Source organism: Diadema antillarum, unplaced genomic scaffold (genome assembly GCF_040938485.1).
Source record: "Diadema antillarum isolate AM-2024a unplaced genomic scaffold, OU_Dant_1.0 scf00000071, whole genome shotgun sequence".
Lineage (NCBI taxonomy): Eukaryota > Metazoa > Echinodermata > Echinoidea > Diadematoida > Diadematidae > Diadema > Diadema antillarum.
Genome location: NW_027270960.1, coordinates 6,125,782 through 6,197,870, shown reverse-complemented (window position 1 = coordinate 6,197,870; position 72,089 = coordinate 6,125,782). Strand labels below are relative to the sequence as shown.

General features: G+C 38.7%; 2 protein-coding genes across 2 annotated transcripts; one reads left to right on the top strand and one right to left on the bottom strand.

Annotated features, from left to right (window-relative positions):
• Positions 1-31,975: 31,975 nt before the first annotated feature.
• LOC139717006 (uncharacterized) lies at positions 31,976-46,896 on the bottom strand. Its single transcript, XM_071628522.1, has 5 exons — positions 45,684-46,896; positions 45,002-45,120; positions 43,768-43,934; positions 35,826-36,541; positions 31,976-33,071 (listed from the first exon to the last, which is right to left on the bottom strand). The coding sequence occupies exons 1-5, from the start codon at positions 46,894-46,896 to the stop codon at positions 32,776-32,778; spliced, it is 2,511 nt and encodes an 836-aa protein (XP_071484623.1). The 3' UTR covers positions 31,976-32,775.
• Positions 46,897-51,562: 4,666 nt separating this feature from the next.
• On the top strand, positions 51,563-71,013 carry LOC139716904 (lupus La protein homolog). Its single transcript, XM_071628428.1, has 13 exons — positions 51,563-51,662; positions 57,338-57,480; positions 58,410-58,479; positions 59,343-59,449; positions 60,439-60,540; positions 61,779-61,886; positions 63,580-63,680; positions 65,141-65,212; positions 66,435-66,477; positions 67,142-67,282; positions 68,492-68,681; positions 69,404-69,556; positions 70,191-71,013. The coding sequence occupies exons 2-13, from the start codon at positions 57,412-57,414 to the stop codon at positions 70,304-70,306; spliced, it is 1,272 nt and encodes a 423-aa protein (XP_071484529.1). The 5' UTR covers positions 51,563-51,662; positions 57,338-57,411; the 3' UTR covers positions 70,307-71,013.
• The last annotated feature ends 1,076 nt before the right edge of the window (positions 71,014-72,089 follow it).

Here is a 72,089-nt window from a genome sequence, read left to right as displayed (position 1 = left end):
AATCACACGCATTTATCCACAGCAGACCTTCAGTGAAAGAGGCTGGTTTTGCTTCTGACAAGTCAGTTTATATCAGCCAATCATTTACGTCGTAACATGCAAGGACCCAGAGAGATTAGCCTGCGTCCACTCAAGTCTGCGACGTAGCTCTTAAAGTTTAATTGAGCCGGACAACAGAAAATCCATCACATCATCCTATATAGGGTCTTATGATGAAGGAAAATTTGACTATCAATTCCGGAGTTTACTGCCATCTTTCAGCACTTTACTGTTCAACATCGTGTCTCACCAATTTGTTTTATGCCCTGTCCCTCACTGTTTATTCACTGAGGTGCCATTGGTTTGAGTGAAGATCGTCGCGATCTTATTGATGTAAGATGTAAAGCTTGTAATATACGTCCAACAAAGTATTGCGTGCGCGTACTGTCTTTTCAGAAGTCATTCGCGATTCGTTGCAAAACAGAAGTTCAGTACGTGTACGTTGCACTTGACTGATCATGTCGATCAAATGCAGATCGAGATCAGGGCCCTGTTTTATGAAGAGTTATAATTGATTATACAGTTGATTTCTGTCATAAGTCTATGTTAGCCTGTGTGTTAAGGAAATTTATTGTTGATTTCATCTTTTGATAAACGGGGCCCTAGTCTTGTACTTACGTGGCTGTGCGGGGCTACATACAAATCCGTCAATGACAAACTTTGCTCGTTATAGATATATCTATCAAGCAAACTTTGTCTTTGACGGATTTGTATGCAGTATAGAAGGACCCAACGGTGAACAACGGTCCAATGAAAAGACGAAATGACAATGACCAAGGAGCTTTACTTTATTTCCGTAATTTTCGACACTCGTACCGTACGAATTGGTTAATTTTGGACCTTCGAATAATTTTTCTTAAGAATGGATCCATGTAAAAGGGTCCGAGTATACCTTTAATGTCTGTCTTGGTAGTGACTTTGGGACATTTATTGCTTTACCCTTCGTAGATCACATAGCGTATTTCTACCACAATTGTACTTGTGCCATGATAACGTAATCACGTACGTGAGTATCACAAGCCAAGGTTAACGTCTTATGCAGCTTCTGTAGCATGACTGTACGTCTGTGAGTATCACTGAGTGATGCACACATTGACATATGCATCTATTCAACTGACAAATTTACAATAAGTTGAACTGTATTGGATTCAAGTGTAAAACTCATAGGATATTCGAAAGGTGATGTTCTTGCTTTACCGAATACATCGTGTCATTGACAAGAAATTATGTAAGCGTACGTATGAATGTGTTGTTGCAACAATAATAGATTTCGATAGAAATCTGTGATTAAGAAGATATTAATTTATTGAACAGAGAAGTTCCAAAGCTTGTTTTTCTGAAGGTAATCATTATGTAACCACTGTCCCTTCAACATGGAGACAGTAATTCAGAGAGTAAATGGGCTTTAAAATCATGTTGGAAAAGTGGATCATTTATGTTAAGCTGAACTTCTTTACAACTATATATGAGCCATATTGACCGATTCGGGTTCGTTGAGGGCAGCAGACAATTTGTGGCACTGGGCGCAGCCATGAGCTCATTTTGAGGTGTCTTAGCCGACCCCCTCCTCTCCCCCACCCCCGGGCAACATGTTTATCGCGCACTTGTAACAAAGGTTCGCGCACTAAGCAAGCATTCGCGCACTCAGTACGACACGCCCATTGGCTGAAACAACCATGCATCAGTTTTTCATTCCGTGCGCGGGAGGGGGTGGGGGAGAGGAGAGGGGGGGGGGGGGGGTCGGCTAAGACACCGCGTAATGGCGCTGCCCATGCCAAAAATACACATAGCGCGTCACAGAATCGGTCAATAGAGCAAACGGCAAGCCTAACAGAGTTCCGAGTTTGTTGGACTTACCCTAAGTCAGTAATCAATCATCACATTAACTACAATGTCGGTAGCGCCCCCCCCCCCCCCCAAAAAAAAAGAAGAAGAAGAAGAAGAAGAAGATATAACATATGCGTCCTACCACCGAATATTTACGAACATGTCTACGCATATGATTACTTAGTAACTAACATGACTAAGGAATATGAGAATACGTACGCCATTCAGAGAGTAATGAGCCTGGTCTGCAGATTCAAAGGAAAAGCGCTACTGCGCAAGCTCAGATCATGTTTTTTTTCCTTTGAACGTCCGCGCGTCTAAAATCTAAAGCTCCCTATTGTGAAACTGAGACTGTCATCTAAGACTCTCTCATCAGCGTACAAGAGAAAGGTTGCAAGATATGCAATTATGAAAACTGGAATGACCACCCTCTATTGTGTATGACAACACTGGACGTCCAAATGCTGTTTGCATAACACTCTTTTCTACTCAGTACGTGATTTTGCTTTCATTTTGCTCTGTTTATTTTTCAGTCTCAAGTTAGGAAAATTGATTAGTTGATGGTTCCTTATCAATAATGTGAAAGGTTAGGTAAATAGGAATCGAATAGTTGCGTATTCCGTGCATGGTCCGCACTGCATAATACTTCCGAATCGCGGACCGCTAACACCTCTGTCGAGATGTTCTTGTTTCTTCGGCCATAATCTTTATAGTGCCATAATTTTTTTCGACTGCAGTTGATACCGCGTTAATGTGAATCTTTCCCCACTTTCATAAGAATTTCCGATGGCGCCAGTATTACTGTCACTGGTTGTCATCGAAAATGGATTTTCACAAAAGGGTTAATAGCTCTGCAACAGGCAGTCGCTTGGACATGCTAAGCATTTTCAATTCGTTCGCGGTTTGCTTCATCATCAATCTAGTTTTGACTGTAATCTTCAGTACATTTGCCCTGGTGGTTATTCGCGCCCAACGCAGCTTGAATGACCCCACTCGACTACTTTATCAAATTCTCATGCGGCATACACTGTTTCTTGGTCTCATCTGGAATATCTGGTCACCGTTGTGGTTCACCCTGAAAGACACAAAGTTCTGCAAAATTCAAAGCTTCGTATTTCCATTCCCATACCGATCATCGATGGTGACAGTCACCATATATCACTGCCTAGTGTCTTACAACAAATTCTGTCTTATTTCCAAACCCCTGCGGTACCACTCCTTACCCCATGTCAGACATACCAAACGCACCCTTTTCATTCTCTACGCCTTTATCTATACCTACTCTGCCGCGTTTGTCCCCATCCCGGGGAATCCGTTCGTACAATATTTCGAAGAAAACTGCTATACTGGAGAACACCCCTTCGTGCAATCTTGGGTGGCCATAATACAGTCTCTATATATGGCTATTCCTGTGTCCCTGGTCCTCGTAATCACCACGGCCATCGACATCGCACTGGTCGTTACTGCCCGAAGGCAATCGCGGCGAATCGCCAACGAAAAGATGCTACTTTATTATAAACCTAGGAATAGACGGCTATTACAAGGTACTCTACAGGCAATCGCACCTTGTAGCATGATCTGTGTTCCTGGCCACACAAATATATCTCACTTCGAAGGACGGGTTGCTGTTAAGCAAGTGACACCTGCGTGTAATAAAGCCTTCTCTGCCACTAGAAATAGGGATCATGAGAGACTTGGGGCGATTTCTCTGTCTACAGAAGACGGGAAAGGGCCGGGCACATTGAATATCTGTGCAAAGATGTGCCCACGGGCTGCGTTGACCAGAAGCGAATCTCATAGTGTAGGTCAAGTCCCAAATGGTATAGACAAGAAACAGGTACATGCAAGAAGTCAGCCTTCGGTAGTCAAATGTATTGAGACGGCTCTAAAGCTTGGAAGAAAAGACATTGGCCTGTTTGGAAGTGGTCAATGGAAGAACAGGCGAGAACGTCCAAAACCACTGAAACGTATAAAAAACGACAACACAGCTGGTTCTAAGGGGGTTGCATCAGTTGTCATCCTGACGGGCTCCTTCTACATTTGCTGGATTCCTTTGCTTTTCTTCTATGTTATCGGAGACGTTGTTTCGGTTCCTTTCCTCGATGCCATCAGCTCGTCGTATTGCTGGCTACAACCTGTTCTTTACCTCGCCACTTTTAAAGAAGCAAGACAGATTAGTATTTCGATGTTGAAGCGGGGATTTAGGAACAAAGCTCAATCATCGCGTTTATAGACGGATGGAGTGTTATCCTCAAGTCCCCTTAATATGAAAAGGGGACAGGGATAACTAACTGGTTATAGATTGACTCAATTAAATAATCTATTGCCGTGTAAAGGGGTGACTCTGTTATATATATATAAGACGCAATAATAATGATTATTAGCACAAGCACTTCCCTGAAGGGATCTGCTAATCACTAGCCCTGCACCCAAGAATGCTGTATCTCAAATACAGAAATATGTTCGTCTGGCTCTAATTAAGAGAAATCCATTTCAAACAATTTAGGAAAGAGGTTTACGAAATCACATTTTTTTCGTATTCTGTTTGTGTTATTCATTTTGTGCTATTGGGTTTTTAAGGAACTGTATACCATCTGGAGCAGTGATTTAAATAGTGTTCGAGTAATCACATTTGATGCGTATGTGTAGGTCAGTTGTGTCACAAAACATCCTACCATATAAAATTTTGGAATAAAGCCTAAAATATATGGAGATATCACTTTGTTTCTCAATAAACCATAGACGGTTTATTCTAGAAATAATGTTATTATAACTATATAGTTTACATTTTGTATACGTAATGATTAAAACTGATTAAACTGTTTACATTGGTTGTTTCTATCCCTAACTTACATTTTAGAACTGTGTTGAAGCACTAAAGTTGGGTTTTTGTTTCATCTGCAATAATAGTAAATAATGCCTTTAATGGGAAGGGAGTCACAAGGTGAAGTAAAAATCACGGCGCCGGTCAACATATTTGTCAACCTGTGAGTTGACCATTCGCACTAGCCTTGTGTTAGGCTCAAAACTCTGTCATGATCTTATACCGACTTAAACATCCAGTCGTGCAACATTGAAACGAGTCACATCGTGCCGAGGAACACGATTAATGCAATATGTGAGTGTTTTCGCTCGGTGCTCACAGTTTATAATCAACATTACAAACTGAATGCATTTGTAAGTCCGTCTTGAAAGTGGATTACAAGTGACGTTACTTATCTCAATTCTGCAAGAAGAGATTGTTCCACTTGTCGAGAGAAACGCCATAAAATCACATATCACTAATTGTCGAGTTATGAATATGAGCTAGAAAAGATAAAACGACATATGTGTCCTGTGTGGGCATTTTCTACGGATGCCAATGTCAATACTGAAGGACCAACTAATTTGTAAATGTTACAAAACAAGCTTCACTAGTTTCATAAAACATGGCCTAGCCAGCAATCACATTATTTCATGCCACATCTATCGTCAATCAGAATAGACAGTTCGGGTCTGTCGTAGAGAAAGTAATGCAATTTTCGTGTACTTTAGTAGATTTGATCTCGTTTATTCACAAGTCAGTTCTTATCGAAGAAATTTTATCGCACGCTATCTAACGCGGCCACATCGTCATGATCGTATTCAGTATAGCGGCAAAGATTTATGTCATAATCTTAATCATTGCAACAACAACAAAAAAATTATCGGTAATGGTAATAATAATGGTGATAATGTAAAACCAACAAAAAGTCATGACTTTGTTCGTAATGAAATTAATCAGAAATATATATTAGTCTATTGCCAGTCTGATTGTCACTCACGCTCACATACATTTTAGATCGTCATTGATTCAAAATTCTGAGAACAAAAGTTTGTAATTCGATCGCAGTATCAACAGTCAGAAATGTATTACTCATGTTTTGATGTACTTCAACATTAATACTACTGTTGCGTAGGTATAGCCATTTTCGTTTTAAATGTTACTATGGACAACGTCATTAGACTATTACAATCATCTTAATTAGAAAAATAGGACTACATTCGTAGAAGACAAGATTCATCATCAGTGTACCTTGAAATACAATAAATTGATCTTCAGTGTCTGAATTAAACCCTGCGTTCAAAGCGAATAGACTTTATTCATGAATGTCACACGTGTATTCTGAAAAATTCTGTGATTCAAAATGTTGACGATTTTTGTTTCACTTCGAAAGTATTGCACATTATTTGGGAGATATTTTAATCCAAACTAAAGTCGGAGAACTGTTTCTCTGTTGTTAAAGAATAGGTTTTATTTACCTAAGAATTACCTTAGAATAAATGTGGATTGATAGAATGCATCAATATCAGTTGAACATATCAGTGAAAGTTTGAGGGATATCGGACAATCCGTTCAAAAGTTATGAATTTTAACAGTTTCTGTGCAGTCACTGTTTGATGAGAAGACTTCAGATTGTGATGCTTATGTGTAGAACGATATAAAGAAAATATAAAGAAAACTTACCATATTTTCCCTTTCTATAGTATAACGAAAGAGCATTTGGCTTGCCTCTCTCAGAAGTCATGGAGAGTAATATTACCCTTAACATACGTCAGTGAAAAGGTGTCATGATATGACATATTTTGTATTTGTCACGTAATAATTTGTCTCATTGTACTACTGTTTATTAGGTAGCTCATGTAAGAAATTGATGTTATCGCAATGGACAAAAGAAGCGCAGCTTTAAAGACAGGAGCTTGCATCAAAATAACCATATAAGGAGATGTTGCGATGCACAATCAAAGTAAAAGAGAGAGATTTGGAATTAAATGTTTTGGGGATAAGTAAACCCTACATGACGTCAAAATACGAGGAAAGGGTATCCCTGGTAGTATGCCTCATACTATCTGGTATGTGGACGTCATTCACGACGTCAGACACAAGTTTCTAGCTAGGTCAAAACAGGACCACTTCAAAGAATTTTGGTTTCCGTGGACAGGAAGTGATGACGTCAAGCAGGGGCTTGACCAATGCAAAATGAGATACTCAGGAAAGTTTTGACAGACAGAAAACGCCAACCAATAAGAAAACGGGGCAGGACTTCTATGAAAACTTTCTAGGAAGTCACTTGACTTCAGTTAATTAATTTTACATGGAGACCTATGGTCCAACAAATGTATAAATATGCAGTGTTTGGGCATAAAATTCAGATGCCACATTATTTGCGGAACACTCAGGACCAGGCTACGTTACTTCGAGATTGCGAAGTTAGAGAGTAGCAGAGTGTTATTTGGAATCAGTGTGATTCAGGGATTGTTGCATTTCGGCTTGGACAGCCTGACCGTCCAGCAGAGAATCTAGGAGGATTCGAGTGTAAACACCAACAACTGTTGTAAGTACACGATCATTTAATTGAAGTTGTTTATGCCATGTAAGTTCCTATGTAATTCCCGATATTGCATTGTATGTGTGATGTTTGTATGTCAAACCGAATTTTAATTGCATTGTTAAAGAAATAGAGAATTAGAACAACGCTTAGATTTTAATGGGCTGATCAATCACCCCTATTCAACAATGAAAGATAATGATCCATGGTGAAACATTATTATGGAAATTATGTGTGGCTAGTCAATGTTAATATGATGGAATATATAATTATATGTTTTGTTGAAGTTATATGAATAGAATCAGGAATAACTAAAGACCACAAATTATAAGGGAGGTATCATGTTATTAAATTAACAGGGTGTTTAGGGTTCCAGGGAGAGAGCCACCGTTTAGGGTTCCAGCGAGGACCAAGTTTAGGGCTGCAGAGAGAGCCACAGTTTGCGGTTCCAGAGAGGACCAGAAGTAAGGGGAGACGACCCGCTACTTCAGGCAGGGCATCGTCGACAACCTAGAGCAACCAAGCACGGGAGCTTCTAGAATAAACCACCGAGCAGAGCAACCAAGCTCAAGATCAAGTGGAATTGGATATCTGTATTCAAGTTTGTACTATGTTATTGTTGTAAACGACAATTGGAGTCCAGTATAATAAATCTTACTGATTGTTATATTGTAAGAACACTGTGTGATTGGCTACTTCTTTCGAGGCACTGTAGTTGCACAAGTCGGAAGAGTTGATTGAGTGAATGGTCTGCTAACAATCTGCTGCATTTACAGAAAGTCAACCTTTGACTATAGAAAAGATCCCAGTCGCAGGGAGGACTTTCGTTCCCCACATTCAGAGGAAAGTCCCCTGTGACAAAAGGGAATATCTACTCCCCCCCCCCCCCAAAAAAAAAAAAAGAGAGAGAGAGAGAGAAATTTTGTGGATTTCTCTATATGTTTCCTTTCTACGCAAGTGACATAAACTGTTCTAATCTTTTCATCCAGCAATGACTGCGCGGAACTTTTATAAATAAAATTATTACGAACTTTTAAATGGATTGTCTGATTTTCCTTAAACTTTCACTGATGTATTTTACTGATATTGCTGCATTTTCCCAATCCACATGTATCTTAAGGTAAACTTGTCCTTTGATTGGTTTGAAGATAAAGCTTGGTATGCAGATAAATGACATATGTTTGTTACTTCGATGTCATGTTGGTTTCTTTTGGTGTTTTTTAACGAAAACCACCCGTATGTAAAAGATGTGAGGATAATCTATTTCTCATGTATTTGCAATATCATGAATATCATACTGACTTCTCTCTCAGTCGTCTCTGAATCTAAAGCAGTCGACAAAACAATCCTTGTGAGAGATGAAGAGTAGAATGAAGTAGATAAATTTGTGCAACTGAAATGCAGCATGAATCAAGAGAAATATCCGCTGGTAGCCGAACATTCTTGAATTTTAATAAGTTGTAAGTTTGATGATATTTGCAAAATCAAAAAAAAAATATTTAAAAAAAGAAATATTGATGATTATAAATGGAAAAAAATTATATGATAGACTGTATGCGTATTGTGTGATCATGTTGTGATACTGAGTCTGTGCACGTGAAATGAAAGGAAAGTATATCCTGAAATATGTGGAGACAGTATGTTTATTGCTCAACGAGAAAATACAAAAGCGTCAAAATAAATTACCAAAAAAAAATATACGTTTGTGTCATACCGAAAGTTGCTGTAGCGTAAGCATAAATCAAATCATAACACAGAGCAGCTTTTTGCAATCACAAAATCTTGCAAATCTGTTTCTTATCGCCTGCCAAAGGAATGGCACAGTTTCGGTTGAGATGGGGCTTGAGATTTCCAACGTCTTTTGACGATCAGGATGATGATTTTTTATTTTTTTTTTTTTGAGATAACGAGAAACCTTGTGTGAAACATGAAAGAGCGTATAATTCTAAAAGGAAGTCAAAGTTTATTTGATGAAAATAGATTTTGAAAAGGCTGAGATAAACAAAAGAAAGTGGTTCTAATAAAACGTGGGACGCATACACCTTTTATTTGGATCGCTTTGATTTACTTTGTTTTGGACATATAAGGTATTTTAAAACCAATTTTCACATATAAACATCACATATAAATAAACGTTGAAATCCTCTTAAATGATATGGTTTTTAAATTTCATAAAGTTGCTTTTAAGTACATAAATCTCACAAGAAAAAAAATAAAAGCTGAATTCTAAGCTCAACCAGTACCATACTATCCCTTTAATTCGCATCACAAACCATCACCATTGCTCTCTTTTGTTCTTAATCAATCGATAAGTCGGTACCATTCTACTTTGTTGGTTTGCTGTTAACGTGACCAAAGAATTCCTTATGAGAATAGTGTTTGTTGTTAATTGGAGGGCTTCAGGTGAACACGTGTGTCAACGAAATGTGGAATTGGCTGGAATAATAGGGCTGTGCATGAGGTGGAAAACATGCTACAGATTTAACCCGTTAGGTACCAGATATAACACGTTTTCTGTAGTCTGGCCTCCAGACCACCATGCCTGTAGTATTTTTCTTTTTACAATATTAACGCCCTCTGACGACGAAGGAAATATTAGGGTTGCGCTTCCACTAAAACAACGTGCTACAGATTTGAAGAAAACACACACACACATACACACATAAACAAACATACAAAGGAGCAAAAGCCAAGTTTGTCAAAGTTGGCTCGGTAAGCCCCGAATGATGATACATGAGCAAGGCTGAAAAAAAGATCAGCCATTTGAGTCCGTTTTGTTCATATGAAATGACTTGTTTGTGTTGCAAAAATTTTCAAAAGTCTCTTAACTACCAAGTATTACACTTTGTAATCTCAGAAGATAAAAGTTCTTGTTTCACTCTTAAATTGGCTAATTTCTTACATTTCTTCTAATATTTCAGATGTAATGGATATTTGTAAGCACTGCATCAGTGTCATGATTGCTTTGCTGTTTAGCACGAATACATCTCTTTAGCAGAAAAATAGATTTTAATTCGATAGATAGTAACAATAAGCGCAAAATCTTTTCAATGGAGACAATAGAAGAAGATCATATAAAATCTGATTGTGATTTCAAAGCACAATCTCCGATTCGTTCTGCCATGCATAAGACACGACACGAATCGTACGCATATATGTTATTTCAAACTCATACCACTGAAACAGCTCTCATTGGGGTGACTTTGGGCAAAGTTTTATTTTCCACCGTGCATCAATGTTTCGTCCATGTTATCACTTCCCATCTGTCCCTGTCTTATATCATTCATAATGTAGATCGGTCTCTCCGGTGCTTTTTTTTTAACCCGTAAAGAACACGAGGCTGTCATTAATCATTCTCCACGCATCCTTCTACTCCTATCTTGCCGCCATTTTGATTTTCATGTAATTTCCAGGTAACCCATGCATAGAGTACTTCAGGCATTGTCAGGAGGAACTGCTCAAGAGGCGCCATATCCTTCATACAATATTTGGTTTCGATCATCAAAGGTGATGTTTACCATTGGGAGAGGGGATTTTAAAATGTTCGAGTTATTATACTTTATGCAGAATCCAATGATGTATAGGTCAGCTGTGTCACAAAACATCCTACAAAGTTTCGCAATTGCTATTTAGAATAAAATGTAAGGAGATATAACTATTTTTGTCACTAAACAATAACTGTAGACGGTTTAGTCTAGAAATAATTTTTAAACTAATTGTTTACATTTGTATGTTAAACGATACTTAAAGGGACTGTGAAATACTGGTTGAGGTGAGGATTCAGATTTATAACATTTTTTTTGGGGGGGGGGTGAAATAATGTGAAACATCTTATGAAATATTAAAGAGCATGTGATTTCATGTAATTTGATGAAATTTGATGAAAATTGGCGTTGAAATGGCTGAGATAGCAAAAAAAGCGATCCTAATAGAATTGACAGGCCACGACTTTATTAGGATCTCTTTGTTTTTCCTTGTTTTTAGATATCTCAGTCATTTCAAAACCGATTTTCATCAGACAAACTTTTGATTCCCCTTAGAATGGTATGATCTTTAACATTTCATGGAGTGGTTTCTAAATATCTCCCCGAACGTTACAAGCTGAATCCTCCCCACAACCAGTACTGTACAGTCCCTTTAACATTGATTATAATGATTAAAATTTTTACATTGGTTATTGCTATCCCTAAATCATATTTTAGAACTATTTTGAAGCACTGAAGCAGGATATTTGTTTCATCAGCAAGTAATTAATAATGCCTTTATGTCACTCTTCCTGGTTATTCAAATACCTCTCATAGTTGCTGTTGTCACAACACTCGCAAACACAATAACTACTCTTATAGGTAGAAACCAGTTAACAAAAAGTAACTTGTGTCAATAGCTCGCTTTCATAGGGTACTTTTGGTTGCTGTACAGTTGTTGTCCACGGGAAGTATACAAACCGAAGATTAATCATCCTTCACGCATCCTTCTATACTCTTTTCCCGACATTTCCGTGAAATTTCCAGATAACCCATGCGTAGAGTACTACAAGAGGAGCTGCTCAAGGGGCACAATATCCTTCATACAATATTTGGTTTCGATCATTAAGGCACTCTACTTGGTTATACTAGTATCTCTCTTAGCTGCTATTAACACAACACTGACAAATTATATTGCTTATTCTAATAGGCAGAAACCAGTAAGGACGCATAAAATGCCAAGTTTAAGACGTGGTGTTTCCAAGACAAACCTCAACACCTGAATCTCCTATACAGTATCGAAGATTTCTGAAAATGTCTACGAATATGATTAATTGGAAAACAAGAGAATATTGTATACTTCAGGAAATAATAGAGCCTACCATGGTTTGAACATTCAAAGCGAAATAAAAAAAGTGACACTGTTATACAAGACTCTATTCTGGGTACACTGTTTTCGGGCTATGGAAGAGAAAGACTCCTAGGAATTAAAAAAGAAAAGAAAATCCTGTAATGACAGCGGTCTACGGTATGACCACGCCAGACGTCCAAATGTTGTTTACATAACACTAATTTCTACTCAGTACGTGATCGTGCTTTCATTGCCACGTTTGTTTTTCGGTAGCACGTTTGGTGAATTGATTACAGTCGATGGTTTCTTATCAATAATGTGAAAGGTTCACTGCATACCGGTAATCGCATACGTGGGTATTCAATACTTGCATGGTCGTCACTATATACACATCCACTGAGAAACGTTTCCAACTCGTTCTTGTTTCTTCAGCCATAGTGCCACAATTTTTCATTGACTGTAGTTGGTAGCAGGCTAAAGTGGTTCTTTCAACTATCATTATCATATGAATTTCAGACGGCACGAAAAATATGTTACTGGTTGATAGCGAAGATGGTTAACCGCTCTGAAACAAGCAGTCGCTGGGATGTGCTAAGCATTTTCAATTCGTTCGCGGTTTACTTTATCGTAAATCTAGTTTTGACTGTAATTTTCAGTACATTTGCTCTGGTGGTTATTCGAGCCCAACGCAGCTTGAATGACCCCACTCGACTACTCTATCAAATTCTCATGCGGCATACACTGTTTCTTGGTCTCATCTGGAATATCTGGTCACCGTTGTGGTTCACCCTGCAAGACACAAAGTTTTGCAAAATCCAAAGCTTTATATTCCCATTCCCTTACCGATCATCGATTGTTTCAGTCACAATATATCATTGCTTAGTGTCCTACAACAAATACTGCCTTATTTCCAAACCTCTACGGTACCACTCCTTACCCTACGTCAGACATACCAAACGCACCCTTTGCATTCTCCACGCCTTTATCTATACCTACTCTGCCGCGTTTGTCCCCATCCCGGGGAATCCGTTCGTGCAAGTTTTCGAAGAAAACTGCTTCACTGGGAATCAGCCCTTCTTGCAGTCTTGGATCACGATCATACAGTCGTTATACATTGCTATCCCAGTGTCCCTCGTCCTCGTAGTCACCACGGTCATCGACATCGCGCTGGTCGTTACTGCCCGAAGGCAATCGAGGCGAATCGCCAACGAAAAGATGCTACTCTGTTATAGATCATCGAATAAACTGCTAGTGCAAGGCACTCTGAAGACTATTGCCCCTTGTAGCATGATCAGTGTTCTCGGCCATACAAATATATCTCACTTTGCTGTTAAACAAGTGACACCTAAGTGTAATAAAACCTCGTCTGCGACAAGCAATAGAACATACGAGAAAACTGGTGTGTTTTCTCTGTCTACCGAAGACGAGAAAGGGCCGGGTAAAGTAACTGTCTGTACAAAGCTGCACCCACAGGTTGCATTGACCAAAAGTGCAAGTCAAGTTTCGAGTGATATATACAAGAAGGAGGCTCGTGGAAGAAGTCAGTCTTTGGCGGTCGGATGTACTGAGACGGATCTAAACCTGGAAAGAAAAGACATCAGTCTATTTGGACATGATCAAAGAAAAAACACGAAAAAACGCCAAAAACCACTGAAACGTACTGGAAACGACACCACGTCTGGATCTAAGGGGGTTGCATCCGTTATCATCCTGACGGGTTCCTTCTACATTTGCTGGATTCCTTTGCTTTTCTTCTACGTTATCGGAGACGTTGCTTCGGTTCCTTTCTTAGATGCCATCAGCTCTTCGTATTGCTGGCTACAGCCTCTGCTCTATCTCGTCACTTTTAGAGAAGCAAGACAGATTAGCATTTCCATGTTGAAGCGGGGATTTAGAAACAGGGTTGTGTCATCGCGTTTGGATGGCTGAAGTCACCTAAGAGAAGGGATCGTGATAACTATGGAGACCTACTTTAGTTATTTATCTAGTTTATTGTCGTGTGTATAAAGGCAAAATCTGTAATATTAATGTACCCCCCCCCCCCAAAAAAAAAAGAATTACTGTTAGCAAATTTCCATGAACATGATTAATATCTGAAGGTAGCAGAGACCTACAAAGTGAAGAAAAATACTATAACAAGAATCACAATGCTGATACACTGTCACTAAGTTGTTAATGACCGCACTCAAATAGGCTCATTTTATTTCCGGACATGCGCCTGGTAAATGCAGGATAGGAATGGTATACCGTGTTTATAGAACTAATCTCGTCATAGATCATGTTAACAAAAAAGCAATTTCAAACTATCTGCTAAAAAAAAAGTTTTGCCAAAGTATATATTTTTTGGCCTTTTGTTGTGGATTGTCTTGTTGTTTATTATTTGGCGCAAACGTTCTCGAAACTAATTTTACTTCACTCATTTTTCATCCCGTGAGCTGAACACAATGTCAATTGATTTATGAACGTCACAAAACTTGCACACGGCAGTGTCGCGAAACATGGCCTGGCCCGCAATCATATTTATTGGTTTGTGGTACATACATCGCTTGAAGGCGGTTGAAGCCAGTATAGAAAAAAACACAAAATTGTCTTGTATTGATAATACATTGCACGATTATGTGTGCTTATGAAGGTTTGATCACGTGTCTTCGCGGGTCGAGTTGTAGCAGAAATCGTTTGACAGGCTCTCGATCTATATCGAGACGACACCGTATTCAGTGATAATTGCAAAGATTCTCTTCATGTCTCTCTCGACCCACAGATGAGTAAATGGGTACCTAGCAACGATAGGATGCTAGTAATAATGGCAGGGCCCTCTGGTAGAGCAGTGTCAACATTCAAGAGGCTACCCTGGATAAAGAAGACCTTATCATTGTTACATGTATGATTACTCTGTCGGCAATATATCTTACCATTATTTACCGCTGTTGTCTTGGGCATTATAGTCATTCATTTTCAAAACATGAAAGCAGTAGTTAAGTCAATCGTAGTGTCATAAGTAAAAAATTTATCATTCATATCTAAAATGTGTGTTGACATTCTAAATACTGTTGCATGGTAAACCTAAACAACTTTTGGGGGTTTTTTAAGTTGTTGTCTATACATTGACATTGTAGACCATTACATTCGGAGACACTAACGTTGGAGAAATGAGCTATAAAAGGCAGAAGACAATATTTCACCTGAGCCAGCGCACTTAATACAATAAATATTGAATATATAAATTTAACTCATGCGCTCAAAGCGGATAGTCATTATGTTAAATGTTACAAGTGTATTGTGGGAAAATCTGCAATTGAAAATACAGCATGGATGCAAAAAGTTCACTTCGAAAGCATTACATATAGCATGGAATACTAAATTCAAATCCAAGATTCTCTGCTGTTAAGCGTCTTAAAGAGGCTGCATGGTAAGAATATTGTATCATTTTCCCCGATTAGATTATCATCGATAAAATATGTAACTTTGATGTCTTGTTGGACAGGGGGTCAATGTGTGCTAATGTAGAGAACAAAAAAGAATAGAATTTAAAAATGTGAAGATATTCCCGTTCTCATTTATTTCCCATATCATATTGACTTCTCTCTTAGTCCGTTGTAAAGCTATGCAGTTGACAGAGCACGCTTGAGAGGTAGAACAAATTTTAATGAAGCATTTCATTTTTTTATTTATCCAATTAAGATTAAGTGAAAAGATGGTCGCGGTCATCAAATGAATTTTACCGAGTTGTGTGAAGTAGGTGTGATAAAATTTGCTTGAAAAAAAAAATATATATATACAATATAAGCGCATTGTGTGATCTTATAGTGATACTGAGTTTGTACAAATCGATGTGAAATCAGAAAATAGTATGATCATTACAATCTTATGTACAGACAGCAAGAAAATACATAGGCATTACCATAAAGAACCAATGTACCATACATTTTGTCATAGATAGATAAAGATGAAATAGAAATATGAATATCATGATGAAAAGAAGGATTTATAATTAAATCGACATTAAGTGTGGAGCAATAGAATTATGTTCAGATCGAAAAAAAAAATGATGATCTCGTTTATTGAAATAAAGAGAAAGTGTGAAAGTCTCATTCAATGATTTAACGCACAAAATGCCTCTTCCTTACATATTATGTATGCATAGAAATATGAACATGAATGGTCAGTAATGAAATAGATCTCTCAAAAACGAAATTGAAATGGCTTTGAAATGCTTTCCAAACTCATCGCACTAGTTTGAATGCACATGTTTGAATATTCATTCACAAACACAAAGCACATCGAATAACTTCTTTTTGTTCAACCCCATTCGATTTCGACCAGTTATCATTTCAATAATATTGACGTGATATTACCACAAGGAAGGATATTTGGCAAATTTTCAGTCGAAAGTAAAGTCAATAAATATTCAAGACAATCAAAAAGGGTTACGTGATATCTGTCACATATTGTGTGTTTGTGTGTGTGTGTGTGTGTGTGTGTGTGTGCGTGCGTGTGTGTGTGTGTGTGTGTGTGTGTGTGTGTGTGTGTGTGTGCTTCTTCAGTGTGATAATACTAAGTCTATAGAGATGGTCAGATTAAGAGGGAGGGTGTGGGAGTTGGGTATCTCCCTCCCAAGCGATGAAGCTTGTGCAGTTTTAGAAGTGAAATATGATTATTTGGTGCTCAATTTTATGTTACTATCAACATTAGATATCTCCGCAAAAATTAGACCATATTGTAAGTTAACAGCCAGTCCTCTTGGACATAGATATGTGCACCTCAGTTCATCGGGAAGGCATGGTAACACAAAAATGATAGATTCGGTAATCTCATTCATTGGTAACTAGTTCCCAGACGCATGGCTCTAATGAATGAAGAGAGCACAGTAAGGGTTGAAGTAAGCTTGGACGAGGAGTGCATTTTTCATTTTAAACCCTTTTCTGTGCCAAAGACCTATAAAAGGGATTGTATATACTTTTGGTCGAGGTGAGGATTCAGGTTTTTACTTTCTGCGAGGTGATTAGAAACCAGTTATATTATATGAAATACTATAAAGAGCATATACCCACCTCTCATTACATAGGACCACTTTGCTTTACATTGTTTTTGACAACTCAGTTATTTCCAAACAGATCTCTTCAAACAAACTTTTTACTCCTTTGTGAATTTTATGCTCTTTATTATTTGTGGTTTCTTATTCCGAGTTTCTGGGTTCTTCAAGAAGAAAAAATGGATTTTGTCGTTGTTACTGTATCTTCTTTTTTTGACAAAAATTGTTCCTTAGTTGGTCGCACACACAGTATACTGTAGTTAAAGCAGGGGCAGAATTTTGAGTTGAGTAAATAGAAAGTAATTGAATTGATTTTCAAATCATCACTTGTATGCAATATAAATGTAGAAGCATTTGCTTTGTAAGGAAAAGTGAAAGTTGTAGTCATAGAATATTGAATGCTATTCGTACTGATAAAAATGATATACAGAATGTGGCCAATAATCTTGGCAATAGTATGCAGAACTTCTCAAACTCTGGACACTCTGGAAGAAGATCAAATACTTTTCCCGAATGGATGTTTCATCATGCTTTTCTCACTTAAGTGCAAGGTCGCTAAACAAAAACTAAACAAAATAAATTGGGGTGAAATGCTATGCGTGTCAACGTAATGTGCATGACATTGTACTGGCATATTACGTTCTGCAATACAAGGACATTCTGCAGGGACATTCTTTAACAATGTATTGCAAAGATGACCTCGTAACTGTTGCATCAGTAAAGAAATTCAGACTGAGGATGAAAGTGAAAGTCTTTTGATACCGTGGGATCTCCTGCTCGAGAACAGACAACTTATAATCTCGAATGATTAAGTACTTCAGGCCACCTCATAAAAGATTTATGCCAGGCACGTCGCTGACATCACTTTCGTTCAGCCGAGACATATCCCCAAACGTATATCATACAATCACATAACAGGGTGGACTGTACAGAACATTTGGCCGCCATCCTCCAAGACGAGTACACGTAATGAAGACCAACAATTTAGTTGTTATATTATGGAAATCTATTCTCTAGTACCATTCTTCTGTGCAGGAATTTTGAATAGTCTTGTAAATAATTAGTTAACGCTATTTTCATTGAGGATGAAATAGCTGGCTTTTTTCGGCCATGAGCAGGAGATCATTTTGACCGCGTTAATGATTTAAAAACGGAAACGGAGATATATTTTTCGTCGCACTCAAACAGAGCATTTATTCACTTCTCCACAGTAGAAAAAAAGAATTCAGTTGTGCCGGTTGTCTGTTTTGTGCTCTTCAGCACAGAAAAGGAAATAAGTGAGTATAATTTCCACTGCCTTTATTTCTATGTGCGATATAAATATTCAGTATATGTAATAATTGCATTCATGACATGATGTGAGCTTGTTTATTAGATGTATGTCATGGTCTTATGTGTACTTAGACAATTAATTTTCATATCATTCCTCCCTCTCCCCAATAGTTTCACTATACAGTAAACATATATTTTGAATCATCCATGCTTTCACTCAACAGTTTGGATGCTGCACACACAAATGCAAGGTTTGATTATGCAGGACCCTGCTGATTCTATTTCTATTTTATGCGGAAAATTGTTCAGTAAACCTCGGGAGCAAACCTACACCAAACTGTATACGACGGTTGTCGGTATGTTTAAGAGACTAGAGGGTTATAGTAATGTAACCTGGAGCTGTAACTCACAGAGCTTTGTTCAAAAAAAAAATCACACGTGAGAATGTTCTCCTCAGTGTGTTTGAAAATGTACCTTTTTTATATTCAGAGATCAAAATAATCGTATTGCTCCTCACTGGGCAATAGATATAGGATAACAAAATGTTGATAATCATTCTCATATACGGCATAATTCTTTTGAGTTATTTTTAAACAAACCCTATAATTATCTGTCTGATATCATGATTAAATACTCCCGGAATAAATAACGCAGGCATGAAACTTATAGTTCCTCAATTACGTTGAAAGGAATTTTTAAAAAATATGGAAAAGGAGTATGTGTCAAAGAAATGCGGAGTCTGTTGACTTTAATTTCTGCGAGCAATAGAAGTATAGGTGGATTGGGGTAACAAAGGGACTCAGGAATGTTAAAAGAGAAATACGTTTTTGCATTTCCGTCGTAGAAAAAATAAAATGAATCCTTCTTTTGACTTTAGCTGTTACTTTGTGAATGGTTGATTTTTTTTTTACCTTTCACAATTATCGATTCGGTGGTGATGGTGAGGATCATTTTTTAGCGGGTTTTTTTTTTTCTTTAAAGCCATCGGTGCCAGCTTTATGTGCTGGTTTGTTTGGTTTTTTCGTCTTACCCTCGAGCATATTTTTTTCAATTTCAATAGAAAATATATATTTTGCTTTTCTTGAGTCCCGATACAGTTTGACAACATGACACGATCTAGGAGTACGCCCGGTTGAAATGATGACACTTTGAATGTGACGTCAGTGTTTAGACATTCATACCCATTCGCTATCCGTCAAATCATAAAAGTATGGAATGACCTTTTTTTGCCATCAATTTGTACATGTTTTGATGAAACGATTAGTAAAACGACAGAAATTCTAATTTTGAGAATGTACTGTTACACTCAAAATATACAGTAAAGAAAACAAGAAAAATTATAAAGCCCTTGAAATTATAGGAAATGATAAGGCATAAATTCTCAGAATGACTTAAGGACGCAGTAACCCCCCCCCCCCTCCCCCTTCAAAAAAAAGTGGATATTTCGTCATATATGGCTGAAGAAAACTTTTAGAGAGTCATAAAAGTCACCGGCTGCTTGGCTGATTACGGATCCAATCCAGAGCATGTACTAGATTTAAAGCTTCGCAAGAATTGATAGGTCATATCAAAATACGAAGCTCATTTTAAATTCATGATGCAAAATTCTCTGGTCCGGATAACAAAAATAATGTTTCGAAATATTGTTCGAATTTTCCCAAATGCTGTACAGTACCACAATAAAAATAAAATGGGATACTGATGCCAGAAGAGTACAGATGCCAGTCTTCAACAATTGGATTTTTTAATTCTTCATCATATTCTGTTTGACGTACATAAGTATAGAGAAGATTCAGAGAATTTAGGTTCAGAGAATGTGGATGTTTCATGAATAACATAATCAGATTTGAATGTTCCGGAATTTTTTAATCACATGTTTTCACAGAATGGTGACATTAAAGGTGTGCCTGGCCAATTTCCTCAAGTTGTTGCTCACTTTCATCTTTCGTGTATTTAAATTCGTACGTTTGAAGCGGTGCAGTGAGTTCGGTCAAACGATTTCACGTTGAATGGTTAAAAATTCGTTTTCAGACACCACACTCAGTGATCACAACTACACATTCGGATGTAATATTCGACTTCATGTTTTTAGCATGAATTTCCAAGTTAGTGCATGCAAATTAGTGTGATGGGCTCAATAAGCACGTAAAAGCACTTTGATTTCGTTGTTTGAGCAAGCAATTTTCGCAATGATCATTCAATTTCGAAATGCACGTCTACTTATGTTAATATACTAAGCAAGGGAGATTGTGGCAATTTATCATCACGTTTTATCTTAGATTTCATTATCATAATCAGCATTTGTTTATTTGAAAATCCATTTGTTTTCTCTTTTGCTAAACATGCTATGTGAACTTCAATATAGAATCCTCATTTTGTTATGTCATCACATGGTCTTTTTTATCTCTATTACATCTTTCTTTCATCAAGGTCATAATTGTGTTTATAATCTTCATTTGACATCTTTGATCTGATCTAGACAATCATACTGCTTTTTGATCTTCATTTTGCATACTTATTTGCCTCATCATGATTCCTGGTCTACATGTAGACGTTATTAACATTCAATTTCAAACAGAGTGCAAGTAATATACTTTCAAGTGAGCATCGTACAGGTTTAATTTGAATGCTTTTTTCATGAAATTGTTTGCCCATATGCGAATTTGATATTAGGAATGAGTTAGCATCAGCTTGAGACGAAGTTGAGTAACTATTGTCGAAAATGTATGCACATTCAATTGATTAGAATGCGCAAATGCGAAATCGGTTGACAAATTAGTCAATTTGAAAGACGAAAACGATTTTGAATGACGGCATTTCGATGTCTAAGCAAATTCGACGAAAATGAATGCTTCTTATAGTTTCTGTGCAGTCACTGCTGGATGAGAAGTCTCCTACTGTTTGTGACCTCACATGCGTAGAACGATACATTATAACAAAAATATAAAGAGAATTCCACTTTTTTTTTAAGTAAACATTCCCGCGATATTTTACTGATGTATGTTAAGGGCAATCCCCCCCCCCTTCTGAAAGAGGCAAGTCACGTGCTCTTTCCTTATGCGAGAAAAAGTGAAATTATTATGTTGAATTGTCATTTATTTATTTTCTCTATATCGTTCTACGCATGTGATATCACAAGCTGTTGTAATCTTCACATCCAGCTATGGCGACACTAAAATCTTTAAGAAAAAAATCTTAATTTTTGAATGGATTGTCCTCAAACTTTCACTGATGTGTTCTATTAATATTGCTGCATTTACTCAATCCACATGTATATTAATAGTTTATCCTGAAATGTGCCCCGCGTCAGTCACTTTAAAAATACAAGTTAATAGTTCTTCCTGAACCAGAATCCTGAAAGGATGTTCGGTTTCATTTTGCAGCTTCAAGCGAGATGAATACGACAACATCGCCTGTTACTACCACTGTTACAGTACCCACTGTACGCCCTTCAAGCCATGTGATGGACAGACCTCTGATCAGGGTGGAGGAGTTGTCGATGATCGTTTCGTTAGTGACCATTGTCATCATGATTACGATATGCTGTTGGATCTACAAGTACGTCAGGAAAAGGTACCAAAATAACCGTCCATAACTTTCTGACTTCCGGATTTAACTGGGTTTTTTTATTTCAGTCAAATTGAAGCTGATAAATTCATCAATATGATGCATATACGCGCCACTTGCGTTAGATTTCAGATTTAGGTTTCAGATGCTGCAGTGTAGTGAGAGGTTTGCGTGTTTGAGCATAGAATCCTTGCACTCGTCAGTAAAGTTAACAGGCGACCGTCTATGTAGATGGACATTAGCTTTAGATTTAGCTTTTCACCTGTTTTCATGAATAGTTCCACACAATGGATATGAGAATCACTCAAGACTCTTAGGGAAAAGAAAAGAAAAGAAAAACTTAATGCGCACACAATCTAAAAAACGGATCCGACGTTCGATCCCTCGACAGGGCATTCCTTCGGCGAAACGGGGGGGGGGGGGGGTCGCTCCCACCACTTTTTTTGCAACATACAAAGGAATACATAAGGTGTCACCACTTCGACCCCCCCCCCCTCCCCACTTTTCTACCCCAGAAGTGCGTAGGCCTAAGTGGCACTAGAAAGAAATAGATAGAAACCTAGAAGTGTGGGCGCGGTAAGGTCTTTGTTTTTGCGCTGGAGACCTTTTTTGTCTTGTTTTGTTTTGTTTTGCTTGTGAGCTGAAGAAACTCGGAAGTGGCACTCTACGGAACTACAGAAGTTGCGATTTTTTGCTTGTTAACTGATGAAACGCGGAAGTGGCAACAGAAGTCTGAAGTGCCCCCCCCCCCCCCCACGCTTGAGAACGTGGCGCCGGCCATAGTGTGTGTGTGTGTGTGTGTGTGTGTGTGTGTGTGTGTGTGTGTGCGTGTGTGTGTATGTGTATGGGTATATATATATGCATATATATATTGCATACCTGTATGTATAGTATGGGTAATATAGGCCTATTGTTTGTTAGTTTATTGTCTTATTATTTTCTGTGATACTGTTGTAACGTGACACAGTACTCTGTTCTATAGCGCCTTGAGTATCTTTTTTTTTAGGTAGGAATGTGCGCTTTATAAGAGTCTCACTATTATTATATACACATATAAGATTATATCGATTTATTTGTTGGTATCATAGTTTCCTTCCTTTATTTCACTGTCCGTCATTTTCGTTGGGCCCGTCCTTTCGCACAGGAATAAATCTAAACCATTGTTTTTCAGGAGCAGAGAAGGTCTGTGGACACCACCTCCTATTACACTTCACCTGCATAAACCACGCTCTGACAGTCAAACAGGGTCTCTTGCTAGTCCTCACACCAGTTCTAGGTCCAGGATGCACTCGGCAGGCAGCGGATGCAGGGATCGCTCGCTCCATCACTCTCGCCATGACGATTCCTACTTGGACACCCTCACACCCAGCGAAGTACACACCTACACGACGGTCGGTGACAACTTGACGGATTCCTTCGACAATCTAAGGGTCTCAGCTGTTCTTGATAGTGAACAGCAATTCGACATGGTTCATAATCCGCTGTACCGCACCCGCTCTTGCCACATTCCCAGACAGCGAGAATACTTCCCGCGTCCAGGTGGTACTCCGCACACGGGGCTGCGGCAAATATCCTTTCACGAACCGACTTCGAGACATGGGTACGGACTCAGATCAGTCGATAATCTCGATTCAGTCTTCAGAGAAGAGCGCGGGGGACATCCCAGTGACCGATTCGAAATGTTTCCTAACCTTTTGCGCCACCAGAAGTACTTGAAGCAGGGACGCTATGAAGAAAGTTTCTCCGGCCAAACGCCAAAAGGAAACCGCGACTTACGACTTACAACTTCCGACAGGAGCGAGTCATTCGACGTGGCACAAAACGGACCTCCATCGGCTACAAACTCATCGACACGCGTGGGAAACTCACACCAACCACCCATCGATGGTAAACCCCTCTGCAGCTCACGCTCCCTGAGTGCTTTGCAGAGACCGGGCCATGCAACTGGTGTCGCTGTCCAAAGACCTTCGCAGTCGCCTTATCCAAGAGACGACAAGGACTCTCGTTGGCCCGTGTGTGATTATGTCCCTGGCAGGTCTCCCGGAGACGCGACGGACCTGTCCACTGACGTCCAGCACGCCACGGTCGTCGAGCAAAGACGTCGCGCGCATACCTACCACGTTTCGGCTTACACGCAACACTTGTATCATACTCTCGAAAACACAGAACGCCCTGAGTCTTCATAGGACAAATTGATATGCACCACATAAAGATGTTGAAAATGAGGGCAGGTACCGCCATATAAACAGTATTTTGGTACTACAATGTACTGTGAATTACCAATGCATCATTTTAAGCGGTTAACGATGAACATATTTATACAGGAGAAAATCGGTGTGTCGGACATTCAGAATGATGAGTCTGGCATCAAGTTAGTTTTATTGCAACTCCAAATGCCCTTCCCACGCACCGACGTGAATTTACATCGATTAGCCTATTTAGTGTTTTGATTAACAGCCTTGATAAAAATCATGATGGGCGTAAATTATACTCAGATGGGATTCGAACCAACAACATTATCCTGGTTGCTACACGTACGACGATCCACCATACTACAGAGTTTCCACCTGATAACCATAACAGTGATGATTCTGATCCATGATTGTTATTGCTGTTGGCGTGTACAAAGCAATGCTCTAAAAAAAACTCTATGACCAGCTATATATGGCGACTGATGATGTGCATCCGCTATATCGAGTTATTCCCCAATAGGTCTACAGTACATCTTGTCAACAAGTGTGAGACGACAGTTCTACATCATTGGCTAATCAATAATACTTTTAACCATTTTTAAACATCGAAAAAGATAGATGATTTAGCATATTTGACTTATGACGCCTTGGGCATCATGGTGCGGTACCAATAAATGCATGAAACAAGTTTACACTGTAAGTATGAATTATATGCTATCTTGTATTGTTTATTCTTGGCATAGTTGTGGAAATAAAATGAAATTAACTGAAATGAAGTGCATTTATTCAGTAATTCCGAAGGTATGGTGAGAGTAGTGTAATAACTTATTTCAGCATTGAAGACCTCTAACCCCACGGCCGAAAACATTCCCTATCTACAGAATCATATCTGGGAACGCATGATAAACCCAAGTTTGAAGAAATTCCTTCATACATTTCTGGGATATGGGGAAATAGTCAAATATTAGAATTTCACTTAGATATAATGACATTTGACCTTTAATTGAGCATGTCGGTCCACTCATACAAACATATGCAAAGTTTTGTTTGGACACTTCAAACGGCATCCCCGCAAAATCGACTACGGACGGACGGACAGACAGACGAACCGAAAACATGCCTCCGGCATCACTCTAAAAAAGCTTTCAGGCCTTAAGGAAATAACAACATGGACTTAGGAACTACGCTTCATCGGTGCAAACATTTTTCCCCCTTGACATTGAAGAGGTTATACTTGGCTGTTTCAGTGCTTATATCATTGATGTACAAAGTAACACACAAACATTTTAGATTAGATCTATTTTTAGTAAAGCGATTTGAATGCTTTCTGGTATTATCAGTTGCCGGCTACAACACGGAAAATGACTTGGTCCACAACTTCTTTTGAATCGGATTTCCACTGTATTCGAATTACCAGTCGTATACAGTGGACTCAAGTTCGAACGGAGTCCTGCGGTTTTCTTTCGTTATATCGAAATTTCGAACAAATAAACAATACAAATACATAGACTGGATAAAGCTGCGGCCTGAATTTTTACTTCTTTGCAACCGGAATTTCGTTATTCCCGTGATTATTGTTATAACGGCAGTGCACTGTAATGATTCAAAGAACGGTCAGAACATCTGTCGAGTCCAGTTGTAAAGAAAATCATAACACGTATAGACGTATCATAGGCCGACTCAGTTAGCACAATGACACTTTGCGTTATGGATCTCACTTGTATGAAATTTATGAAGATAACAAAAGTTCGTAAAAACGGGTCAGACACACAAAGCACAAATAAAGTAATATCACACAAATTGAAATCTGTCGAGAGTTGAGCTATATATAAAAGCATTTATTTGTCCATTGTCCATTGTCACTTTGTCACTGTATAAAGTCGGACGGAGAAATATCACACAATCTTTGAATACACTTTGTTCAACGGAATGATTGATATGAATATGAAACGTACGAATATACTGTGATGAAAATATCCAATAAGTGCAAGAACATCGGAAGATTCTTGAATGGTCCAATCAGTGAATTAATAATCTCCTGGTGGTCTACATAGGCCTAATTATAAGCTCCATACGCTTTGCAGCTATACTAGACGACCCATTCGTCTTCTCCATAAAAAGAAACATGTGAATAAACGCGTACACCATTGTATCCGAAACAATATCTGGAAATAGACATAGGACGGTTTTCAATGATTACGTGAAAGTGCATATCAGTCATGCGAGTAACTCATTTAAGGGCGTCCCCTGATAATTAATACTTGGTACGTACAGCCTCTGGAATTGAATTCATTCTCACGAAACATTTTGATCGAAAGCTTCCAAGCACTTCACATTGGCATAACGAGCCACTAAATATCACACGTCATACTTTTGATTCATGGAAGTGCATGAGAAACCGCGAACCCGTCTTCCCTGTCACGAAACTCTCTGATCAGTTTTTGGTTGGCAGTGTAGTTTCCTCTTAGGGTAATAATAGTTCCGACTTGTATTGTTCAAATAGAATCATTGTCGCCACGAGTTCAACATGCATGCTAATCTCTTTAGCAGGGAGCCGGTTATAAAAACATTGCTGATACATGTACTAGCTGTATATAGTGTGCAGTTGACATACTTCCTATGCAATAACTATAGTATAATAATTTGTTCGTCTGTCATTACTACTCTACTAATAGCATGGAATAAAAGTACAGTATCATATCATTTTTATTCAAATTGATAAACATAGTGTTCAGTATTGCGTGTCCTTGTTCAACTGATTTTGTGGAAATGTGTGTAAAAAAGGAGGGATAGAATACAATTTTGAGATACTGTCCAACATGTACCTCGATGACAGCGAAACTGAAAACGCTTTGGTCTGCGCACCGGTATGAGATCTGTAACTGGACGGAATCTTCGAGTCACGGAAACACATTTTTATATATCATTCATATAATGACATCATTCAAAGTATTTTGTACAGTTTAGAATTGATATTTAGAAATCACACAAATAAGCGTTTTTCCTACATTTTCTATGTAATCTCAGAGAACTAATTTGTTTTCCCCTGTTCAGCAACTGAACTCCATTAAGCACACCATAAACTTTTACATACGCCGTTAACGTAATTAGTCTGCAAAATACCATGCATTTTGTGCTCAGGTGCAAACGTCACAAAACATTGTTATATACAGTCATCATTCGATCGAATGCGTGATCAAGTACAGTTATCTAAGATCTATAGACGATATTCTCACTGATTTTCACTATACAATTTGTACAAATCTTTCTGAAAGCTTTACACACTTATCTGAATTCTATACATATTTCTGTTCTTCCATAGTGATGAAGTGTTTGATCGCTCAACGGGTTAAGTACCATCTTTAAACATTTTAAAGTAAGTCCACAATAGCAGATAAGACAGAATAAAAACTTTGATATCTCACCTGTTGCATAACATGAAATGTTCCTGAAGTATTGACTATAAATAACATATTTTTTATTACTATCTTTGCTTTTTAGCTTAATCGCAAACACCTCGAATTGACAAGAATGGATTTGAATCGCTTTGCGATTTAACTCTTCAAATAAACATGCACATTGATGTAAATGAAGATGGAAGAGAGGCGTACAGGAATCATGAAAAAACACTTGCACTAAATATGACAGCATACATCTTTTTCTTGACCAGCAATACCATGAACGTCTTAAAAACAATATCATGCACATGTCCGTGTACCTTGCTTTCCTTTGGATTTCTACAATCTTTACTCATCTCTTATTTATGGTTCCCTGTGGTATTGAGCATAATTTTTCTGAGGTAAGTTCACCTTTAACAAAGCTTCAAGAAATCTCATCATCACTGTGAAATTAATAAAAATAAACAAAATTTAAAAAAAAATAAACCCGAAAACATAATGCCTCCGGCACCACTTCGTGGCGGAGACATAGAAATAAATAACATGGTACAGTGAACAAGAAGGTTCTATGCCATTTTGTTTGCTTGTTTTTTGTTTTAACGATACTGTTCCAATAGGTAAAAATAAGAAGAAAATGTTCTAGCATCTTCTTTTCCAGTTTAGTAATGACCATCAGACAAGATTTTATTTTTCAAGGAGGTTCCAGCTTATACGAATATTATTTTCATATTAAACTGTTATTCAGTGGAATAAATTATGGAAAAAAAGCAAACACCACCCTGCTGGAGTTTCATTTCAATCTATGACCTACAGTATGACATTGTTTAAATCAGAAAATACCACACACTTTCAGACATTTTGAAAGTAGTATCCTTAATAAACACAGGAAAACCACTCTATATAACAACTTATTCTATTGATATGACCTTTGGGACTAAACATATGCAATTTATTTTCTGCATATTTTTCGTATCCGGGTTTCGAGGCTTAGATTTTCAGTGACAGAATCAAAAACAGCACTCGAGTTGCGGTATCCACTTGATTTCTATTCAAGCATAATTGTCCGCAGAAGTAGTGCATTCTGGTCTAGATCTTTCTGTCGCATACAGATCACTCTTATGAAATTCACACCGCATGTGCATCTCAGATAAAGTTTATCAGGACATACTGTACACTTGTATGTCTTAACTCTGTTCCTGCGTCACTTCTATTTTATCATAGTGGTGAACACTTCTCCAATTCTAGCAAAACACAACTTCCTACACAATAACATAACGCACATGATCTCTTTGTTAATGATACAAATAAGATATAGGATACAAATGTTTTAACATAATGGGAGCACATGTATTGATGGGACGACATGATAGAGATATCAGATCCGATAAACACTGGCAAGTTAACTTTTTGGTCATTTGGATTAATGGTCAAATAATGGGTTAAGTGATGTCCTGTCCAAATCCCAACTGTCTTACTCCAAAAATGAAGCCACCACGGCATGTCAAAGGAAAGGCTATCCCATTCGCCACAGTGCTTTGGCCGCCATGTTTTTTGGCTCTCCTGAACATTTGACATTTTGTAGATACGAGGTCTTATCGCCCCAGCGACGATATATTACTGTACATATAATCATATATATATATATGACTATGGGTTAAAGTTAATACTGTAAGCATAACTGCCTTCCAGGAAGATGCGCTGTCACCTTGTATTGTCCACAGTACATTATATTCGCTCCACTGTAAGTGAGCTTTTTAGAAAATTAAGCTTTTAACTTTCTTCTGGATATACAACATTAATTGTATGACATGTATAACATATTCAGATAAAGGGCATGTATAAGTAAATAGCCCATTAGGAATGACAAACAACAAAATAAATAAATAAACAAAAGCCAGCATGCACAGCAATGCACTACTGATAGACCCCATGGCCTAATCAGTGGTTCAGAGCAAACAAGAAGAGTGCAGGGACACAGCCTCAGACATATATGACAATAGGTGCCTCTGCACTCTGTACTGTACCTGAAAAATAATATGTACATGCTTTGTGAGTGCATGGAGAGAAAGATCCTGCATGGATGTTAGTTCCAAAACATGGAACACAATAAGGCAATAAAATTACATGAGAACATAATACAATAGTATGAAATGTGGCTCAGAATTCATTCAAGTTCCTGCTTTTGATTTTAAATCTCTTCTCCAAGACTTAGGTATGTTTTTTTTAAACACTTCTCAGCCAAAGATATGCAAACATGCATAAATGTGCACTTTAGATGTCCACAAATATATCACAGTGCAATATGTTACTGCTGTATTGTATATCACATAATCTTCACTGTGCGAACACACAACATAGCCAGCTGTTGTTCCTTTAATCTGGAAAACATACCCAGGAGCATTCTTCATGATTAAGAATGTGAAGGTATTGAAACCACTTTCAAAACATTTTGCCCTACTGACAGTTCTCACTCTCATGAACACAAAACAACCCACGCAGAGCAAAAAGAAAAGGTATGAAAGATAAATTAGGTCCATGATTAAAACCTTATCACTTTCTATGTCCAAGAATGTTGTTGCCTGCAACAGCATGTCAGCTTGAATATAACATTTAGTTTTGTCTTGATTCCCACGATGACAAGAAGTTCATTTTATCTAGATGAGGTTACTCCACTGCCTGTCTGAGTAATTTGGGTGCAAATCCCCACTGCTAGGGCAATTGACAATGTAACTATATGATCATATGTTCTTAATGAAAGGTACACCATGTAAGATTATCAAAGCTGATTATACATGACATGTAAAATATGTTCTTCAATATGTTGTGCGACTCATGTCGAGACGTTCAGTGAGACTATTATTGCGGACACTTGGGGCAACATACATAATATGTAGGGGATTTGAGAGTGTAATTCAATATTATGTTGTATGTTCAAAATGGCCTTGATAGATAAAGCATGAACCAAAATACAGACTGAGACAGGCTTGATCAAAATTGGACACAAAATCAGAAAATTGCAGGATTTCCACTTCCAAATATCTTCACAAAACAGTTAAGACTAATTGCAATCCATTGTAAAAGAGAATAGATGTTGATGATATCAGCACGTAATCACTATTTTGATATTTTGAATCCATTTTTTGCTATCATTAGTACCAAAATCATCATTCCTTTATTAAACTCCTCAGTCACTATAATTACCATTATGACCATTATTCTGAATGAAAACATCACCTTTCTTGTCAATAACACAAGATGCTTCATTAATATTACTACAAAGGGATAGAATACAATTGTTGTCTTAGTTTTGGCTTTGCCTTGTTTTTGTTTTTTATACATCTGATTGTCTCTGCATACAATTACAACTTGTTATTTATCTTTTTAGTATTGAATTGATTTACAAAGTACACACCAGCTGCAATTGGAAAAGCTTACACTTTTTGTTTCTTTTCACTCTCATGCTATAAAATGTATCACGGATTTGTGCTGTGCTTTGCTTTGATTTATTTAATTTGATTGTCATTGCAACTGTTTCCTTGTTTGTTTGTTTTTACAATCGTGAATTAGGGGTTTGTGCTGTGCTTTGTTCTGATTTATTCAATTTGATTGTCACTGCAAATATTTCCTTGTTTGTTTGTTTGTTTTTTACATGCCATTCACCAGGTGAATTCTGATTCATTTTGATCTCACACAAGTCATTTACCACTGGTAAAGGCGTAATTTTTTTTTTTTTTTTGGAAAAGAGTTTGTCTACTCTCTCTGTTAAAAATCACTCCAAGATGCTACTTTACTCAAGACAAAGCAGCGCAATGAATACTTAACAACCGTTACAAGTAAGAACGCATCATCACAAAAGTCTGTACTACAGTCACAAACAGTTTATATCCTTGTTTTGGTTTCTAAAACTTGTCAGATTCTAAGCTTTTAAGATATAAATACATCACCCAAACCTATTTTCTTATAAGGAAATGAAAGGCGGAGAAATGATAGGTGAGCAAGTCACCATAAAAAGAAGAAAAACAGCGTTTAAAGAATCTATTTTGCACTTTAAAAATGCAGCTAACATGCAGGAAACTAAGAAGTTTAAAAATGATTAAGTTCATCCTTAGCACTCAAGGACACAAGATGCAAAAAAAAGAGCTAAAAAAGTTTTCAACCTCAAAACATTTCAAAAGACCTTGAAGGTCAAGTAGGAGGTAGTTAAAAAGTCCAACTTCTGATTCAATAAATGTAAAATGTTGCTTTAAAAAAACAATACCAAATCTTGCTATTTCTCAGCTTTATTTATTCATATACGCTCCTACATATATTTTTGGTGACTTTAGCAGGATATCATTGTGACAAGTCCAATATAAGAACTTATCTCAGTATGGAAGGAATCTACATGTATGAGTATGAGGGGACTGCATTCTACAAGCTCTGCTTTTTAGCAGTCCCCTCCATTTCCAGCAATATTGTGTATGCATTCACCACAGTGACGTAACAGTTATTTGTATCTCTGTTGATAATTTACCTATATTTTTCTTACAATGTTATTCTGTTCATCGCATTGTGGTACTGATTTCATGACGTCTGTGTATATGAGCGTTTCTTTGTATTTCTTATTTGTTTGTTGGAAGTGAAATAAATCAACTTGAACTTGAACTTGAATGAGTTTGAGGTATGGAATTTCAACTTGGTGAATCAGAGCATGGTGTGTTACAAGCAACAGATTGGGAAGAGTCTGCTTTCTCTGCAACCCCAGAATTGACAGCCTGATGCACGCAATACTCTGTGTGTTGAGGGCACCCCTGTAGTGCACAGCCCACTCCCTGAAGCATGCATGCATGACAGTTGCTTCTAAGAATATGATGTAAAGCTCTTTCTATCAGGTCCAAGCTGTGTGGAGAAATATTGTAACAGTGTTTATTTTCATTCAGCACAGTTCATTGAATTTGCACACAAACTCTACTCATCAGTCAGAGCTACGTGTAAATGAGTGTGCTCAGGGGAAATTTCACAAGGATGTACATGATAGCATACACTGATGGAGTGAAATTAGAGATGAATATTTTCTCATCTTCCATTTCAGCTGTATGTCATGAAAGACTGTTGTTCATCAGCTAAACAGAAACACACAGTATGAGTGAGGAAGCGATTCTTTGGCTACAGACCCATGTTTGTGCCATCCTTTTCTCCGCTGATGCAAAATGTCAGCAGACGATTCACAGCTCCCCGCTCAGCGGGACGTCAAGTCGAAAAATTCTTGAGATCGCTACGAGATTGGCTTCGACGCTCCTCGTACCTCAGAGCCGGTGAATTTGAGAGTCCACGCGCATGCCCTTCAGTCTGCTGGCTACCACCGGCATGTCGATCAACCGCACGTAGCGAATCAGCTCGTCTGGTGACGCCTTCCTGCCTCTCTCCTCTCGCCAGCGCTTCAGCACAGACATCGTCAGGGCATCCGGAGGGCTCCCTCTGTGTTGTCTCTCCATCTTGGTCATGTCGTCGCGCGGAAAGCGAAAGACCCGCATCAGGTCATGTGCCTCCCTCTCACGGATATTGGCAGCGACGCAGTCAAACATCTTTCCAAGCAGTGCCTCTGTTGGAACAAACAGTAAAATGATACATATTGTATCATCAAGGTTTTAACTTCATTGTTGTCAACAGGTCCATCTTCGCAATTCACATTTATCCCTTAAACTTGATTGGATTATGATTATAGATACATCTACATGCCGACTACACTATATTTCTCTCCTTATCAACATAATTATTCTGTTTGGTGTCACACAAGACATAAAAATTGCAAAATGAAAGAAGTAGCACCATCAAAAGTTATACTTTTATAAATTTATTGGACTGTTTAACACCAAGGCTGTACGTAATGATAACCTAGTATGCTTCTACAATGCACTTCATACTTTAAGAAAAAAATAAATGTGCCTGTCAATAATAAAGCACTGAAGTTATACCGTAAAATATTGATTTATATGAACCAAACAAATGTCATGATACAAGAACATGATTAACCATAGCACAAATCAGCATCCATCACTTATAGAGAAATGAAAGTAAGTTTTGATTAAGTACAGATAATAATGTGGCTTTAATCATGATGAAGAACCATTTAATGGAGTTTCAATGACATCAGAGAGCACTTCTGAACATGCAAGAGCTCAATTATGATTTAAAGGTACAATTGTACGTAGTTAGGCTTGCAATAGTCTAATAGTTCTGATAGTATTGGGAGGAAATTCCAAAGTTGCACAGTTGTATTATTATATAACAATCCTTCAGATCCAGGCTTACTTATCATGTACAATGTAATTTGTGATTTGAATGAGGTGTTAAAGGTGAATGGACAACACATGGTTTGAGTGACTGCAGAAGTACTAGTGGAACACATCCGCGAAAATTCGAGGAAAATTGGTCAATCACTTGAAAAGTTTTAATTTTGAACATTTTGATGCTGCCATTGCTGGATGAGAATACTATACATTTTGTGACATACTGTTTATTGTGAAATTATAGAGAGAATTCCACAAAATTTCAATCTTATGAAAAGTACACATTCCCTTGACTTGTTACTGACATACATGCATGTTAAGGGTAACATCATTGCCCATGTTTTCTGAAATACAAATAGGTATTATAGTCAAGTGCTCTTTTACTATGCTAGAAAAGTGAAAATATGTTGGCTTTTCTTTATATTTTCTTCATATTGTTTTTCATAGCAGATGTGATGTCACAATGTTATAGTCTTCTCATCCAGTGATTACAGCATCAAACTGTGAAAATTCATAGCTTTTCAACAGATTGTCAGATTTTCCAAAACTTTCACTGATGTATTCCACTTCATTGCTACATTCACTCAATCCACACATACACTGTACATTGGGTTTCATTGCCCTAAAGTTTTATAGCAATGCAAGGCATTAAAAAGGCTATTACCCCACACTGCAACCTACATTGTAACTCTTTGCTTAGAACAAGAAGGGAGTTTAAATTGGCAAAGGTCATGGAGTGACTCCCTTTTCAGTTTGCCATTTACTATACCCTGTCTGCCCAGGAAAAACACAAGGTGTGGCACCATATTTCACGCCATACATGAAAACCCATGCACAAATATATCCAGACAGAAACTTTGCTCATAAAGTATGTGCACGGACCACTCCCTGGCTGTGATGGTGTATTCAAATAGCACTTGTGTGCTATATTCAACAATGATGCATCTCTGCAGTACGTATACATGTTGTACTTTCGCTTTTAATTGCATTCTTCATCACTCTTGCCAAAAGCATTGAAACACAGGGTAAATTACAACACTGCATGCAGTCATTAGTCACTATTATCATCACAGAAGAAGCTCACAAGCATGAACCATTCCATTAAGAAATTGACAAACAATACAAAAGTTAGCATTACTTTGAAGTTTCTTATAACTTCTGAGAAATGTGAAACCAACCAAAGTCACATGTAGGAAAATTAGAAGGATTTTATAGCCTCACAAGCCTCCCACTTTTTGCCATAAAAACTTTTCGAATTGATGCAGACATAAACTCAAGAAGATGTATCCTGCACAACAAATTGCCTCAAGTGGTTTCAATTGAACAATTAGCGGAGATAATATTTGTTACTGAATCAAACAGCAAGCACTAATCCTGCAACATCTTTACTTCCTAACAATTCAACTTCTGTATCATTGTCCTGTCTTATTGCATCATAGTGTGATTATGACAGATATGTAAGATATTTCTAAAAACATGACCAAATCATTCTTTATGAAGGATAAAATCATTTGTCTCCCTCTGTACAAATGTAAATTGTAAGATTGCAACTGCTGATCTACAATTTAACAAACATGTCAGAAAAATATTGGAACCAGCGGAATTCGACCATGTCATGTACTGTTTTCTAGGCAGCAACACTACGTGTACCACCAGGCCATCCCTGGTTGCCAGCAGTGACACGATGAACTTTATATCTAGAACAAATACCCAAGCTCTGAAATTTCGATATTGTACATTTGTACAGAGAAAAACAAGGATAAAGTCTCCACCCCCCCCCCCCCCGATTTGATAATCTTTGCTTTCATTGACTGTATCATTCATTCTACTGTAGCTTTTATTGTTGTTGACTCTTTTTTTTTGACAGTAAACTCATAAATGAATACAGTGCGTGGATTTTATCTTCATGGGTAAAATGAGCCGGTACCAAATCTGCTGTTTAACCCTTTCTGTAGCAAGGACTTTGGACAATGTGTACAATGCTATAGGGTTTTCTGTGCCAATCAATACTAAAAGCACAGACAGGGTTAAGAAAGAAATGGGCAATCCCCTCATAGTCAACTTACCCTCACGTTCTGCAGCCTTCTGCAAGAAGCTAGTGATGGGGTCCATGGCACCACCCTCACAGACTTCACAGGGTGGGTAAGCCAGGGGGTTCTCATCCAGGCATAGTTCCTTCAAGCTCTGCAGCTGCTCAAAGTGCAGCGGGAGGGACTTGAGGTGGTTCCCGTCCAACTTCAGCACCTCCAGCCGCCGCAGCTCACAGAAGACCTCCGGAAGGCTCTCGAGGCGGTTGTCGGAGGCAGAGAACACCCGGAGGTTGCTGAGGGCCTGGATGGTGACCGGCAGCTCGGACAGGAGGTTGTGCTGGATGTAGAGCTCCTCCAGATCTGAGCAATAGTGGAGGGCCGGTTGCAGGAAAGTGGCCTTGATGCCTTTCTCCTGGATGTAGTGCAGCACTTTCAAGCGGGGAATCGTCCAGACCTCCGGAGGAAAGACTTGGAATTGGTTGTTGGAGAGGTCCAGCGCCACCAGCCGCTTCAGTTTGCAGACTTCCTCGCAGATCTCGGTCAGCTGGTTGTCAGACATGCTCAGTGAGCACAAATTCATGAGAGAGCAGAGCTCAGGGGTAATAGAGGGAAAAGCATTGTCATTCAGAATCAACTTCTGAAGGTTGTTAAGCCTTCGTATGGCTGTGGGGACGGATGTGATCTTGTTTTGGCTGAGATCCAGGAACTGAAGTGTGCGGAGATCGCAAATTTCTTTCGGGAAATGATCCAGCCTGTATTGAAAAGATGCATTGATAGAGAAAATAACCTCACAGAGAAAGTGGTCTTAAATCAAACAGAGATACCACCGCAGTACACAAGTCATCTTAGCCAAAGTGGAGACATTGTATGCAGAGAAAGTCAAGAGCAAGTACAGTGTTAGTGTCTCATCAAAGAAGCGTTTCGGACAGGAGTAATTACAATTAGTTCAATAACATGCATTTTTTTTTTTTTTTGCGTAATACATAGGTCCACCTTTTGTTTTCTTTGAATCGGTATCAATAACAAACATGTGTTAATAGAAATAAGATTTCATTTGAATTGAACTGAAGTGAATAGACAGTCACCACAATCATCACATGGCTTTTACACACCAGGGTACGTTACAATGTGGTACTTAAAGAACTTTACACATCATAATCACTGAGGATCATGGTAAACCAGTGCTTTATATAGTGTTTGCATTCCACTCTATGCAGCCCATTTCTTGCCCTGGTATGCTTGTTTGCCAAAACAGCCTCATAGATTCCTAATCAACAGTTACCATCCTACCACACACTCATTTGCATATTCCTGAAGTGGGAAGCTGCCATATTGAGTTTTATGTCTTGCTGAGTGGCAGATGGAAAGTAAATGATCTTAAATGAGCATTTGATGATGCGCCATCTTTTTGTGAACGGGTGTAGTCATGCACGCAAGCCCATACCACTGAACCCTTGCTGTACTTTGTTCAGCCATTGGCACTCAAGAGGAGTGCTTTCTCAACTGACTCTGGCTCAGATGTCTGACAAGTAACTGTCAAGGAGTAGAGATTATCTTTATCCCTCTGATCCCTATTGTGTAATCATGGTCTTCACTCCTTTTGGACATAGCTCTACCCTGGTGGGCTTCATTATAGTATGGCCGGTACTTGATAATCCACAACTAGGTTAAGTTTGCATGACTTAAAGAATCCTAATGAGAAGGCTTGGCAAGCTACATGTAGCAGGGCAATTCCGCGGTAACGGAATTACAAATCAGAGAATTTTGGCTCATATTCTTTCACCCTGTATACAGGATTGATTACTTTGCCTTCTCTTGATACATTTAAAAGATGCAGAGGTACTCACACTGTCACCCCAAATACAAATTTGTTAGATGTTCTCACTTGGTTGGTTACAAAGGAGGTCTATGTGCGATGGTAACGGAATTACCAGAGAATTTAGTCACAACTTCAACTCTGACTTTGGGAGTTGTTTCTCTGAAATCTATAACACATAGACTGTAGGTTGTTGTCTGATTTCATCTTTGATTGTGTCGACTTCAATTCAGTTGTATTGTTTTTCAAATATTTCATCACATTTTCCAAGCAGCACGCTTTTTCCCTGTAAAGTCAGTGGTAACGGAATTACACAAATGGTAACGGAATTACGCCTTCTGAAATACACTGGAAAAATTACACATTCTTGGTACTCATGTATTCTGAAATGTCTTGATAGAGATTGTTTATGCCTTTAGCTATAATATAACCACTAAATAAGTACTCTCTTGCCTTTGACCTTGAACTGCTACAAGTGTATAGGTGCCAAATGAGTTTTTATTGTCAAAAAACATAAAATGTTCATGCTAACGACTGTGATTTGAAGTCGTAACTATGTCAATCAAGATCTTGTAACTTCTAAGTACCACATCCATCAAAATTTGTCTACTTTCAAGTTAAGAATTTCACACTCTGCAGGTAAATGACATCTAAGACACATGGTAACGGAATTACGCTAGAATAGCCCTACACAAGTACAATTCTATAAATCCAGTCAACAATACTCAAATTTTCTTGTATTTCTTTTGTTGATATCATGCAAGACAGATTTCTCTGTTTTCTTCTTCCTAAATATGCCAATAATTGACAATATGTGTGAATTACTTACAAGTATTGTACATAAATATTATGTGCACATGCATAAGAAAATAATAAAAAACTGTCCGGAATGACATTGAATTTAAATCTAAATCATAAAGTGCCAATTTACAGTGCAAGAGCACAGTGTGCAGCCCCATCATTGAACACAATTAAGGATGAACACTAGAGATGCTTGAAACTTTTAATTTGTTAAGTGAAAAGATGCAGTTGTGGTTCAGTGATGACAAATATAACAAATTACAATTCAATCATAAATAGAAAAGAAAATGTTCTTATATGATTATGGTACTGCACCAGTGCTTAATCATTATTATCTATAAGTTGTGGCATATATTAATCACTAAAAACTTGTGACATTTTACTAATTAGCTGAAGTTGCCCCCTGGTATATAATGTAGTGTATACTTTGATATTTCCCTTACAGTGTAAGTCCTACTTAAGCCCATCAAAATAAAATGAACTAAACTAAAAGGAAATAGAAAACAGCAAAATAACTTTAACAAACTACAACTTTTTGAACCATTAGAGTGAGTCCACCAAATTCGGTTAATTCATAGAAAGGTAACAGGGTCTCTTTTATCCATCTGCAGCTCACTGTGTTAGAGTTAGATTAATCAACCTGTGAATAATGTTAGTATTTACTTCTGACCACACAAAATTTCCAAATGACGTCTTCAGAAACACAATCATGACTTGGCCTATAATTTTCCTACAAGTTTCCTGTCTCTGTCTTTCTTCTTTGACTTTGTCTATTTTCTCATCCTGAGTGTTGCCATATATTTACTCACAAGAAGTGTGCATCTTCTCTTTTGCAGTAAGTTGTATTTTGACTGCCTGAAAGCAAATTGTAAAATACACTGTACAGAGCTACCAAGTCTCACGCATTCTGCGTGAGACTCAAGCATTTAGGGGCCGTCTCACGATCTCACGTATGGCACCCATTTTTCTCACGCATCGGGCGAAGTCTGCAACTTTGGCCTATAATAATGAGCATAGCTCAAAAGATTAAAGTGATAGTTGCAATTGAAGGTACATTTCCCTTTTGTCTTTCAAAATAAATAAAAAATGGTCACTTAAGTATGCACCTGATCGCACCTTTAAGAGCTAAAAATCGAAAAAGCTCCCTACCGTGGGAGGCCACAGGGGGGAAAAACCCCTCCCACACCCTCGCTCGCTGGCACATTCGCGCGCCGAGATGCCGAGCGATGCCGAGTCATGAAAATCTCACTCATAAAAATATTTTGAACTTGACATCCCTGACTGTAATGGCACTTGTATGAAAGGAAACTGGATTGTACAGCAAATGGTAACATGAAGAGTAAAGGTAGAAGCAGAAGCCCATTGACTTTGATATTTAAAATCTTCTTATGATGGGAAAGTATAGGCCTAAATGTTACATTTTAGAGCTGTATCACAATTACTGACTGGGTGAATGTTCATCACAAATGGTGTTTTTGTCTTTATTCCTTTTAAAAAGAAAGGATTAAAGAACAAATTTCAAAGGGTAGCAGATGCTCTGTATCAAATGGGCATGAAAATCAAAATACGTGTCTCTGTGGAGGAAAGATCTAAGAAACAAATGAAAGAAGGTCATAGTCATACACTTACCATTAAAGATAAAGGACTTGAGGATGAAAACAGGACATGTTCAATAAAAGGTCAGACTATCGACTTGGTGATAATAAAGCCTTTAGCATACAGAAAGATCAAAGGTGTCACATTCAGTGGGCATCCTGTGTCAAGTAATGACTTCTATCACATTGTGTATGATCCTTCTCTTAAATTCTTGATCTTTGCTCACAAAAATTAACCTGTTCATTTCTCTCTGTCAGTAGCAGTGCTCTCTTTTCCTTTTAAAGAAATGTTATGTCCTTCCTCTTCTTTGTAACCTTTGTTCAATTTATGCTGCATCACACCCATTCAATAGTCCCTCATCACTATACTTAGATTTTGTATGAAACCATGAGACTTTTTAGCAAGAAAATATACAAATTGATATCTCAGAATTCAGTATGAATTTTAACATTTGAAAATGAGTATCTGTAGCAAACCTTATAAAGGTACAGTTAGCACAGTCTCCATGTACACATGTAGTTCTTGTACATGAGAGAAGGTGAAGGAAGGGAGGAGACTTTCAGCACAAGAAGTCTTGTCAAGCATGTACCCTGATGTCAGGACTCACTGTCAGAGGCATCCAGCTACACTATATGCCGAGTCCTGTCAGTATATCATACCATACATATTATATTTCAACTTTCACTCCTTTACTGCCAATCACTAACACTGTTAAGCTCAATAATTATGCCCTGAAGCTATTTCATGAACAGTTCACATACATATTGGCACGAAAGTAGGATATATCATTCTCTTCCATATTAGATGTGCGTGTAATTCCGTTACCATGTAATTCCGTTACCACAATTACAGAAGAACTGAAGGAGATATTTCACAAAATGTTTTGTGACTTTTCAGGGAGTCACATGTAGAGAAAAAATTTACAAGGGGAGAAAAAATCAGTGATTAGTTTGTTCAGGAGAAAACTTTTTTCAATTTTATGGTAACGGAATTACGTCAATTTGTCAGTAGATTTTGAAAATTTCTCCAAAAAATATCATAATGAGAGTGACTGAATGCTTCATCAAATGTGATTGTTGAAGCATAGGAAGAAAGATGTGGAAGTATGGATAAAGCAGAGAGATATTTAAGTTGTTTCATTGTAAATTTTCATTTAATATTGTAAGACTTTAGATAAATACAATAAATAGTCTTCCAACTTTAAAAGTGTGTACAACAAAAACGAGGAAAGTTATTGGTAAAGGGTTTTTTGTTTCCGTAAATACAACAATCCGTCTGTACGGGAAACTGAAATTACTGAGCATTTACTTAACTTTGAATTTTGCTGTTTTTGCCCTTCCCATACGGAATTGCCCAGCAATTAAAGCTACACTGTCAGTGCCTGGGCTCTTTATATACATCCAGTTGCCATTACACTTCTGTGTGTTTTAGGTTACAACACAAACGGCTCTTTAATTGCAGATCTTTGCAATTCATATCGTACTTTCATTTCACTTTACTGAACTTGCTAATCCACAACGTTGCATGGCTTAAATATTACAAATGAACATTGTGGTACTTAAAGAACTGTGCACATCATGATCACTGAGGATCCTGGTAATAAGCCAGTGCTTAATGAGTTTGCATTCCATTCTGTTGCAGCCCATTTCTAGCCCTAATGCTTGCTTGCCAAGACGGGCTCACAAAGTTTATACATTCGTAATCAACAGTTACCATCCTAGTACCACACACTAATTTGCATATAATTCCTAAGTGGGAAGCTGCCATATTAGTTTTACCATCATGCTGACAGGCGGATGAAAAGTACCAAATTGCCTTTCATGAGCATTTAATGAGGCGCCATCTTTTCATACACGCAAGTAGTTATGCATGGAAGTCCATACCATTGAAACCTTGCTGTACTTTGTTCAGCCATTGGCACTCAAGACAGAGTGCTTTCTCCACCAACTGGCTCAGATGTCTGGAAAGTAACTGTGACTGAGTAGAGATTATCTTTATCCCTTTAATCCCTATTGTGTGGTATGGTCATGGCCTTCATTCCTTTTGGACACAGCTCTACCCTGGTGGGCTTTATGATAGTACTTGCTAATACACAAGTAGGTCAAGTTTGCATGGCTTAAAGAATGCTAATAAAAAGGCTTGGCAAGCTAGCAAAGCCACACTGTCAGTGCCTGGGCACTTTTAAGGGTCTTAACAATATTCATCCAGTTGCCATTTACACTTCTGTGTGTTTTAGGTTACAACACAAGCGGCTCTTCAATTGCACATCTTTGCAATTCATACCCGTACTTTCATTTTACTTTACTTTACTTGCTAATTCCACAACTAGGTCAAATTTGCATGGCTTAAAGGTGCATAGTCCCGGTAGTATAGAGGGCTCTGTTGATGATACTGCTGATCACCGTTAGCATTGATACTAAGATTACCGAAGTTGAGCTGTCATCAAGAGTAAAGTACGTAGGTGTTGCTAAGTAACATTGCCTTCATTGTCTTCTCTGCGCATCGCGCCGTCTGTAGTAATGCCAGGGTGCGTGCGGGATGCGCTTGTTATTATGACATCACAAAAGAAGTTTGCTAAAGCTGTCATATCCCTCAGCCGAATCATGAGCCGAACTGTGATCCGACCACTGACTACAGTGAATCAGACTTCTTCAAACTCGGGGAAGTGGGCCACAGCGTAAACGCTAAAGAGGAGTCGATAGCGTAGGTCTCTACAGGAAACTTGCGCCATGCGCCCGCGTACGCATTTGACTATTACACCGGGACCATGCACCATTAAAAATTACTAATGAACATTGTATACTTTACAGAACTTGGCACATCATGATCACTGAGGATCATACGGTGATAAGCCAAGAATGCTTAATGTGTTTGCATTCCACTCCATGCAGCCCATTTCTTGCCCTAATGCTCGCTTGCCAAGACAGCCTCACAAAGTTTATACATTAGCAATCAATAGTTACCATCCTACCACACACTGCATATTCCTGAGTGGGAAGCTGCCATATGGGTTTAACCATTGTGCTGAGAAGCAGATGAAAAGGAAATTGCCTTTAATGAGCATTTAATGAAGCACCATCTATTCATAAAGGCATGTAGTCATGCATGCAAGCTCATACCACTGAACCCTTGCTGTGCTTTGTTCAAAGACAGAGTGCTTTCTCCACAGACTGGCTCAGATGTCTGGAAAGTAACTGTGACTAAGTAGAGATTATCTTTATCCCTCTAATCCTTATTGTGTGATCATGGTCATCACTCCTTTTGGACACCACTATACCCTGGTGGGCTTAGTACATTTGCTAATCCACAACTAGGTCAAGTTTGCATGGCTTTCAGAATGCTACTGAAAGGGCTTGGCAAGCTAGCTATAAGCTACATTGTCAGTGCCTGGTTTTAACAATATCAATCCAGTTACCATTTACACCTCTGAGTGTGTTTTACGTTAACACACAAATGGCTCTCGCAGATCTCCAGAATTAATGCTTTCACTTTACTTTACTGTACTTGCTAATCCACAACTAGGTCAAGTTTGCATGGCTTAAAAATACATCTGTAACTAATGAACAGGCTTGGCAAGCTAGCTAAGCTACATTGTCCGTGCCTTGCACTTAAAGGGTTTTAACAATATTCATCCAGTTCCCATTTACACTTCTTTGGCTTTTAGATTAAAACACATACAGTTCTTGCAGATCTTTATGATTCATACTTTCACTTTATGAGTTTGACACACAATACATCACAGAGTATAGAGAGAAGCAATGTTACCTGTTGTTGGTGAGTGTCAAGCTCTGGAGATTTACAAGATGCTTGATCTCCGTCGGCAGTCGGCTCAAGAGGTTGTCGTCGCAGGACAGCTCCTGGCAGTTGCTAAGGAGGCAGGCTCCGGGTGGGAACTTGGCAATCTGGTTGCCATGGAGAGACAGCGATGCGACCTGGAGGAGAATGTCAATTGTTGGAGATATCAGGCTAGACATCTGATGAGCTTTAATATGTTACAAATTACCAAGCATGACAATGATAAGAGATTCTGATACATTTTCATGAATGCACATAATACCTAGATATTATATACTATATGACATATTATATACTATATATTATATATCATATATCATATATTATATATCATATATTATACAGTGTATATTATATATCACATATTATATATGTGTATCATATATCAAATATTATACATTATATTATATACCATATATGAATGCATATATAATACTCAAGAAAATCATGAAAATATGAGAATTCAACTGTCTGTGAGGTATACACTAAAGTACACATGAAAATCTAGAATCTATAGGTTCATTTGAATAACTGCAAAAGAACCAGCTTAGTCATTGGAGTGTGATACATATATCATTAGACTCCTTTTATCTTTTCCATGCTAGAATATCAGTGACTGAACACTAATTCAAAAGGAATGGTATCTCCACGATGAGCATCACAACATTATCTACCATATATATACAAATGATTTAGCACAATATTCAGAACAGACCAAATCAAATCTCTTTTTATAGATAATACAAGAAAGATAAAACATACAACTTGTATATCTTATTCCTCTTCTTTCCATGGACATAGCAGATAAGAAGTGTATAAATCAAAGAGATGGCTGTAGTTGTTACATGCCTATGGGACATCATTCTGGATTTATTTCTGACATTCACTCTCACATTATCTCTTATTACAGGTCTTATTCCCTATCTTTTTGTCCCCCACTTAATCTCAAGTGCCGTTCTACGTGTCACTGCCTTTAGTCAAGACAACTTCTGTAGAATTGGTGCTGTCAGAAGTCCACATTAGCCACAAATTTGATTTCTGGGAAAAGGCTGTGTTGCTGAAGAAATTAAAGATAGTCTTCACATGAATCCTGGAGGAAATTACTCTACATGCACATGTAGGATAGTCAACTTCATGGAAAGTTTTGGTGTATAAAGGTGGGAGTACTCGTAAACAAGGAGAACTTTCACCATCTGGATCTCACCTGTTTAAGGCTGGCAATTTCGACGGGAAGCTCAGAGATATGGTTGCAGGAGAGGTCGCACACCTGGAGCTCCGGTAGCAGCGACATATCATCTGGCACCGTCATAAGCTGATTATTGGCTGAAATTATTCACAAACAAAAGAAGTCACCCAATATGGACTTGGCACTGATAACAGAAGCTATCACATACATTTTGCTACCTCCATGTCAAGCAAATTCAGACAGCACGAAGCAACTGGTACAGTATATGCAGCCTAATAAAGTGGAAGGTGGCATGGTTTTAGACTCCAGGAAAAAAAAGCAGGAAAAAAAGGAGTTTGTGGGTTTTAACTCGCACAGAGCATACATATATGTACAATCATACACTCAAGCATAGGCAAGTTTGACTACGAATATATGCGACTTGAATATGAGGAAAACATGATTTCCAGTTCCATCTTAAAGCAAGCAGAAAAAGCTTGCTAGTTCTAAAAATGTAAGGGTAAAATGTGATTATGCGATTCCTCAATGACTGAACAGGTACATACATAATGGTCTACTAATATTTTCCTTCTACTCTGCTCTCTGCAGCGTCCATTTTATTTCTTGGCCTGTTGGTATAGTTTGTTTGTTTTTGTGACAGAATGAGACATGTACAATTGCACACGTAGAAATCACACACAATTTCTGTGTTGATTCATACCTGCATAAAACTCCACCAGCTGGAAAAGTCTGTTCATGTTTTCCGGCAGGTAGCTCAGATTATTGGAGCTGACGCTGAGGAACACCAAGTTGGAGAGTGAGGAGACCTCTTGCGGCAAAGAGTCCAGCTGGTTGTGGTTCAGATCAAGCACGCGCAGCTTTTCCAGCTTCTGAATCTCCGGGGAAATCTCCTGGATGGGATTCTGGCCCAGGTACAGCTCTTCTAGCTCTGGCAGCCAGTAGACCTGGATGGGGAGGAAGTGGAAGCTGTTGCGTTCCAAGTGCAGCTCTCTGAGATTGAACAGGTATTCAATGTCTGGAGGCAACGTCTGCAGGTAGTTCCCAGAGAGGCTCAGTTTCACTAGCTGGTCTAGGAGGCAGACCTGCTTGGGCAGCCACTTCATCAGATTGTTCTCCATCTCCAGCACCTGAATGTTGCGCAGCTGGGACACGTTGGTGGGCAGCGTGGCAAGTTTGTTCTGCGACAAGAAGACACACACAAGTTCACGCAGGTAGCAGAATTCGCTCGGTATCACCATCAACTGATTGTCGGAGAGATCGATCTGTTGGAGAGAGGAGAGTGTTCTTATTTCCGTGGGGATTTCTTGGATGTCATTACCACTTAGGTCCAGGATCTCCAGCAAAGGAAGTGAACAGATGCTCCTGGGGAATTCCTCGAGGGCACATTCTCTCAGAATGAGGGTATCCAGCTGCTGCAGATAGCTGAGTTCTGCTGGAATGCTATACAATGGGATGCTGCTCACAGCAAAGTGGTTCAAGAAGTCTAAATCAAATGTGTCCGGTGGCACCTCCACAATGCGTTCTTCTGACAAATCGAGGCAGAATTTACCTCTGGTGTCGCGATACACAAGAGTACTGACATCGAGAACCACTGTTTCCTCCGCTTGACACTGGCCCGCATCGCCTGCCTCCTCTGGTGCCGTGTCATTGTCAAATGAGACTGTCTGCATCTCCGTAGTACTGGTGCCATTGTTAACGGGAGGCTCTTCCGCACCACTGACATGATGATCTTCTTTGCCATCTTCATCTTCGTCTCTGATGGTAGAATCTTCATTCTCTCTCGTCCCATCTTCAACAATATGTTGTTTTTTCCCATGACATTCTTCTCCCTTCAGCTCTTCTTCATTGTTGTTGTCATGGCTGAACTCCCCCAGTCCTGTATCATCTATCTCCTCTATGGTTTCCAAATCCATTCCTAACTGTTGGGTTTACTCCTTGTTTCCTATTTTGTAGAATTAAGACAGATAGAGATTTAAAAGAAAAAAAATGTTGCAGTTTAGTTTCTGTTTTTTTTTTTAATTGTCAGCTGATTCTCATTCCCATGAAAACCATTATTTCCATTAAGGCCTAACATTACTATATTTATAGCTCAATGAGTAACGTACAGATTTAGTGTGCACATCACTATTTTTATTGCAGGCCCTAAATATTCAATGTTTAATACAACTGCACCATCATACTACTGACACGTACTGTCACTCACACTCAGCACAGTCTGTTTAGTTCGGAAAGAGCTGCTAAGTGCTAGACTAGTAAAATTTCAGGAGAAAGACTCAAAGCTGCTTCAGGGTCAGGCCCTAGGGATTATCTCACTTCTCAGCTCACCAACAAGGTTCAAGATCTATTCTAACGTTAGTGTTTCACAAAGGAACCAGGTAATCCTCTTAAGTCTTATTCTTGTGTCCGGGCAAACACATTTGCAGCAAACGTATCGTTCAAGGTTCACAGGTCACGGTACATTACGTCAGTAGACCTTATCCGGGAAGTCCGGACTTACACGAAAAGTAAGATGCGGGACTATTATTTGCCCAACCCAAAATTGCCATCGCGATGCAGCCAGTTGTCGCACCACACACTACTCGTAGAAAACCGAGGACCAAAAACGCTTACATCAATATATTTCATGAATGTGGTGGTTCATTGGGGTAATTAAGATCGACTCGACGGATGGCTAGAGTTTCTCATGGCATCCACGAGATAAAATAAGTAATTTTGACATACCATATTTGCAGTAAAACAGCGACAGCTCGACAAGCGGCGTCGTCGTAACTGGGCAACTGTGAAGAAAATAGGTCGAAGGTCAAACCTGAATGGGTTAGTCTGTCCTCCAGACGCTTTATTACTCTAAACTTCTCAACCTCGTTTTGTTTCGTTGCACGTGCATGGAAGACGACTCGAAAGGGGGTGGGGTAAGGGTTGGTGATGTATCCCCACTCCAGAGACTCCAACTCTCACGTTTTCGACGGGAGATCTCCCGCCAAAAGCCCATTTTTGCACAATCTCTCGTTCTCCCGTTTGAGATTTGATTTCTCCCGCCCTGGCTCTGTGTCTCCCGGTGGAAAAGATTTCTTACTTATTTCTATCGTATGTTGAAAAAATAAACCTTAGATAGCACCAGAGAACATCTAGAATCCTAGGAACTTCGCACACATCAACTTGGAATCTCCCGTTTGCTAGGGGTTTCGGGCGGGAGAATCTCCAGATCAGAAGGTGCTTGGGGTTGGAGTCTCTGCCACTCCTCCTTACCCAGCCCATCCCTCCTACACAGTCATACTAACATCTCTGTGTTGTTGTTGTTGTGGGGTTTTTTTCAGTATAATTACAGTAATAGGTGGTACGCTATGAAATATTTTTCTCTTTTTTTTGGGGGGGGGGGGAGGGGGGTGTTGGTTTGGTTGGGTTTGTTGCTTTTTTTTCTACTAGGAGAGGGGGTTCATCTATTTGAATAATGGGTTACAACCACAGAAGAGTAAGTGAAAAAAATTTTTATCATTATTATGAGAGTGTTCACAACTCTTTAGTTGTATGTGAACACTCTAATTATTAAAAAAAAAAAATCTGATAAATCTATGTCCAACTACTCAGTATACTGGTTAGAATAAATGAATATGCAATACATCAAAGCGATATATCAAATGAAAAAAAAAATAGAACCACCACTAACATTTCCCTCTGTACGTTCCCTCATCCGCCCCGATCTTCATAGGAGCATATCTCCATGCATGCAGAAAATATTAAATGATGAAGTATATTGAAAGTTTTTATGTACATTATTTTGTTGCGGACAAGTAATATAGATTTGGCGTGTAGTGATAAGAATGTTATAGGACCTATAACAAACAGAGAGTGCTCGATTCACTCCACGTGATCGAGTGTTTGACTTATATAGCCTACACATGAAATGTAAGTGAATCTAGTGAAGATCATGGGTTTAACGTTTGCTTAGACAATGCGATTAGCCAGTTCACAGTTACAATCTTAGCATGTGCAGATAAAGGTCATTGCAGACCTTCTCTTGAAGTGGATTTGCAACTGAGGTATTCAAAACCTAGATAGGGCTTCTTGACAACTGTGTTGTTAATAAACCAGGTGCAGATTGGTATTTACAGGTGAATGTGCATTTCATGCAGCACTGACATGTAAATTAACACTTCCTGCATTGCTGTTTTCAACTGCTCTTCTTGAGGACTATTCCATGTTTTGCAAAGTCTGTGGTTGGAGAGGTCATTGCAGACTAGTGCTAACCGTGAACTGGCTTATTGGAGAATGATAAATAGGCAGTAATCAGGGGATCACAACTATAGGAAAAAATGGTGCATCATGCAGCATGGGGTCTGTCGGACGGGAAACAAGCAGTGAAGAGCCCTCCATAGGCAAACTGGCGAAATGTGTTTGTTTGTTTGTTTGTTTGTTTGTTTTTGAGGGAGTGTTAAAAGGAGAGGCAGAAACTGAAGCCGCTGGACTTTTTATATGTCTTTGTATAATAAATTGCAGAACAGAGAAGAAAAGGAATAAAAGCACATTGTGAATTTGGGTTGTTGTAAATATAGGAAGTAGGCCTATCAGATCAGATGAATCGAATAAGGTTGCACAATTTATGTATCATGTTTTACGTTCGCGGGATGTATAAAGGGCCTATAAACATGTCAAGGAATCTTAGAATAAAACTGAAGAACAATCTGAATTTTAAAAAAAGAATATAGATTATATCAATTTGAGTGTCCTAAATGTAACTCGATTAATCATCGCAAAGAAATATTATTATTGTATAATTAAGGATCTGTCAAAAATTTTTGGTATGCCATAATAATGGGTCTATTACATAAAACATCAAAATATCGTACAATCCATCCTCTGAGTCATCATTATTCCTTTTGGAGGGGTTGGTTGAACTTTTTTATTGTTGCGACCAGTCGTGGTGCAGTCATTCAAAGTTTATTAGATGAAAATCGGGTTTTGAATCGCTGAGACATCCAAAAACAAAGTAAAACAAAGCGATCCTAATCAAAGGTGGGTCCCACCTTTTACTAAGAATGCTCCGTTTTGGATATTTCATCAAATTTTAAAAAGATTTTCATCAAAAAATGTTGAATCCCTCTTTGAATACATGTTCCTTCATATTTCACGAGAGGTTATTCATTATCTCACACAAAAAAAAAAAATAGAAACGTGAAGTGAGGTCTCAACCACAAGGGCGGTGAGTTGGCTCAGTCGGTAGCGCGTCTGCCTCACGACCACGCGGCCCGGGTTCGAACCCGAGTCTGGACTGAGCAATGTTGTGTGTAAACATACCGTCCCCTCTAGCAAGAGGCAAAACACTAGTCCCTCGGATAGGACATAAAATGGAGGTCCCGTGTATGAGAGAGTCACAGCTCATGCACGTAAAAGATCCCGCTTCATTCATTCATCGAAAAGAGCAGGGTGTCTAACCCGGTGAAGTGGTCCCACCCCACATCCAACTGGACCCCATGGAAGACCAGCTTATTGTAGCTGAATATGGGCTATCCAGCCATCTTCACAGATGGAAAATGAACAACAACAACAACAACAACAACTATACATTCCGTTGTGAAAGTTGCTGAAAGAAAATTTGTCACGTAGCCTACGTTGCATCATTAAAATAATAGTTATTCATCTTTGGACCTCGTGGGTTTGAATGGAGGAAAAGTGAAAAAAGAAAAGTGAATTCAAAACGTTTTGCTCGCCCAATGAATTTAGGAAAGCATAATTTCTCATTATTCCAGAACACTTGCCGGACTTCAATTTCACTTGTCCAGTGCAATCTGGCTAGCGCCTTTAGCACCTTGGTATATAGAATTCATTTGTAAATATTTTGCAAGATCTTATGTGAAATGGTTATTAGCTGTTTTCTGTTGGTCTATATCTTGGCATTGATTAACTTTGAAAATCCATCAACATCATCAATTTGAACAACAAAACAACTATGACCAAGCAACAATATTCCACCCGCTAGGCTCTGGCAATGTTCTCGCACGGTTTATAAATCTTCATATTGCATATGGTTACCCCCCCCCCCCCTCCCCCACGGTACTGCAGAATACGGCCCTAAAATACTGAGTACGATATGTGATGCAAGTAGTGTAAACTAGTATCGGATTCTCATTGGTCTGAAGTGGAATGAACACACTCACTCGTAGACGTAGCGGGCAAAATGTTGTTGTTGTTGTTGTTTTGTGTTTAGTGGCGTTTTCCGTTCTCTTTGGAAAATTTACACCAAACGCCGCTCTATAAATTTCCTTTCCTTTCCCTTTTTTTCTCTTTTTTATTTCACACACACACACCAAAAAGGTAAATATAATAGGAGTCCTTGTTCAGCTGTCAGTCCCATATTATCAGCACACGCACACACAGCGCGCGACGACCGGCGAGCTGCGAGAGTTAGCGAGCTCGCTCCGATCCGATCGCTGTGGACGTGTGCGTGCGAGTCCTACTGCCTTTGCAAAAGGATACGATCCATCCCGATTCATATGCAACGCATCATCGCACGGTAAGCGGTCGGGTACAGTATCGATCCCACGCACGCGTACCATGTGTGATATGATGAAAGTGCATTGTAACAACGTGGTTAGTGTTGCAATCAGATAGACCTCTTCAGCTCTCTTCGCTTCGCCGAGGTGATCCATTTCACGTGTTTGCATAAAGGTTGTGACAACTTGTGGTGAGTGCACTATTTTTAGCATTCTTCTTCATCTTAAATAGAGTAATTAACAAAGTTAATTCAAAGAATTTAATAGATATTTACCGATATATCGTTCCTCGTTGTTTAGGTGAGGTCCCACATATAGAGATCCACGTTAGTTGTCCTGTAGCCATGTAATTAAACGGTGTGCGTCTGCTGTAGCATGATGGTGTTCTCACTATACCAACTTAAAGCCTTACAATCGTGGCCAGTGGTTTGTGCGGCACGGAGATGAACGCAACACCCTGCCTCCCCCATTCGTATTCTGTATCAAATGTAGCCTGACCAGACCGCTGTGCAAAGCACAGGCCACAACAGTCGACATCTAACCGGGGGGTAAGTTATAGAGTAACTGCGTCAGTAAGCGGCCGTGCAGCCGTTCGCGGCAGGTACAACATACACGGTAATATACAGCTAAACACAGCATTGCACTGTTACATGCACACTACACATATACTAACACACTAGCAATCAACAAAAACCAACCGATAAAATGGGCACGATCTCTGACGAAAGTGAAATTTTCTCACCTAAATGACAATATATCGCATCCAAAATGAAATTTTCGGTACTTCTTAACATAACAGTTAAGAAACAATGGTCCAAGAAACTGGATTTTTTGTCGTTTTCTCGATGTTCCTGGATTTTGAAAACATATCCTCACGTAAAATAGAATTTTCGCGAGCCGATGTGGGCCGCCATTTTTTTCGGAAAGTGGATGTTACCATCGAAAAAAATGAGAAAAACACGAGAAAGACATCAACAACACCGCCAGAATTGCGATCTTGTTTGCGGCCAATGCATGTGCGCACGCTATTTTCACGTGCTTTCGCAATGGGAATTGGCGCTTACGCAATATTCGCGAGACATGTGAAGGCGTTCAGCCAAAGATCGCGGGGCACGCGCGTATTGCATAGGGATTGTACATCGTGCCGCAAGCAGAAATACTACGTCGCATATCGCCTTTATCGGCGAAAATTGTGCCGGGTTTTGCCCTGGTAAATCATGAAAACTGCGTTGGTCAATGGTAAATTTCTTTCATGAAAACAATTGCGTTAATGAATAATCTTGTCTATATGAAATGGTTGAAAATAATTTGCCTGATTTGTTTACAAGTTGGAAAAACTCTTAACAATGCTTAAACTGCCGCAAACGGGATATTTTACTCTACTACTATTAGTACGCTTAAAATTTTACTACTTTACTAGCTAGGATCTAGTCATACTCATGGCCTAGCCTGACCAGACCGCTGTGCAAAACACAGCAGTCTGACATGTGCCAGTGTTTAAACGTTGTAAACAACCGTCGCTTTTGACGGCAAGACCACAAAAAATGTCTTTTATTTTGTTTGATTTTAACAGTATACCACCCACCTAGAGTCTGGAGGTCTAGATCTATATCGTATTTTGCTGATGGTTGAGTTGAATTTGGTGTTTTGTTGGTATCCGAACTAGCGATGCCAAACCGGCCGCGCATTTTCCGATGTAGAGTAAGAACCCCAATTTTCAGCCGGCCTCCAATATCCGGACACTTGCCACTTATCACAAGGCAGCAAAGTGGACTGTCACAACACAAGCATATCACATCGTTTCACATACTAGCACACTCATTCACCACAGGAAAGTGCCTGAGTCACCTCCAAAAATCCATCTAAAATCCCAAATTTTGCCGTCAAAAACGTGGAATCGCCGCAACTTTTCCAAAGCGCGCGCAAATTGGGTCCTGTGTAAAGAATCGGGTCGCCGAAAAAGCGCTAAAAATGGAAAAATTACGCCATTCTATTGCGAGATTTTTCGTTTATCGCAAGCTCAGAGTGTGATGGTATCCTCAAAAATACAAAATACAAACAAAATCTCCGTACGTGCCGATGCAGTGAATAAATGTACAGGGGCTGAATGCAAGTGCAGAGTCCCCAAAATTCGGACACGAACGGGCGCCGCAACATCCCCGATGCAACCTTGCACCAACAAGGTATGGCGCGCGCGGATTTTTCAGCGGCCTTGTATGCGTATTGACATTGCGCGCGAGTCCGAATTTTGGAGACGCTGTCCGAATTTTGGGGAATTGACAAGGTCATAATATTTGGGGATTTTGTGAAATTTTATGATCTGTTTAGCAAAATCAATGTTGGGAAAAATTAGGTTGATATATTTAACATACATTATTATAGATAATTTTGTGGAGTATTATTTGAGTTGAATAAATATTGCAAAAAAGCTTAAGTGTCCGGAAATTGGGGCTTTTACTCTATACTCTGTTTACGTGTTAAACATGGTTGCAAATTTCATTAATTTTTGTTATCAATTTACCTTCAATCTCACTTGAAACTTCATATATTCACACTCTGATGTTTGTAAATGGTCAAAATATATGTTGCGATAATATTGAACAATAAATTGTTTACGGATTTTGCACTTGAAATGCGCCGTGAAAACGGTGCGATCGAGTCATGGAGGCCGCCATTTTGAATCGCGTCACTGCAAATTGAGCTAGGCATCACATTAGAAAGTAACGTGATACACGAGATTTTGGTATCTGTACGTGAGCACACTTGTGTGAATCGATCAGTGAACACTGCTGCTACGAATTTATGAAAAAAACCCGAATAATTTTGAGTATGAGTATCAAATTCAACAGGATTTGTTCGATCTTACCTGAATTGGGTGTTGAAAAAGCAACTTTGAAGGCTGTTTTCATACCCCTAGACTAGAGTTTTCAGCAGTTTTCATACATACATTTGTATTCTGACCGAGTGAAATGTCAGCTTTACAATGATACCAAACTTGCTGCCTACCATCGTATCGCAAAAAACCGCCGACGGGAAATCTCAGGGCATGTCCACTGCCTGAACCAGCGATATGGGAGGAAAGTGCATTAATCAATGGGAAATCTGGTTGTGAGATGGTCGCGAGAGTGTGTGAACTGATTGGAGAGGGGTGCTGTTTATCTTTTCCTGGTTTACTTAGTTCTTGAAATGCAATAATAAATCATCCATCATTTAGATTAAACTACAACATGTTGTAGATTTTAAATTATTTATGAATTAATATTTTTTTTAAAGGAATATCATGTCTTTCATTTTGGTTCCTGTAGTAACGTTGGCTAGGTGTAGGATTAACTTTTAGATTTCAATGAACAATTCAACTGATACAAAATTATTTTATAAAATAATTGCAGACCTACCTTCTTGTTACTGTTTATGTTTTCCCTGATGTTTTAGGGAAATTGTAGGTAAGGTTTGAAGAAGGGGGAGAAGTTGAGTGTGCCCCACTGTCTTATTTTGTTTTATTTTACCCAATAAGATGATTTTTACCACTCACCTACCTCGTATTTTGCTGATGGTTGAGTTAAATTTGGTGTTTTGTTGGTATCCAGACCTTCGGTTCCGTTAGTTGAATTTTTCGGAGTAGATTGTGCGATGATTTACAAAATCAACGAACTACCACGAATGCTCAACCGGAAGTACCGTGGTAGCATTTTACGTACGCCCTTGTGTTTTGTGTGTTACATAAATCTTGTCGTCTGCAACGCAAATGTATTTCCGCACGTGCTGCTCTCCTGATTTGACCTTTTAGCTTTTCATGGGTCACTTCCGCTCCGACAAGTTCATGAACTTTTCCGACTCGCTACGTTGTAGCGAGAGTGATTGCCATTCAAATAACACGCAGAAGATGAGGAGTGAAGCAATACTGACGCTTACAGACCTGATTTTAATCACGAATTGTGGTGGGTTTTTGACATAATTTTAAAAAAAAATCACATACCGATTATTGAATGAATATCGTAGACTATGGGGATTCCTTATGTTTTAGTTTTCTACAATTAATAAAGATATTCATGAAGGAAACGTACACCCACCGCTGAAAATGACAACGTATGCGAATAGGGTAGATGTGCAGCCCGGGCTGCGTGTAATTGTAGTGACATCGAATGAGAATAGCGCTTGCTCAATGGGTCAGCGAACAACACTTTAGACTATAAATATCCAGACCCAAAATGGCTGCCCGAGCCACATTCTCAGTGCGCATGCGCATGAAGAGGCCAAAAGAGCCACGCGTCTTCTGGTCTCTCTCCAATCACCGCAGCTTGTGGTCACAATGTTTGTGTATGATGCGTACACACACGCACGTACACGTGTCTCAGTGGCACACTACGGTTTGACTGCCGTATGCCATGTACACAAGTTTAAGCAGCAACTCAGTCAACTCAGCGCAAGGGCAGATCCCCGACATGCATAATTCATGTCGCCCCAGAACCCACTGAGAATGCCTGCCACTCCACCACTCAACTCCCGATTGCGTACAGAATATCGTTATCTCGACTATCGACTGTGCGATCGCTGCGAGGAAGAGCTAAAAATATCTTGGCCTCTTCTTTCTCGGGCTCTCTCCGCTCCGCAATGCGCTTGACAGGTCTTACCTTGTTGCTGATTGGCTGAGCCACAACTGCATTGGCCATGTGTATTGTGAGCACCATGTCTCGCTTGCTGCACCGCTAGCATGGACAGCGCGTCTAGTCACTGCACACTATCCCGCTCTTGTAACCCATTTGTATACGTACTCTAAAACAGCCTCGCACCGCTGGTTGCTCGCTACGGAAATCTAACATTTTCAGCATTGATCTATGCACTTCAAATATCCCCGCACATACATTGTACATACTCGCACACGGTAAAAGTAGTATCAAAACGTAGATAAATCGCTCAAAAATTCATTCAAGAATATCACAAGAATGAAAAAAAAATTACATGTATGACCAAAACTACTCCTTCGATGACACATTCCTTGCACAAATTGCCGGAAAATTTGATAATATAGGGCGAAATTATACGGAAAATTTACATTGTTTTCCAATAAGCCACGGAGGTGTACATGGTATCAACGTAAAGCGATGATGTCATTTTCAGAAGGTATTGTGGGAGAGCAAGCCGACCAATGAGGGAAAACCTTTCATAGTTGAAAGCGATAGTGAACCGATCATCAACCGATACTAGCTTGCCGTCGTCTGCTATGGTAGGAATCGACGGCATGGTGCATGCAGTGCGCTGAGCGAGACATGACATCATCGCTCATGAACAGTGGAAGTGCAAACCGTAGTGTCCCACATGTTTATGGATGTAGCACCGAGTCTGGCATTGCGCAATTGCATGCACAAACTTTGGTCGTTCGGGAGATTACGAAATAACGCACCATTAGGGGCGACAATCGTCCGACTTTAACACCAACTGCACTTTCAGTTCAGTGAATTAAATCAGGGTCAGGGAGGTAAACAATCATGTTCACGTGTATAACACCTCCTTGGTTAAAGCTAGTAAATATGTAATGTAAATTGAGTAGAATTATAGGACTTGGGGGGTGTTTCATAAAGCTGTTTGTAATGTTACGAATGACTAACGAGCGACTGGTGATCATGCTCTTGTGCTGAATTATTGAAATTCTGATAAATATAGCCCATCAGAAGAACTGATCACCAGTCGCTCGTAAAGTTGTTCGTAACTTTGCGAACAGCTTTATGAAACAGTGCCCAGGGTTGTATTGAAAATTACGACAACTCAACTGTTTGTGTTATGTTTTTGACTGAGTGTTGTTGACTATTGAATTTAAATCAACTTCGATGTTATCACTGACATTGGTCATCATATGTATTTCTTCTAGGACTGTTCAGTATCTGCTAAATGCACAAATCATTCCTTCAGTGCTGAGGAGACAACAAAAAATAAGAGCTGGAAATGGCAGAGACAGGCTCTCAAGGTCAAGGAGATGACGTTTTGGCAAAGAAGATCTCCAGGCAGATTGAGGTAAGACTATTAGACGTTGAAATACATGTAGGCCTACACGTGTATATCTTGAAATTCTTAGCAATAGGAACATTGAATTATCGCCCAATTAGAGCTGTTCATTCACATGTTTTGAGCTGCTTTAAATGTAAAATAAGAAATAATTTCCTGTTTGTTTGAGTTTTCTCTGATGCAGTTTGAATGTAGAAACATCGTAAAGTGGTAGGCACATGTTTCTAAACTTTCATTATATGTAAATTTTTACCCTCACATGTGTAGAACTTAAGAAGACATCTACAAGATGTATCTTTTTTTTGTCACATGATGTATTTTTTTTGTTCTTGCCACGTTCTTCATGCATTTTTTTTTTTTGCTTCTTTTAGGACAAGATGATTAGTTTGATGTATGCAGATGAATATAACTACTTATATTTGTATCATGGCTCATTGTATTAATTTGAATGTAAATCCACTTGGTGCCTACAAAAGTTGAAGGTAAAGATTTACTTCAGTGGCTGTATGCATCGTAAGTCAAACTAATTGTCAGTCAAAATACATAAAGTCAACATTTTTACTGTAGAATGTAAAACTAGGGCAAAACATGCCAACATGCTGTGTCCATGCATTTCAATTCAAGGCTTTCTCAATATACAAATTCAAAACAAAGACTGTAGGGCATTTTAATGCTGTGACTAGTGAGAGTGTTGTGGAGCAGCATTGTGCACATACTGGTATTGATCATGAACAGAACTTTTAACCATAGTTCTAGATGTGTCTCTGCAGATCTGTAAAAAGTCTGAGCCATCTTTGCATGAAAATTTGGTAAACTATTTTGAGGATTTGTTATAACAATCTGCAAATCATCAGGAGCCCTGCTATTGAAATATATGTAAGGATCAAATATTTGTTTGTTTGTTTTTTTCATTATATGTTTTGTTTGTTACCTTGCAGTATTACTTTGGTGATTCAAACCTGAAGAGGGACAGGTTCCTGCAACTGAAGATCAGAGAAGACAATGGATGTATCCTTTCAAAGCTTCATTGTAACCTCCACCAAGGAGGATTTGTTTTATGATTTGTTTCTGTTCGTTTGTTTGTCTATCTGTTTGTCTCTTTGCAGAATAACCCGAAGAGTTGTGAACAGATTCGGATGAAACTTACAGGAAAAGTTGGCAATGACACAAAGAACAGATGATTGAATTGTGATAGTGATCTGGATAACTTTCTCTACCTAGTATACTTATTTTATGGAAGATTATGATTGGCAAATAGGGCCAACACACAAGGGAGTTTAAGCTGCTTGTTTTGTTTTGTTTTTTTAGGTTTGCATACGCACACTGGGAGTGCACTCAAGGCGCAGTATGCATGAAGCTGCTGATGAGGTAGACTCTTGTACTTGACAGAAAGGTTTCCTTTACTACCATTTGGAAATTAGAGCCATTCTCAGCATGAATGTATGGGTGGATATGAGCTGCTTGGCAGAGGTCTGTGCTCTCCAAGTGCCTTTCTAGTTGTATTTAACATGAAACTATTACATTTGAATATTTATTATGAATCTTCTGAAAGTGAGCAGTGATCAAATGCATGCTATTGTCTGTTTGTATGAAGTACGCAACCTTGAATGGGTCACTTTGAAAAAAGTAAGTAATTCAGAAACAAACTCCATCATTGGCATGCTTGTTTGTTTGTTTTGTTTTTTGTTTGTTTGTTTGTTTATTTCAAAATCCTGTGTTATTCTAACAATAGGTTTTTAACTTGTAAGGTCTTACAAAGAAGAATTAGCATCCTACATAAGCAAACATGTATTGCATTTGTATGGTCTCTTTATGCAACAAATTGAGTTTGTTCCAAATTAATTTCCTTGACCTAAGTGATCGTTAACAAGGGGTTCCACTGGAAATTATGATCAAGTTCAACCGCTTGAAGGCTCTTACTGAAGACTTCAGTGTCATCGTTGCAGCCCTGGAAAAGTCGCCAACTGGTCTCATGGAGGTTAGATCCTTATGTCCTAATTTGCATTTTGCATAATTTTCAATTGCCCTGCAGGGTAGTCTGCAATGCAGAACAAAACAAGTTATTTTGGAAAAGCTGTTACACTGTTCAAAATACCAGATGCCTTGATGAGAAAAGAGCCGTTTGTCAGTAACGCTTAAAAGCATGACTTACCATTTGCAGATGAAACAAAAACTCAGCATTAGTGCTTGAAACTAGTTCTAAAATGTGAGTTAGGGATAGAAACAACTTATGTAAAAATTTGAATCAGTATTTAATCAATGTTACGTATAGTTAAATATACAAAATGTGAACAATAGTTATAATAAAGATGTTTCCAGACTAAACCGTCAACAGTTATAGTTTATCGAGAAATATAGTGATATCTCCATATATTTTAGGCTTTATTGCGAAAACCTTTTTGTGATACAACTGACACATATGCATCAAATGTGATATCTTGAACATTTCTTAAATCACTTCTCCCAAAGGTAAACAGGACTTTTAAGGATATTGATAATGCATTATGACAAAGTGGAAGCTAAATCATTTAAAGAAAACATTGTAGCAGCTTTTGTTGGAGAACAGCTATCAGTGATGTACTGTAGATCTGTAAGGGCTTCACTGTAACTGGGAGGGCTTGTAACCTAACCCTAACCCACCCTCTCCCCCCCCCCCCAAAAAAAAAAAAAAACACACACACATACACACACACACACACACACACACACACACACACACACATTTTCATTTCTTCTTAGCCTTTTTTTTATTTTGATAGAAATTCTAACATTCTCTTGGTCTAATAGTATTGTACTTTTAACTGAAATTCAATGAGGAATCTGATGTTTGATTGCATAAAAAATGTATCAATTCAAATATTTCCTTTGTATGTCAAATTTGTCACTGTGAGTCTGTCTTGAATGTGAATGATGTTACCGATTGTTTTTATTTGTAATCCATCATTTAATTCAATAACGTTCCAATAGATTAGTGAAGACAAACTAAAGATTCGAAGGGCGCCCTCTAAGCCACTGCCGGAGGAGACTGCAAACTACTGGAAGTCCATTAGGGCCAGAAGCGTATACTGCGTAAGTTGCTTACCTCTCCCTGCATCAATCTCTCACATTTCCTCATACAATGTGCTTTACTCCTGCGTGAGGAAACAGATTCTTGTTTCATAAACATTGATGTTTATGATAATGATAATGATAACAATGAATTCATATCGGTTGAATTCCCAATACAACACACAAGTTTCAGTCAGAGAAACACTGTGTGGACGGCTGAAACAGTCAATCAAGTTTCATTAAATCAATTTACATCTGACAGTTCAGACAGTCTCATACATTTTGGATTCAGTTAATGTCATTGCCATTATGGTACCATCACTTTGATTTTACATTATGGAATGCACTGTTAGGGCACATGGGATGTAGAGCATAGCTGAAATAGTTGCAATACTGTGGAACTCCGCAACTTATTCAGTGAAACTTTAACTAATAAAATTGTAAGTGAGAGTAGACGAACAAAATGGTAGAGGTTTCATCGAAAGCAGACATTGAATATGAAAGCTGTATAATTCTCAAGTCTTGCACATTGTTGCAGAATAGTGAAATTGGCTGCAACCACATGCACTAGTTAGAATAGGCAATGACATCAGCTCACACCTTCCCATTGCTTGAATAATAACAACAACAACTAGAAAATGTATTTAAAAACAGTAATGTTTTTGGTTTGCTACTATAGCAACTACAAATTCTGTCTTCTAATTGTCTTTGTCAGGTTATCGCCAGACTGCAATAGTTTGATGCAAATGATGTGCGACCGAATCTCGTGGATTTCATGTCAAAACAAAAATTAAAGTTTGAAACTATTTTTGTACAGCTCTAGGAAGGTGAGGCATTCATCTTCTCCAATGTGTACATGTGGTTGCAACCGCTATCACTGGCAAAAAAATGTTCACAAATCTCATAACCGTATTGTTTTATTTCCAGTTATAATTGAACCTTTACATTCTGTTCATTTGATTATAAGTCATTGAAAGCAACTAGAACGTGGTGTGAAATGGCACTTTCAGGATGTCAGACTCTGTTCGACATTCTTCAAGGTCAATTTATAGAGACACATTTCTTCTTTAAATTGTTTTACATAAGCTCTGTTTTATGTTAATTAATGGTGGTAATTGGCTAATTGATTTACTTGATTGAGCATGTAGGCAACCACTTTATGGTGTGTTGTAAATTTTGATACGACAGATAAAGTTTTTTTGGGGGGGTAGGGGATGACACTCTTGTATAACTGTCACATTTATATCCTTCCTTTACAGAAAGGGTTTGCTCTGGATGAGAGCCTTGACGCCATCCAAGATTTCATGGACCAGTTTGGCACCTGCATCCACATCCAAATGAGGAGGGACAAGGAAAGGAAGTTCAAGGTCTGTTCCTCCCCCTCCCCCCCCCCCATGAACATTCCTTAGTATCTGGATGGATTATGTTGAGATGGGTGAAACAAAAGTCTAAGCTTGATTCCCAAATGAATGAAATTTGACGCACGTGACTCCTTTACTAGATGCAGATGTGCAAACTTCAACTTTCGTCAATGTTGAACAATGTGTTGGCCATGGTAACAACATATTTTAAAATGAAAACTTTACAAATTACCAGTGGATTTTGGTCACTCCCTTAGGTTTTGAGCATTTGACTTGAAATTTGGCACATGTGACTAATTTTTACGTGAGCAAAACAAGCCTGTAATCAATGGTGAGCAATGCATTACCGTGGTAACATCGTATACTTCAATCAAACCACACAAAAATATTGTAGAATGAGCTAAATCTCTCAGTTTTAGGATGTGGGTATTAATCATATTCAGTGAGGAGTTCCATTTTTTTTTTTAACTTCACCAGATATTTATTCAGACTAGAAATTTTTGTATGAAAATTGTTTGGGGGTTTTCGGGGAAAAAATGCATAGAGATACATAGTTATGAGCTTGAGTATATCAAGTGTGGTAAGTACTGTAAAGCCAGATATGTTAACATGCACTTTGATTTTAAGAGAGCCAAAGATTTGTGAAAATTGAAATGCATTCAAAAATTCTTGTCTGCACTATATGCATTGAATGCCAGCAGCAAGTCGAGCAAATTTCATGCTGCAAAAAGGCTGTCCTCCCCAATTCACAAAAATTTCATGCCACAAAAATATCTTGCTTTACAGTATATGATATGTTGGGCCCATCACATTCAAGTCAACGTACTGTTGGATGAATCAATGTCTAATCTCTTTTAATCAGGAAGCATGTCAAATCAGGATGGAGATCTTACCTCTGAATCGCTTTGATTAAAGGACAAGTTCACCTTCATAAACATAAGGATTGAGAGAATGCAACAATATTAGTAGAACACATCAGTGAAAGTTTGAGGAAAATTGGACAATCGATTAAAAAGTTATGAATTTTTAAAATTTTTGTGTTGGAACCGCTGGATGAGGAGACTACTACAGCTTGTGAGTCATATGCGTACAACAGTATAAAGAAAATGTTAAGAAAATTCAACATATTTTCACTTTTTTCGCATAATAAAAGAGCACTTGACTTGACTCTTTCTAAAGGCAGGGGGAATAATATTACCCATAACATTTGTCGGTAACGAGTCGGGGGAATGTGTACTTTTTTCAAGAGATGAAATTTTGTGAAATTCTCTTTATATTTTCCTTATATTGTTGTACGCATGTGACATCTAAGTTATTCACACACTGCAGTAGTCTTCTCATCCAGCGGTTACTGCACAAAAACTTCAAAAATTCATAACTTTTGACCGGATTGTCCAATTTTCCTCAAACTTTCAATGATGTGTTCTACTAATATTGCTACATTCTCTCAATCCTTATGTTTATGAAGGTGAACTTGTCCTTTAAACAGTAACAACTGCATTAGCCCGATCATCTCTCAGTTTACTAAACAAATTTGTTAATGTATGTTTTTCCAGGTCATTGCCTGTTTACATCATCGGTACATTCACTCTCTTACTTGCAAAGAGGATTTGACTGACTGTGCTAATTTGGTACAGAGACACCTATATATATTGATGTTTGAAGGCAATTTGTTGTCTCATGTTTATATTGATTTTAGGGGTCCATCTTTGCCGTTTATGAATCACAAGAAGCGGCCGAGAAGTTCATCTCCGCAGAGGATGTCAAGCTTAATGACACCGAGATGATTAAAATGGCAAAGTAAGTCTACCTGAGGAATTTCTTTCAGATTAACACTTCTAGTGCCATGGTGTAAACTTCTGTGTGCCACATTATTCTGATACAGCAACGTAGTGATGTAGTGATAAAAACATTCTATTTTCAAATCAATTTAACACTTACAGATTAATGTTACCCTGGACATGTCATGAGCAACACTGTAGAGAAAATGCCATGCTGTTCCTTGATGTAAAATCAATGATTGTTTTTCTGTCGAATAGATGTTAGCTACATTATTGTGTGCTATAGATGCAAGAGTTTTGCACAGAAAAACTTGACAGGAACTTCAAATTTACCGTCAAATCTAGTCGGGAACATCACTTGACAGTCAATCACTACATAAGATGCAAGCTACATGTGACTGGAAGGAATCAGAGAAGCGCTTTCCTTGTGCTGTGGCATTTGGTGGTTTATTGATAGATTTGGGCGGGTTTGTGCATTTTGAGCAGAATATGCGAACCTGGCACGCCGTCAACTGAGTCAGGCATGGCACATAGAGAGTTAATATCTGATAGATATGTTGTGAGCATTGAGACATTAATTACATAGTTATAGCATTCCACCTGGCATGGTGAATTATCATCACTTGACTTGTGTAAAATTAGTACTGATAATCACAAGTGCACTCGCGAGTAGTTTATTAGTGCTGATGAGACAGGTGGTTTCTGTCTGAGAGGAAATGAAAATTTGAAATGACTTGCATGTTATGGCCTCCTTGAGTGAAGCAGACAGCTATGGTGTGACAGGTACCAAGCAGTGGATACAGAACGTTGTTAGTGTGGTGGTGGTGGTGGTGGTGGTGGGGATTGTGGGCGGAGGAGGAGTCAAGGGTAGTGCTCATGGCTGGGTCAAGGGTCAGCAGTACCAACTCAAGTAGCCAGCTGGGTTTGTCACTTGGCATGGTGAACTGACCAAAATAGACACTTAGTCAAATAAACTGCTGAATAAATGCCCGTAAAGTGCTACAAAGGGGATAAACGCAAAACTCCCAGAAAAAGTTGCTGCACAGAGCTGAGTAACAGGACTAGCAACATTGATCACAGCTGCACTGGCAGTCTGGAATACTATTGAATGTATAATTTAACATTAATTTGGTGCAAAACACAAGTACTCTTACAAGAATGAGTACAGTGATCTTGAATTTCTGTGGTTGAAAAAATACATTGTTTTTAAGATAATGTATTTATGGGACTTTTCCCACACAGATTCTAAGCAATGGGTGATGGTTTAGAAAGTTGTTAGCAATTATCATGACAGATACAAAGGAAACAACAGACAATGTACAGTTTAGCGACAGAAAATGGAGAAAAGTAAAGGGTAAGTCCCAGTATTTTTGAAGTGAAAATATGACAGAGTCATTCTGATTGGCAGGGAGTGAAGTGTAATCATGATTTGAACTTTCCTTTGAATATTTTTTTTATTTCCAATGTCCTTCTGCACAGGGATGACTACTTCAAGAAGAAAACAGAGGAGAGGAGGGTCAAGAGAGATGATGAGAAAAAGAAGAAACTTGAGTAAGTTCTTCTAATTTTGTCCTTCTCTTCTCACCCCATGATACTACAGAGACTCCAACTCTCCCGTTTTCGACGGGAGATCTCCCGCCGAAAACCCATATTTGCAAAATCTCCCGTTCTCCCGTTTGAGATTTAATTTCTCCCGCCCTGGCTCTTTGTCTCCCGTTGGAAAGGATTTCTTACTTATTTCTATCGTATATTGAAAAAATAAGTCTTAGATAGCATCAGAGAGCATCTAGAACCCGGGAATTTCGCGCTTCGCACACATCAAGTTGGAGTCTCCCGTTTGCTAAGGGTTTCAGGCAGGAGAATCTCCAGATCAGAAGGTGCTTGGGGTTGGAGTCTCTGATACTACAAAACACTAATATCGATGCCAGACATATTCACACAGAAGAGGTGTCACTCGTGTTTGGTCACTTGCTATGTTATTGTAATAATAAAAAAAAAATGATTATTTCACCTTTTGAAGGAAATGTTTTTCATGATTTCACTGGAGATAAATCTGGAACTTTCTGTTTGTAGCATCCTGGATGGATTTGAATTTCTTTGTGTAATTTCCAAAGAAGAAAAGTTACAATGTATAAAGTGTAAAGCAAAAGAGGAGCACGGCTCCGAGGGATGGCTGAGGAATATAGCATGACGTGATTAAAGTCACATGCTGGTTTAAATACAATATGGCATCTTGTGCAAACCTTCACACAGTTTGAATAATGTTATTGTTGTTGTTGTTGTTGTTGTCGTTGTTGTTGTTGTTGTTTTCCTGTTGGCAAGAGGCCATAGAGATATGGATGATCAGCAGTTTGTGTGTGCATAATTGAAAATGACAAAGTCTAGTTTAGCTTTCAGTTTGACAGAAGAGTGTTAATGTACATGTGACACTGAAACCATCAATGCATGATGTTCACAATATTTGGGGTCCCCAATCTAGGCGACAAAGAACCTACTTTCTGTTTCAGATCCAAGGAGTAAGGTTCACCCTCCATATTTTCTGTATGATAGGTCCCCAAAAGAAGTGAAATTACCCACTAAAGAGGAAATGTCTTGATGAAACAGTATTCCCAGCTTGTAAATGTATTTCTCCTATTGTGGAGGCTGTTTCATTTTCAGGTGGACAAAGTTGCATAGTACGTACTGGAACAACTTCTCAGTGTTAAGGCCGGTACCTATTTGTAATTGGTGAACTTGATTTATTTTAATTTTTGTGCATCATTTTTATTTACAGAGAGAAAGAACAGAAGGAGAAGGACCAAGTTGAAGCCATGCAGGTACAAGTCACCTTTTTGTTGTTGTTGTTGATGTTGTTGTTGTTGTTGTTGTTGTTGTTGTTGTTGTTGTTGTTGTTGTTGTTGTTGTTGTTGTTGTTGTTGTTGTTGCTCCTAATGAATTTGTATTGTAAAGCAGTAAGATGTGATATGGTCTAACTCTAAGGTTGTTCTACTCAGTTATGAAATAGTCAACATTCAAGGCATACTAAGCTAAGGGTGGTGAGGTGGGTAGTGTGCTGCCCTACAATCATGTGGCTGATGTCTGAGTCCAGCTGAGTGTTGTTGCACGCTGCCATACCATCCTCTCTGGTAAGAGACTAATACACTCTGTCTGACATGCAAAAGGAGGCTGTATTTTTCAGGCCTAATTTTCTTGCAAAGAGGGAGATGTCAATCTTGTATTAGGTGATCTGCCACAAACTCACACAGATACACATACACACATTCTCGTAAGACGCTCAACCGGGGATATCATAGTTTGCTCAAGATGTAACTGGGCATATTTCCTTATTGTTGTTTTTTTTATTTATATTTTTTTCTGATTATGTGACTAATTGAAATTGAAAACCATAATAAATAATACTTAAATTCAGTTTAGAAAGTGATACTGACTGCATGTGGTTCCTGTACAGTGATTTGTCAATATCTTATGAATTTCCACCAGAGCGAATTTGACGACTACGAGAAGGGCTGCGTCCTTCACTTCAGCGGGGTCAACGACCAGACATCGAGGGAGGACCTCAAGGAACTGTTTGGTGACCACGGCGATATCCAGTGGGTGGACTTCACTAGAGGTCAGACAGAGGTTGGTATATTGACCAATGGACATTTGTCTGCCCACGACATCTTTATGCTAACATAATGGCAAAACATAACAGGGCCTGACACTAACTTTTTTTGTCTGGTGGCTGGTTCAGGCCACTGAAAGCTTCAAACCTGAAATGTTGGTGGCCTGAAATAAAAGCAAAAGTAACTATCCATTTTGAATCGTAGTTGCCTGATTCAGCCAACCAAAGATAAGTTTGATAGCCTGACACCAATTTTTAGTGGCCTCGAGCCATTGGACCGCTGCCAATGTCAAGCCCTGTATTTTATATGAACTTTCTTTGAAAGATAGAATAGTTATCAGAAGGGCTCAAATTCCTCTTCCGCCATTTTGAATTTCCTTGCAATATGTCAAAAGGGTCTTTCAAGGAACTTGTCTGGCTGACACGATCTGCCAGGATAATTACAAATTTGTTTTGGAGTATTTTGTGATCAAGACTCTAAAATGATTCAGATCGGAGTACCCGACTTCTGTTTGTTAAGCACCCTCACCAGTTAGTAGTAAATGGGTAAAACGGTACATGACGATTGATCATGCCCCAGCAGTAGTGGAGTTGCATGCAATTCACTCTCACATGGAAAATTGATCGATACTGCAATGACCCAGTTTGTCGATTATCGATAATTGATGATAAAACATTGCAATCAGGTATGTTCTGATATTGCAATACTGTTGGCCTACCTTATTGGCGAATATTTTGCATTTTTGACGTCACCCAACTGAAATCATGTGCTCTCACCATTACTCCACACATTTTGTACAAATGTGTGTCGATTGCAGAGGAAAAATTGACATCAACAATTACCTGCAGATCATTTTTTAAAGCAATTCATCAAGTTTTGTATGGTTTCATTTTTCTCGCTAGTCTTATGTGACTCCAAGTAGCACTCCTATGACGCCTTGTTAACAGCAACAGCGCCCTCATTGTTTGTGACAGGTACAGTTTAGACCCAGCTGATGCAAATGTAGTCTTGAAATAACTGATATCACTGATATCAGCGATACCAGTTAGAATGAAAGAGAGGACCTTAAGTACGCTACATCTACAAGAATCTGCTTAAAACACAGAAGGGACCCGAACTTTGGTGCTACCAGGGCCTGAATTTATGCTTTTACCGAAAAAAAAACACCCAAAAAATGGTATCCCTGTGATATGTAGCCTTTGTCTTTGCTTACCCCAAATTCCAGGGCACCATTCGTTTCAGTGGGGAAACCAAAGCTCAGGAGGTGCTGGATAAGGCCAAGGCTGCCAATGAGGGCGCCCTAAAGATCCGGGACTGTGAGCTAACACTGAGAGTCTTGGAGGGGGAGGAGGAAGAGGAGCACTGGAAGAAGGTCTTTGAGGACAAGTCACGAGCCAGAATCAAAAAGATGCAAGGTAAGCGAGGGCAGTGCGGTGTAGAGAAACTTTCAAAAGGCTGAAATACAGACTAGTCCCGAAGATTATGCAAATATATTCTGTGTTGGTCTAGTGGTTTTAAGCTGAGGGTCTGTTGACTACAGATATGATATTACCCTTCTCTTTCTGTGGAAGCCCTCTTGTGTGCATGAAGAACAGTGTGTTATATGGTTTCTTATCTTTTGTCTGTCTTTATCTTTGATGGGGTACATCAAAAAAAAAAATGCTGCAATGATATTAAAGGAAATAATGTGGAGGAGGTGGAATGAAAAAGTAGAAAAATATGAAGAAAAAGAAAAATGAGAAGATGAAGGGGGAGAGGAAGAAAAGAGGAATAGGGAAGAAGGAGAGAGATGATTCATCTAATGTATCAGTCTCTATAAAACTTGAAGAAATTGTAAGAACTATTCAAAAGCATCAAATATTACTTGGCCATTTCAAAAAGGAAGTAAATAATCTCACTTAAATTGTCTATGCCCTGCCAGAAAATGTCAGTTCCAATTTTTCATTGAAATGCCCAAATTACTTTGGCTCACGAGTAGAAAGATAGGAGATACCAAGATAGCTGTGCAGATAGATGAATAGTCCAAGAGACTGACTTGAGACTTTGTTGCAGTCAAGTTCCTTCTCCAAAATCATTTGTTTCCGTTTCATCAGTTGTTTTTGTGATGTTTTTGATTGAAACTTTGCATGTTTGCTAGGGAGGAGAGGTAAAAAGCAGAAAGGATTCAACAGACGCGAGAGAGGAGGTGGTGACAGGGGCAACCGCAGAGATCAACCCCAGAACAAGAAGATCAAGTTTGACAGCGACGATGAAGGTGATGGCGATGATGCTTCCAATGGCAACACAGAAGGTATGCAGAACATCTTGAATGAAGAGTTTCCTGTATGGCTGTTTATGGCTAAGAGAAGACAAGTTATAGTTATTATGCACTTAAAAAGCAAAATTTCACGTTAACCCTAAAAGGGCTGGGGGGATTTTCGCACTATAATTCTGTAACGTGAGGAGGCTATGCCTTCATAATGAGTTTTCTTGACTTTCTTTTTTCAAGTCTCACGCAACTTTTGAAACCAAATTTGCAACGTCGGTACTTAGCAGCGCATACTTTTGCCTTCTGAAAGAGGTAAATCAAGTGCTCTATTAAGCAAGAAAATATGTCAAAATTTCTGTATATTTTCTGTATATTGTTGTACACATGTGACAGCACAAAGCTGTTTTAGTCTTCTTGTCCAGTGATGGCAGCACTGAAACTTCAAAAATTCATTACTTTTCTATGAATTTTCCTCAAACTTCCTCAGATGTGTCCTACTAATGTTCCTACATTCTCTCAGTCCGTATGTATATCAAGAAGAACTTGTCCCTTCATGACAAACCCTGAAGGGAAAGTGCAGGGAAAATACATTAAGGTTGAATGTTTTAGACCTGAGATTAGCATCATCATGTCACCTCCTCCTCCTCCCCAACCCTTTTTTTTTACCCCACTCTAGGACAGAGTCAGGGAACGAAGCGATCTGTGGAGGATGATGGTGGCGCAGAAGAGCCGGCCGAGAAGAAGGGGAGAGTGGAGGAGACCACAACAAAGAAAGAGGAGGAAGAAGCGTAGCCCACGATTGTCGCTGATGACCGACGTGGTAGTAAGTAGGAAAAGCAAAGACCAGGCTTACACCCTCAGCATAGAGGTACAACGTTAGGAGCTGGATCTCAAGGGACGGTGCTTGTTTTGCAGTTTGTGATTCCAAGACAGAAACAAGCAACAAAGATGTGTGGTTTATCGAGACATCACTTCTTCCTTTCCTCTCCTTGTAAATAAAAGAAAGAAAAGGAATGTATGTTAAACCCATTGAGGACGAGTCCCGAGTATTCTTTGGCAAGTGTCTATGGGAAATGCGTGTTGTAGCTAAATCAGCACGTCCTCAGCGGGTTTAACAGTGTGTCAAAGGACAATGTATGTCAAACATCAGTTCATTTTGAAGGAAAATCATGGGAATATGTATGAGTATTAAAGTGAAAAGAAGAAATAATGAGACTCCCTCCACTTGTTTGTACAGCAGTAACAACAACAAAAAATGATGTACCTCAAACAACGCTTTGATATAACGCAAGATGATCGAATTTATTTTCAGTGACAGCGAGGCAATGTGTAGGGATAGATAATTCATGCAGATATTTGCCTTTCCCTGCCTTTCTTTGTTAAAAAAAAAGAAAGAAGAAGAAGAGAAAAAGTAAACTATACAGTAGAGAATACTTGGGTTGACAGTGCCAGCTCAGCAGCAGTGTAGTTTATCGCATAGTTTGAGATGAGGCAAAACAGAGAGATGGTAAATCTCTATCCACTGGCTTGCTCATTTTTTTAAAGTTCAGTAGGCAATGTTAAGATGTCAATAACAGCTCAGCAGTGGTGATTTCAGACATGTTTAAAAAAAAAAAGCAAGGAGAAACATTACACATGTATATGGACCGATACTGTAAAATAATGTTTAGCAGTATGTTTATTTTCTCAAGTTTTGCAAGTCAACTGATGCTCTGAAATTAAAAACTGGCATGACAAGATATTGCCTCTCCTAACAGAAGTGCACTGCATATTAACTCAAAGAGGAGAAAATTGTCATTTTTCTCTTTTTTTTTTCTTTTTTTTTACTGGGATAATGCTCATTTCTCTTTTTTTCCTCGCTGTGGTTCTTGATTGGAAATTCAGCCACACACGCAGTTGTCTTACAAGTCCCAATTTGTAAAATATTGCGCTTACGAAATACATTTGTACATGGCATGATGATTCACTTTCCTTCTAGTCTCGTCTCACACATGAAAGCATGCCATGTTATGAAAAAAGGGTAATTTGGCTTTTCAGTCTCAAACAAACCGTGAAATGCTTTGTAAAATGCTTGTTCCTTTGAAAGATCCCTTGTGTTGCCATCGCTGTGTACATTGCAGTGTGCTGGGTATGAATTGCTGCATTTTTGTACCAGTATCCCTGATGGTAACCAGTCAAATTTGATGTCCGGAATGCCTGGAGATCAGTGACAGTCTGCTGTGAATTTGAAAGCTCATCAGCATTTCGTCAAATTTTCCATTGCCACATGTTTCAGCTGGTTCTGTTACGAAATTAACTCAAGCGACTTAACCATCCCCTGAGAGCGTTGTAATATGTTTTCCTTTTTGCATTTGCATGTAACTTTCATTGTTGCTGTAAAGTAAGACATATTTGCAGCATGAAATTTTCGTGAATTGGAGCCGACAGCCTTTTTCACCACATGAATTTTTCACAAATTCCTACTGGCATCCAATGCGTTATATAGTGTAGACAGAAATTTCTGCATGTATTTTAATGTTCCGAATTTTGGCTCTCACAAGATTCATGAAATTAAAATGCATGCAAACATTTCTGG

Excerpts from the sequence above, each read along its gene's own strand:
- LOC139717006 (XM_071628522.1), bottom strand. The coding sequence starts at position 46,896 with ATGGATTTGGAAACCATAGAGGAGATAGATGATACAGGACTGGGGGAG. Across the intron at positions 43,935-45,001 it reads AAATTGCCAGCCTTAAACAG|GTCGCATCGCTGTCTCTCCA; the intron begins GTGAGATCCAGA and ends ATTCTCCTCCAG. Across the intron at positions 33,072-35,825 it reads GAAGGCTGCAGAACGTGAGG|AGGCACTGCTTGGAAAGATG; the intron begins GTAAGTTGACTA and ends TTGTTCCAACAG.
- LOC139716904 (XM_071628428.1), top strand. The coding sequence starts at position 57,412 with ATGGCAGAGACAGGCTCTCAAGGTCAAGGAGATGACGTTTTGGCAAAG. Across the intron at positions 57,481-58,409 it reads AGATCTCCAGGCAGATTGAG|TATTACTTTGGTGATTCAAA; the intron begins GTAAGACTATTA and ends GTTACCTTGCAG. Across the intron at positions 58,480-59,342 it reads GATCAGAGAAGACAATGGAT|GGGTTCCACTGGAAATTATG; the intron begins GTATCCTTTCAA and ends ATCGTTAACAAG.